The sequence below is a fragment of the Microtus oregoni genome, unplaced genomic scaffold (assembly GCF_018167655.1).
Source record: "Microtus oregoni isolate MIOR12 unplaced genomic scaffold, Mior012 000050F_ref0000143, whole genome shotgun sequence".
Lineage (NCBI taxonomy): Eukaryota > Metazoa > Chordata > Mammalia > Rodentia > Cricetidae > Microtus > Microtus oregoni.
Genome location: NW_024543256.1, coordinates 3,228,380 through 3,300,468, shown reverse-complemented (window position 1 = coordinate 3,300,468; position 72,089 = coordinate 3,228,380). Strand labels below are relative to the sequence as shown.

General features: G+C 37.1%; 1 protein-coding gene and 1 pseudogene across 1 annotated transcript; one reads left to right on the top strand and one right to left on the bottom strand.

Annotated features, from left to right (window-relative positions):
• Positions 1-60,367: 60,367 nt before the first annotated feature.
• On the top strand, positions 60,368-60,789 carry LOC121437261 (annotated as a pseudogene).
• Positions 60,790-66,581: 5,792 nt separating this feature from the next.
• Positions 66,582-68,606, bottom strand: LOC121437052 (vigilin-like). Its single transcript, XM_041636914.1, has one exon. The coding sequence runs from the start codon at positions 68,604-68,606 to the stop codon at positions 66,582-66,584; it is 2,025 nt and encodes a 674-aa protein (XP_041492848.1).
• Positions 68,607-72,089: the final 3,483 nt, after the last annotated feature.

Genomic DNA, 72,089 nt, shown 5'->3' with positions numbered 1-72,089 from the left:
TTCTATGTGATTATTTTGGGTCTAAGATAGCTGAGTGGCTGGGAACCAACAAGAGGCCTTTCTCCAGCAAATTTCCATACTTCGTTTAATAGGATTTCATAGGAAAAGTTGCAGAGTATATAAGCTGAAGATAAAAATTTATTGTTGCAGATGAAGTATCTCAGGAAAGCCAGTCAGATCACTATGTTTGTTATCTTGGTTGAAAATGACTATGTTTAGTTATCATGAAATAAATTCCCACTTTTCCTTTTGTTGGCATTTATAATGCCATGCATCATACTTCTATATTCCTTGTCTAGAATTTTCAGTTCTTTATTTTGAAAACTGAAGGCTTTTAGAAAAATGTACCACTGGTCCAACAGATAAATTAAAAATATGGTAAACAGTGAATTAATGTGATTGTCATTGCTCCCAAACTTGCACTATGAATTATTATATTGATATAGTATTTCAGAGTTTATATAAATGAAACTGAAAATATAATATAGTTTTCCTGTTGCAGAACAAATTCTTTACCATTTGTTCTCATGGGATTCCTTCATTTTATTAAATCATTGCTTACCTTATTCATTATTATTGTGGAGAGATGGCATTTTAATAAAATAATATATCATTTCAATTACATTACTTATTTAATTATTGTGTGTGCTTATGTATTTTGGAATGTGTGCACCACATGTAGACCATGGCATAAATGGATAATAGAGGAAGACTTTAAGGAGTTGGTTCTTTAGTTATGCTGTACAGATTTCAGAGATGGACCTCATGTCATCAGTTTTTGTAGCAAAAACCATTCCTGTTGAGACATCTTGCCTGCCCTGAAATAGAAAGTAATAGATTTTATCATCCATTTTTAGAAGTATGTGTTCATATTCATACATACATTTTCTCAATAATTCCATCCCTCCACTACTCTCCCTGTGCTCCCTACACCTTGAACATCACCAGTTAAATCTCTTTCTGCTTCCCTGTTACATGTATTTGACACTCCCTATTTCCCACTTTCCTTAATATATCTTCCTCATCCCATACTATCCCCTGTATAGACTCATGTCCTACAAAAATATATGTATAAGACGCACAGAGGTGGACAGACGCTGCGGCGCGAAAATGCATTCAGGGAAAGGCTTTAGGGGACCGGCGTGGCGGCAGACCCAAGTGGCAGGGACAGGCGTGCAATAAGGAGAGCAGATCGCCCTACTACAATTAAATCAAAGAGGTAGGCCTTTGGTTGGCCAGGTCACTGGCACACGGGTAGCCTGGTCCTGTCCTGAAGACCCTTCGGAGGGGTGAGAGGGTTCTTGGCCTGTGGCAGGAACCAGGAAACAGAGTGAGGGCATTTTGTAAGAGGAGCCCTTGGCCAGCAGGGAAACCTGATCCTGTTTTTAAAAGACCCATTAGATAGGATTAATAGGAGGAGATGGGCAGGCGCCAAGGCAAGAATTCACCCAATAATCTGAAAAACAACATAAAAACACCAGAACCCAATTATCCTACAACAGAAGTATTTGAACAACCTAACACAGAAGAAGTGGAAAAAATTGACTTTATGAAGGCAATAGACTCCCTTAAACAACATGTAAAAAATGCCCTTATAGAAATGGATGAGAAGTATAACAAAAAGTTTGAAGAAATGAGTAAATATGTACATGATACCCTGGGAAACCAAGAAAAAAACGATCAAACAGGTAATGGAAACAGTTCAAGAATTGAAAACTGAAATGAAGGCAAGGAAGAAAATACAAACTGAGGACCAGCTGGATATGGAAAATCTAGGTCAATGAGCAGAGTCTACAGAAACAAGCATAATCAATAGAATACAAGAGCTAGAAGAAAGAATCTCAAATGCTGAGGACACAATAGAGAAAATAAACGAACAGATCAAAGAAAACAGCAAAGCCAACAAATTCTCAACACAAAACATTCAGGAAATATGGGACACAATAAAAAAACCAAACATAAGAATAATAGGAATAGAAGAAGGAGAAGAGTCACAGCTCAAAGGCCCAGAAAATATTTTTAACAAAATTATGAAAGAAAAATTTCCCAACTTAAAGAAAAATATTCACTTAAATATTCAAGAAGCATACAGAACACCAAACAGACTGGATCAAAGAAAATCATCTCCTCGACATATAATAATCAAAAAACAAAATATACAGGTTAAAGAAAGAATATTAAGAGCTGCAAAGGAAAAAGGGCAGTAACTTATAAAGGTAAACCAATCAGACTTACACCTGACTTTTCTATGGAAACTATGAAAGCCAGAAGGTCCTGGATAGATGTACTGCAGAAGCTGAGAGACCATGGATGCAAACCCAAACTACTATACCCAGCCAAGCTATCGTTCATTATCAATGGAGAAAACAAGACATTCCAGAATAAGAACAAATTTAAACAATACGTAGCCACAAATCCAGCCCTACAGAAAGTAATAGAAGGAAAACCGCAATCCAAGGAATCCAACACTGCCAACACTGCCTACAATAACCCAGGCATCTAGTGACCCTTCACCAGCACATCTCAAAGAAGGAAGGCACACAATCTCTACTAATAAAAGCAATAAGAATAAACAAAGTAAACAACCACTGTTCATTAATATCACTTAATATTAATGGACTCAATTCACCTATAAAAAGGCACAGGCTAAAAGATTGGATAAGAAAACAGGATCCAACATTCTGCTGTTTGCAAGAAACACATCTCAACCACAAAGACAGGCACCTACTCAGAGTAAAGGGTTGGGAAAAGGTCTTTCAAGCAAATGGTCCTAAGAAAAAAGCAGGTGTGGCCATACTAATTTCTAACAAAACTGACTTAAAACTAAAATCAATCAGAAGAGACCGAGATGGTCACTTTATACTCATAACAGGAACAATTCATCAGGATGACGTCTCAATCCTGAATATCTACACCCCCAATATAAAAGAACCTACTTATGTAAAAGAAACTCTACTATAACTCAAGGCAGGCTTCAAACCACACACACTAGTAGTAAGAGACTTCAACACACCTCTCTCTCCAAGGGACAGGTCAATCAGACAGAAACCTAATAGAGAATTAAAAGAATTATTGGAGGTAATGAAGCAAATGGACTAAACAGACATCTGTAGAACATTCCACCCAAATAGGAAAGAATATATCTTCTTCTCTGCAGCTCATGGAACCTTCTCAAAAATTGACCACATACTCGGAAACAAAGGAAACCTCCACAGATACAAAAAAATATCAGTGTCCAACTGTGTCTTATCAGATCACCACGGATTAAAGTTAGAAAGCAACAATCACGCTACCCCCAAAAAATCGACAAACTCATAGAAAGTGAACAGTCAACTACTGAACCACACCTGGGTCAAGGAAGAAATCAAGAAAGAAATTAAAGTCTTCCTTGAATTTAATGAAAATAAAGGGACAACACACTCAAACCTATGGGACACAATGAAAGAAGTGCTAAGAGGAAAGTTCATAGCACTAAGTGCCCACTTAAAGAAAACGGAGAATGCATACATTGGGGACTTAACAACACACCTGAAAGCTCTAGAAAAAAAAAAAAAAAGAAGCAGACACACCCAGGAGAAGTAGAAGACTGGAAATAATAAAACTGAGGGCAGAAATCAACAAAATAGAAACACAGAAAACAGTCCAAAGAATCAATGAAACAAAAAGCTGGTTCTTGGAGAAAATCAACAAGATCGACAAACCCCTATCCAAACTAATTAAACGACTGAGAGAGAACACGCAAATAAATAAGATCAGAAATGAAAAGGGGGACATAACCACAGACACAGAGGAAATTCAGAGAATCATTAGATCTTACTACAAAAGCCTGTATGCCACAAAACTGGAAAATACAAAAGAAATGGACATTTTTTTTAATAAGTACCATATACCAAAGCTAAACCAAGACCAGGTGAATGATCTAAGTAGCCCGGTTACTCACGAAGAATTAGAAGAGGTTATCAAAAATCTCCCTTCAAAAAAAAGCCCAGGACCAGATGGTTTCAAGGCAGAATTCTACCAAAACTTCTAAGAAGAACTAATACCTTTACTCCTTAATGTATTTCACAATATAGAAACAGAAGAGTCATTGCCAAATTCCTTTTATGAAGCTACAGTTACCCTGATACCAAAACCACACAAAGACCCGACCAAGAAAGAGAATTACAGACCTATCTCACTCATGAACATCGACGCAAAAATTCTCAATAAAATACTGGCAAACCGAATCCAAGAACACATAAGAAAAATTATCCATTATCATCAATTAGGCTTCATCCCTGAGATGCAGGGCTGGATCAACATATGCAAATCTATCAATGTAATCCACCATATAAATAAACTGAAAGAAAAAAAACCATATGATCATTTCATTAGATGCTGAAAAAGCATTTGACAAAATTCAACACCCCTTTATGATAAAGGTCTTGGAGAAAATAGGGATACAAGGGTCCTACCTAAATATAATAAAAGCTATTTACAGCAAGCCGACAGCCAACAACAATATTAAACAGAGAAAAACTCAAAGCCATCCCACTAATATCAGGAACACGACAAGGATGTCCACTCTCTCCATACCTCTTCAATATAGTGCTTGAAGTTCTACCAATAGCAATAAGACAACATAAGGAGATCAAGGGGATTATTTTGGAAAGGAAGAAGTTAAGCTTTCGTTATTTGCAGATGATATGATAGTATACATAAGCGACCCCAAAAATTCTACCAAAGACCTCCTACAGCTGATAAACACCTTTAGTAATGTGGCAGGATACAAGATCAACTCCAAAAAATCAGTTGTCTTCCTATACACTAAGGATAAGGAAGCAGAGAGGGAAATCAGAGAAGCATCACCTTTCACGATAGCCACAAATAGCATAAAATATCTTGGGGTAACTCTGACCAAGGAAGTGAAAGATCTATTTGACAAGAACTATAAGTCTTTGAAGAAAGAAATTGAAGAAGACACCAGAAAATGGAAGGACCTCCCTTGCTCTTGGATTGGGAGGATCAGCATAGTAAAAATGGCAATTCTACCAAAAGCAATCTATAGATTCCATGCAATCCCCATCAAAATCCCATCAAAATTCTTCACAGATCTGGAGAAGACAATAATCAACTTTATTGGAAAAGCAAAAAACCCAGGATAGCCAAAACAATCTTATACCATAAAGGATTGTCTGGAGGCATTACCATCCCTGACTTCAAACTCTATTACAGAGCTACAGTATTGAAAACAGCTTGGTATTGGCATAAAAACAGAGAAGTCGACCAATGGAATTAAATAGAAGACCCTGACTTTAACCCACAAACCTATGAACACCTGATTTTCGATAAAGGAGCTAAAAGTATACAATGGAAAAAAGAGAGCATCTTCAACAAATTGTGCTGGCAAAACTGGATGTCAATCTGTAGAAGAATGAAAATAGACCCATATCTATCACCATGCACAAAACTCAAGTCCAAATGGATTTAAGACCTCAATATCAGTCCGAACACTCTGAACCTGATAGAAGAGAAAGTGGGAAGTACTCTACAGCACATGGGCACAGGAGACCACTTCCTATGTATAACCCCAGCAGCACAGACACTAAGGGCATCATTGAATAAATGGGACCTCCTGAGGCTGAGAAGCTTCTGTAAAGCAAAGGACACTGTCACTAAACAAAAAGGCAACCCACTTACTGGGAGAAAATTTTCACCAACCCCGCAACTGACAAAGGAATGATCTCCAAAATATATAAAGAATTCAAGAAACTAGACAGTAAAAGCTAATCAACCCAATTATAAAATGGGGCATTGAACTGAACAGAGAATTCTCAACAGAAGAAGTTCAAATGGCCAAAAGACACTTAAGGTCATGCTCAACTTCCTTAGCGATCAGGGAAATGCAAATCACGACAACTTTAAGATACCATCTTACACCTGTCAGAATGGCTAAAATCAAAAAAAACCAATGATAGCCTTTCCTGGAGAGGTTGTGGAGAAAGGGGTACACTCACCCATTGCTGGTGGAAATGCAAACTTGTGCAACCACTCTGGAAAGCAGTGTTTCGGTTTCTCAGAAAATTCGGGATCAACCTACCCCTGGATCCAGCAATACCACTCTTGGGAATATACCCAAGAGTGGCCCTATCATACAATAAAAGTATATGCTCAACTATGTTCATGGCAGCATTGTTTGTAATAGCCAGAACCTGGAAACAACCTAGATGCCCTTCAATGGAAGAATGGATGAAGAAAGTATGGAATATATACATATTAGAGAATTACTCAGCAGTAAAAAACAAGGACTTCTTGAATTTTGCATACAAATGGATGGAAATAGAAAACACTATCCTGAGTGAGGTAAGCCAGACCCAAAAAGAGGAACATGGGATGTACTCACTCATATTTGGTTTCTAGCCATAAATAAAGGACTTTCAGCTTATAATTCATGTTCCTCGAGAAGCTAAATAAGAAGGTGAATCCAAAAGCAAAACACATAGGCATCCTCATGAATATTAACCTTCATCAGGCGATGAAAGGAGACAGAGACAGAGACCCACATGGGAGCACCAGACAGAAATCTCAAGGTCCAAATCAGGAGCAGAAGGAGATGGAGCACGAGCAAGGAACTCAGGACCACGAGGGGTGCACCCACACACTGAGATAATGGGGATGTTCTATCAGGAACTCACCAAGGCCAGCTGGCCTAGGTCTGAAAAAGCATGGGATAAATCCGGACTAGCTGAACATAGCGGACAATGAGGAATACTGAGAACTCAAGAACAATGGCAATGGGTTTTTGATCCTACTGCACGTACTGGCTTTGGGGGAGCCTAGGCAGTTTGGATGCTCACCTTACAAGGCCTGGATAGAGGTGGGCGGTCCTTGGGCTTCCCACAGGTCAGGGAACCCTGATTGCTCTTCGAGCAGATGAGGGAGGGGGACTTGATCGGTGGAGGGGGAGGGAAATGCGAATCGGTTGCGGGTAGGAGGCAGAAATCCTTAATAAATAAATAAATTTATTTATATGTATGTATATATACCCACAAACACATGGAATTTTAATTTTTTTGTTCTTTCTATGGAAAAAACACACATTATTTGCTTCTCTTAGTCTAGCTTATCTGCTTGACGTGATGATTTCCAGTTTGTCTATTTTTCTGCAAATGTGATTTCATTTGTTTTACAGTTGCATAAAATTCTATTGTGTATGCACAACATATTTTCTTTATCCTTTCATCCGTTGATGGACATCTGAATGACTTATGTTTTCTGGCCCTTGTGAATAGTGCACCAATCAACAAATAAACATAGATGCCCCAGGATCACTTTATATGTTGACTTAAAGTCCTGCAGGTATATACCTGAGTGATATAGCTGTGCCATATTATATTGCTATATTGAGATTTTTTTAAGGAGCTCCCGAACTGATTTGCATGGTGTCTGTATAAGATGACATTCTCACCAGGAAGGGACTCTCTTTCCGTACAATCTCACTAGAATTTATCCCTCTCTTTTTCTCTCTGCTTTGTTGCAGCAGGGTGTCACTTTGTATTTCTGGCTCTTCTGGAACTCCTTATGTTCCTAGGTAGACTAGTCTGTTCTGGTTGTCATGAAGGCCCGCCTACCTCTGCTTCCTTAGTGCTGGGATTAAAGGCATGCATCAAATTTCCTTGCTTAGTTTGTTTCTTCAAGATAGCCTTTCTGACTAAAATGAGAATTCTTAAAGAAGTTTTAATATGTATTTTTCTGATGCAAAGGATAATCTATCATTTTTAGAAGGATTATGGTACCAGGTGGTGGTGGCACATACTCTTAATTCCTGCACTTGAGAGGCAGAGGCAAGCAGGTTTCTGTGTTCAAAGTCAACATAGTGAGTTCCAGGATATCCAGGGCTACACAGTGAAAACCAATCTCAAATAAACAAAGCAAAATAATTTAAAAGTTTATTAATCCTTTTTGTTTCTTCTTTTAAGAACTCATTTTTCAATATTCAGTTTGTTAGCTCATTTACTGTTTAGAATCTTTCATTTTGAGGGATATTTGCATTTTGTAATTCCTCACATATTCTCAGTATTACACATATGTCTGATGTCTAGTTGACAAAGATATTTCTCCTACTCTTGTTACTGTTTTCTTTGTTGTATAGGCTTCTCATTTTCATGTAATATTAGTTGTCCATTATCAAGAATACTTCCTGTGCTATTTATAATTCTTTTCAGAAAGCCCTTGCCTAGGAGTACATCTTGAATTATTTGTATTTGCTTTTGTCTGAAAGTTTCAAAGTTTCAAGACTTTTATGAAGGAATTTGATCGATTTTGTATTGCTTTTATTCAGTGAGAGCTAATGATCTAGACTCATGTGAATATCAATTTTCCCTGAACCTTTTCATAAAGAGACAGACATTTCTCTAATATATGGTGGTAATGTATTCTGTTATTAGGTATAAGAAGCTTCTGGTTATTTATAAATTAACTTAATTACTTTTGGTTATTTAGTCAATTCGTTTCCAAACAATAATGTATTAATAACAAGTTCCTTGCATTAAAAATATCACTGGACATTTGGCAACCATAGTGGGAAGCTTGTCCCTATACCGTCTCATATTAAAATACACAAATAATTTATCCTCAATTTTAAATTCTCTCCCTGCTTCTATTTGCTTGTGATTTCAGTTTCTATTTATTTTTATCTAGTATTACAGTAGTATTTATTATTTGGAGCAACTGATTATAATCTGGGAAATATAATTTTGACATTAAATACAATAAGTTAAATTTCATCCCTTAAGTACAGAGGCCTCCACAGATAAGACTTTTCTCTTTTTAGATTCCAGTCATAAGCTAAATGATGAGGATGTGTTTTTCAACAAATTAGTTAGAGTTTTTGCAAGATCCTCCTATTCACTCAAATATCATAACTTGCCAGAAAAAAAAAACCTACTTATTATAGTTTTATTCTGAAAATAAAAATTATGATCAGGCTAATGCAAAGATAGTCTAGAAGGTTTTGAAATGGAAAGTTTCTGTTCTAAGAATATATCACCCTCTTGTCACATTCATGTGAATCCTCACCCATGAACTTCACCCAAACATCAAGTGTTCACATATTAATAAGCTATTAATACAAGTTTGCTTGAATTTTTAGCCATATTTTTAAAGTGAGTTTGAAGACCTTCCTCTGAATTTGGAAAGTAAGACTAAAAATCCAATCATTTAATTATGTGGTTGTTTCTTTCAGCACAGCCACACCCCATCCTCTAATTATCCTGAAGCTCATTTGTAACCACTGTATTAGTTAATTAGTTCAAATATAGACCTAGCAAACTACCATGAATAAGAAATACTTTTCTATCACTCAGGAAATGTAACGGCGTAAATGAATTCAGACAGATTGTAATAATATATACAGCTTTAATGGAGAAATAGACTTACAGGACCACAGGTTCCCTTGACGAACAGGGAAGCAGAGAGCACATGGGTTCCCGCTCGCCCAATTTATAAGTAAACATTCACCTGAGGCAAACACACCCCCTAAGGGGCTGGGATTATCCCTACATCTCCCCCTTTTGTCTAAATAAGACAGAACAAAACCAAATATAACTATATACTATAATAATAAATAATAAATATAACAAAAAATATTGAGAACAAAAGTTTTGCTAAACATTCTATCTCAAGAAGTCTAAATAATGTAGAGAGTAACTACAATTATATAATCTTCAACTCCGTCAAAGATCTGAGAAGGGAATAAATATTACTTAACAAACGAGAGATATCCAAAATGTGCAGCAAATGACAGAGACAACTGACTACCAGGGCAATCACACAAAGTCTTGTTTGCAATGTTGAGTCAACCAACTTTGGCTAAGGCCTAACATAACTGACATACCATTATTAAAGGCAAGGAACTTTCTTAGAATTATCCTACACTGTCTTGGCAAGATAAGACAATCCTGTTTTATATCTTTGTCAGTAGTTGAGGTATGGGCTTTTCTTAACCCAAAGGCCAGTTCTGCCAAGAAGACAAGCTCCCAGTGGAGTGTCTTTGGTGCTCAACGTTCTCTCAGGAGTAGAGTGGCGTTGCCAGAAGTAACTGTGTCTCGTTGGCACAGCGTTCTAGATTAGATTAAGGCCATTTTCTACAGCTCTTCAAAGAGGCTGAAGATTATACTATCTATACTAAATATAATCTCTATGTATCTAAAATACCTGATTAACCTAAAAATAAATATGACAAACATATAATCTCAATACCTATCTAACTTGAAGACTGAGAATAAACAACTGTGCAATATCAATGTAAACAATGTCATTACATATCAATGTAAACAATGTCATTACATATCAAATGTAAACAATGTTATTACATAAATAGTATCAGAGGTAGAAATGTACATTGTGATATGGTAGATGTATTAATACAATATAAGCATACTCTTATACAAAAATAGAGGTAGGAACACACACATTCAATATTCAATATATCAATATACAAGAAATAGTACCAATACAATTTTCTAAAAACAGTAAATCACAAATACCAATCATCCCATCAAACCAGTTAATCCCCCCCCTTTTTTGAAAATATATACAGCTTTAATGGGGAAATAGACTTACAGGACCACAGGTTCCTGCGACAAACAGGGAAGCAGAGATTGCATGGGCTCCCGCTCGCCCGATTTATAAGTAAACATTTGCCCGAGGCAAACATGCCCCCTAAGTGGCTGGTCTTATCCCTACAAGGAAATTTCAAAGTTTTAGAATATTTCTTCTAGAGATTCATAATTATAAATAGTAGCATTATTAATTATAAAATACATTTATTTTGTCTTCTTTACTGATGAAACGATACAGTACACCTATAGAAAACTTTCTGTGAGTCAAAACTATTTTGCACCATTTCAATGATCTTTAAGTTTGTAGTATGATAACATGTAATCTGATATATCCATGTAAGATTTAAGATTTTACTCAATAGCTGCAGTTCTAAAATGAAAGTATTGCCATAATCCTAAGTGTTCAAATTAACACTTCAAAATGTATTTAATAGATGAGAATGCCTCAATCATAGCACTCTAAACTACCATTGGTCTGCTATATTCAACTACAGGTCATTAACTACACATGTGCTACAATATGCAAGATTATTTAAAATAGTTGTATTAATTGCATGCATACATATTCATCCCTAAATTATTAAATTTGAGGCAGTTATAGTACTGATATGTAGAAATACATTGTTCACTTTATATCTATTGAATACACATTTAGTAAACCCTGAGAAACATTATTCACCCAGGCTCTGAATGAACTACATAAAAAACAAAGAGAGAAAAGTAGCCTGTATTGATTTTGGCATCAGTAAGAATATTGTCAAGATTGTCTCTAGTCATTGGAACAAACAATTCAAATAGAGATCAATGTAATAAGACCAAGCCTGGGTAAAAAAATCAATAGTGTCGATTTGTAAATGTTTAAAATCTAAATAGGCAGTTTCATTTTAACTTCTATATTTCAGATATTATTTTATGATATTTATTTATAAATGAATGATATTTGGATACTTTAGGGTACATAAGAATAAAAAGAATGTGAATCTAAAACAGAAATACATTTAAATTTTGCACTGATATTATTCACCTTTATGAAGAAATCAGGTTCAAAAAAAGATTTGGAAAAGTAGTGGTCTTTGAGAATGAGAGAAGCTTTCCCTTAGGTGAATACACTGGGAATACTAAATTTCAAGAATATACACAGTACCAAGAGAAACCTTGGTCCCTTGATCTCTGGATCTTTTATGTTATGAATTAGAAGAAGTTTATAATGAATATTAGAAAGGGATTTATTATAGGATCATAGATGACAGCTTGAGAGAAAGGAACCAGCAAAGCTCCTGTGTAGTAAGAAATGGATTATAATCAAGCTGCCAGTTTAGAAGCTTTAAAAATATGACTTATTGCAGAATCTAGGGTGAATTGTGTGAATTGGTCATTCCACTTGGCCCATCCACACGGTATGCAGATGCCTGTCAGTTTCATTCGTATCCTTTTGTATAATTTCCATGTAGTGATGTTTTTGTAGGTGGTATAAATAGAGAAAAAAATTACAAATGAGAACAAGAACTATACCCCACTTCTGGCCAGCCAAATCATAGCCAAACATTTCTCTCATTTCCGATCAATGACAAAATCAGAATAGGTGCAGTCTTCAACCAGAACAGGTGCTGCCCCAAATGATCTGACCAGTTTCTATTGTTTGTTTTCAACAACAGGAATTTGAGTATTTCACCACAAGATATTGAAAGGTGAATATATCATCAACTTCATCCTAATAAGAGAAAAGAAGAGAAAGGGGAATAGGAAAAAGAATAACAGAATAGAGAATATAAATGACAGACAAGTATCTCAGATATTTTTGTCCAAATGGTTCCTATTCTTCTTCTTCTTATTATTATTATTATTAATTATTATTATTATCATAAATTACAACAATAAGCCTCTCCTCTTATGTAGCATGATTAATAAAATCCCAGAGCCAGAAATCGGGATTTATCTTGAAGGTAAGAAAAGCAAAACAGCTATCCACTGACTCTTACCTCTACCTCAATCCAAAATGGCTACCCTGCCTTCAGGAATCTCAGAATGAGACCGCGAGTGAGAGCTGTTTCCTCCTATCATATATTCCTCTCTAGTGCTGGGATTAAAGGTGTGCACCACTACCACCTGGTTTCTATTGCAATCTAGTGTGGCTACTGAGATTATAGGTGTCTGTCACCACTGTCTGGTCTGTAAGGCTGATCAGTACAGTGGTTTTACTCTTGAATGTCAGGCAAGTATTACTTATTAAAATACAAATGAAATACCACTGTACTTTTCCTTCCTTTGAACCCACACATGTATACCCTTTTGCTCTCTTTCAAATTCATGGCTTTTTTCATTAATTGTTGTTGCATACATATGTGTTCGTAAATATATAAATGTAAACCACTCATTCTGTGTAATAATATGTGCATGCATGTTTTAAAGGTTGACTATTTGACTAATTGTTATGATCTCCCCAAAGGGAAAAAAAAATTCCCACTCTTAGCATTCTTTAGATATAAACATAGATATTCAGAAGCTAGTTTAATAATGTGACCATTTATAAAATCAACATCACTAAATTCTCTCTTAAAGCCCATGAATCCCTAGCTAAGTGGTTTTACATGTGTAGTGTATCAGAAGGAAATTAGCTCATGTTGAGAAGGAATCAAAACCAACAAACGGAACAGATGGCTATAACTTTATATTGTCTTGCCACGATTAAACAAATGGACACAACTTGCCCTTCAGGTCAGTACTACAACACAGGGTCTAACACAGGATAAAGTCATTGATGAGAATAATTAAGATAAGTAAAAAATTTCAGCTAGAAAAAGAGAGAAATAAGGACATGAAGGATGTCTCCTGGAATCAAAGTATTCTGTTGTCAAAGAAATGTTGTAATCAGGGTAAACTCATAGATAGAGGTAGAATATAGGATACAAGACATTGTGATAAAAGGTTAATAGCTTTTCTTCTTTGAAAATAGATTTTTTTCTTACATTATTTACCCTATTTCCCATCCTTCAAATCCTCCCAGCTCCTCTCCACCTGCCTTCCCATCCAGATTGACCCATTTTTGCTTCTCATGAAAAGACAAAACAGGCTTCTGAGGAATAATAAAATAAAATAAAAACAAATACATCAGAACTGGACAAAACAAACAAACAGAAATAAAGGACCCCAAGAAAAGGTATGAGAAATAGAGATTTACTGATTTACACACTCATGATTCACATAAAAATACTAAAATGGAAGATATATACACTAAGGAACAATAGGGTAGAAATAGAGAATATATGTGTGTGTGTGACTTATATATACATTTTCTCTGCTGATGAATAAGCCAGACCCTGATCTAAAAGTATAGCAGAATACCATTAGGAATCATTTTACCACTTTTATTTTTTCCAGACTAGTGTTATTTGGTTTTACCATAGTTCTTTGGGCTATCAAGTCTCAGGTCTTGGTAACAAAGTGTCAGGTCCATGGGTTTCATCTCGTGGCCTTAAGTCAACTCAGATATTGGTTGGTTACTTCCACAAACTTTGTGACACCATTGCCCTAGCATATTATGCAGGCAGGGCAACATTGTGGACTGAAGAGTTTGTGGCTGACTTGTTTATATTTCTCCTTAGGTAGCACACAGAGTACATTCTTGCATGAAATACATTGCAATGTAGGGGTGAAGAATCTATGTAGACACTTGCTCAACTTCAACATGTACAATGAACAGTGTAGTTAGTTTTATTTTTTTCAGCCATGGTGCCTTGCTGTCAGTTTATAAACAGCAACCTATTGTCTTTTTTTGATAAAACAAGGTTTTACTTCTTTTTTTTATTAATTTTTATTTATTTTTTTATTAAAAATTTCTGCCTCCTCCCAACCTCCCATTTCCCTCCCCTTCCATCCACCCCCTCCCCCTCCCTCTCCAGTCCAAAGAGCAGTCAGGGTTCCCTGTCCTGTGGGAAGTCCAAGTTCATCCCCCCCTCGATCCAGGGGAAGGTGCACATCCAAACAGACTAGGCTCCCACAAAGCCAGTACATACAGTAGGATCAAAACCCAGTGCCATTGTCCTTGGCTTTTCAGTCAGCCCTCATTGTCAGCCACGTTCAGAGAGTCAGGTTTGATCCCATGCTTTTTCAGTCCCAGTCCAGCTCCCATTAGATCAGCCACAGCATCTCAGTGGGTGGGTACACCTCTCATGGTACTGATTTCCTTGCTCATGTTCTCCCTCCTTCTGCTCCTCATTTGGACCTTCGGAGCTTAGTCTGGTGCTACAATGTGGGTCTCTGTCTCTATCTCCATCCATCACCAGATGAAGGTTCTGTAGTGATATGCACGATATTCAGCAGTATGGCTATATGATAGGGCCATTTTAGGTTTCCTCTCCTCAGCTGCCCAAGGAAATAACTGGGACATCTCCTTGGACAACTGGGAACCCCACTAGAGTCAAGACTCTTGCCAACCCTAAAATGGTTCCCTTGATTAAGATATATACTTTGCTGCTCCCATATCCACCCTTCCTCCATCCCAACCATCCCATTCCCCCAGCTCTCCCAATCCTCCCCTTCTCACATTTCTCTCCCCATCTCCCCTTACCCCCACCCCACCCCAACCCACAAGTTCCCAATTTTTGCCTGTCTGGTAATCTTGTCTACTTCCAATATCCAGGAAGATAACTATATGTTTTTCTTTGGGTTCACCTTCTTATTTAGAATCTCTAGGATCACGACTTATAGGCTCAATGTCATTTTTTTATGGCTAGAAACCAATTATAAGATAGTACATCCCATGTTCATCTTTTTGGGTCTGGGTTACCTCACTCAGGATAGTGTTTTCTATTTACATCTATTTGCATGCAAAATTGAAGATGTCATTGTTTTTTACTGCTGAGTAGTACTCTAATATGTATATATTCCACACTTGCCTTGGTGCCTGCCCATCTCTTCCTTCAAATGCTATCCGATGAATTTTCTGGTACAGGATCAGATTCCCTTGCTGGCCAGGGACCTCGCAGACAAAATTCCTACCTTGCTGCTGGCAGGCTATTGAAACAAAGGAACTCCTGCCTGCCCAGTTGCACTCACCACCTTGTCCCCGCACCCAAACTGGCTGAGCTGGGGGATCTTATGGCCGGCCCCAAGGAACGGAGGAAGAAGGGGGAATCCTGGGTGCAAGCTGGGATGGGATAGGAAGAGAAAGGCTGTAGCAGAGGGTAGCAGCTCTTGCAGTATGACCAAGGAGTTAAGGGGTCGGGGAATCTGTACGCTCTCTTTCTGGGCTCCTGCCACAGATCAAGAACACCCTCACCCCTCTTATGGATCTTCTGGTACAGGACCAGGGCCCCTTGCTTGCCGGGGAACTCGCTGACAAAAGGTCTACATTGATGCCAGCAGGCTATTGAAACAAAGGTACTCCTGCTGGCCCGGTTGCACTCACCACCCCATCCCAGCCAGCCTATTGTCTTTATAGCAGTTTATTTTGTTTGGGGATTATTCTGAGACCCCTTTAGCAAATGAATCAGTTAGATGCAACAACACAATACCAATAGTAAAATCATCATTTAGTGACAAAAGATTGCCAGTTGGAACTCTTGTCTCTGCCATTACTTGTTGATTTCATTTAGATTACCTTTATATATGTATATATTTCAGTAAATTTCTACTGTATTAGGTTTCCATATTATAGCTCAAATGCCCACTAATTTTTTCCCTTTATCCATGTATTTCCTCCCACAATCTCTTCACCCTCCTCTAAATTTGATCCACCCATCTATCCATACTATCTGTTTGGTTTCCCTTTCCTAATGCAATCTATATGCTCTCTCTATTCCCTTACTGTATACTTACCATCCGTAATTCCATGAACTGCATATTAGTTATCAATGCATTCACAGATAATATCCACATATAAGCAAAAATATACCATATTTGTCTTTCTGGGTCTCACTCAGGATGATGTTTCTAATTCTATCCATTAGCCTGAAAATTTCACGGTGTCATCTTTTTAACAACTGAGTCATACTCCACTGTGTAAATGTACCATATTTTTCTTTATCCATTTTTCTGTTGAAGGAACATGCAAGTTATTTCTAATATCTTATTATTATGAATAGACCAACAGTGAAAGTAGTTGAGCAAGTGTCTCTGTGGGGGTATGAAGCATCCTTTGGATATATGCCCAAGAGTAGTGTAACTAGTTCTGGAGGTGGACATATCCCATCATTTTTAGGAAGCCAACACTAATTTCCATAGTAGGTGTATAAGTTTTCACTCTCACCAGCAATGCATGCATTCTCTCCTTACTCCACATCCTCACCAGCATAAGTTATCACTTGTTTTGTTGATCTTAGTCATTATGAGACGTGGAAGATGAACTCTCTAATTAGTTTTGATTCACATTTCTCTAATAGTTAAGGATGCCGAACTTTTCATAATTGTTTCCTGGACATTTAAAATCCCTCTATTAAGATTTCTGTATTTAGATTTGTACATCATTTATAGTTATGTATTTGTCATAAAATATATTTGCTCTTATTTTCACTTCCCCCAAGATCCTTCCAATCTCCAAATCCAGAGAAAAAGAAATAGTAACTGTTTTTAATAATTCCTTCTGTACGGTGAACCAACAAAATACAATACAATGAAAGTTGCTTGCTTGTTTGGATTTACAGAAAAATATTTTAATGGAAAATATTTAAAGCATATATTTGCTTCAATTTTATTATATATAGGAAGCAATTCATGAAATATATGTTATAAAACACTTAAATCTTAAATAATTAGAAAAGAGTGATATAAAATGTTCTAAAAATTAGCATGCCCACTTAAAAGAATTAAAATTGAGTTGCCTAATAAGAATTCTACATATTTCTTAATTTATTACTAATTTTGTTAAATCAAAATTCTTATATTATTCCATATTTTATATAGCACAGTATACTAATAAGCCGGGCAGTGGTGGCACATGCCTTTAATCCCAGCACTCAGGAGGCAGAGGCAGGCAGATCTCTGTGAGTTCAAGGCCAGCCTGGTCTAGAAGAGCTAGTTCCGGGACAGGAACCAAAAAGCTACAGAGAAACTCTGTCTCGAAAAAAAAAAAAAAAAAAGAAAGCATAGTATATTAATGCATAATATGGATTTAAAATAACATTTTCATGAATCTAGTTTTAAAAATATAGTGTGATTAGTTGTAACTTTTGCATATTTTTATAAAATTTTGTATGAGTATGTCATGTGATAATTTAGTAGTTGAATGAAATGTTTCAGAAATTATCAAGAGTATATATGTGTGCATATTTGTGTATATGTTAAGCTACATTAAAAATCATAAGTAAATAGAGTCTAAGGAAATCATGGGATACTAAAACACAAATATAAAATAATATAAAATATATTTCACTTATAAAAACAATTTAGTCATGAATCTTATTAAACAGCACTCTTAAGCTGAACACTACAAAATTATAAATTATAAAAAACTAATAATTAAGAGGTATAGCATGATAACATGCCTAAAGACATAGGTTTATTTCACAATTGAATATAATGAGGTGTAGTGTGACACCTTGAGTCCCATTCACTGAAGATAGAGACAGGATGATCAGAAGTTCAGTGTTGTCTTTGGCTATACAGGGAATGCCTACTCACCCTGAGATACACAACATTATCTCTCAAGCAGTGCCAAGCAAGATGGCTGTGAAGCCAAAGGCAAATGTTACACAAATGATGATTTGACTTAATCCTTGGGATCCATATGAAGAGAGAGAACTTTATCTCATGAAGTGTCTTTACACTTCCACACATGCATTGATGCATGCATGGCCAAACATAGATATACCTATAAAATAAACAAATAAAACAAAATTGAAAAATATATACATAAACTTAAAACTTAATCCATTTTTAGTAATTTCACATAGAATATTGTATAAAATTGTCCATATATTAGGCAGGCACACATATTTAGCAAATTTATGAAGTTTAAAATCATATCAAGTATCTTATTCTGACCACAAATATACAAAACTAGAAATTAATAGTAGAAAGTCCTGTGGAAAAAAATCACTCAATATGGAAATTAATTGCCTGATACTAAACAATTAGTTTTCAATGAAGTGAATGAAGCACCATTTTTGAGAAAAAATAAAATGGAAGTATAATGTACCCAAACAAATAGGATGTTGCATAAAGGACTCTAAGAAATAAGATTTATCAATAAATGAATACATAAAAATTAATAAATGCCAAAAACAAATTATTATTTTTCACCAAGGAATTAGAAAACAGAGAATAGAATGAATGCATTTCAAAATTGGTAGAGGTTGGAAATGACTCACATAAGGAGTACAAGTTCACAATCTCACAATACATGGCACATCCATGGACCTTTAGAGTGAAGCTGGATCAGATTCAAGTCAAGGTACTCAGGTTCAAGAAACACCACGGCAGCCCCAGGATGCTGGAGAAGCAAGGATCAGATGACATCTGACCCAGATAAGAGAATCCAGGCCCAGATATCTTTACTTGATTGGGAAAGAGACAGGGGTGAGCCACAGTTTGTTCTTGTTGTTGTTGTTGTTGGGGTTTTTTTTGTTTTTTTTTTTTTTGACACTTGTAACCACTATTACAATAGAAAACCTACAGAGGAATACAGAGGCTAGACACTGTGGCCTAGAATACCCTTTCCACACAGAGAAATTATACTTGAAACCTGCAAAGACATTTCTAATTCCTTCAGTAATGTAAAGGGGTGCTTTTAAACAAAATTAAAGAAAATAAAGAAAAATCCAAACAAGAAGCTACCTCCAGATGCAAAATTCAAGACAACACATCTCTTCCAAAAGCTGCTAGTCTCCTGGTAATAACCCACAATGAAAATGCAACTCAAAGAAACTATGAATATATTCTAAGAGAATAAAATAAACTGAGTAAAATAAAGAAATAAATTTAAGCTATGACAACAGAATTTAATAAAGAAATCAATATCCTAATGAAGAAGATCAGTGGAAAGCCTCATCAATAGACTGGAACATGTGGAAAACAGAGTGTAAGAGGTAGAAGACAAGGCAGAGGAATAAGATCATTAAGTAAAGGTTAATGATAAATAAAACCAAAGTACATGGAACATGGGCAGAGCTTAGGGACACCATGAAAAGGCCAAGTATTTGAATTATGAGCATAAAAATAAAAGACCAAAGGCATAGGAATTATTTTCAATAAAAACATCAAAGAAAATGTTCCCAAAAAATACAGAAAAGAGATTCACCCATATCCAAGCAAGCCTAAAGTTAGACAGGACAAGAAAAGCAAATAAATATATTGTAGTTAAAACACTAAAACAGAATATGGGGGAATTAAAAGTTGCAAAAGTAAGGATCAAATCACTTATAAAGGCAGGTTTATCAGAATTACAGTAAATTTGATAGAATATTGTTAAGTCCAGAAGAAGTTGGACAAATAAATTTCAAGTTTTTTTTATTTATTTTTTTTTATATTTTTTATTGAGAAAAGAAGAAAAAAAAAAACATAAACAAAAAAAACAAGTTTCCACCTCCTCCCAGCCTCCCATTTCCCTCCCCCTCCTCCCACCCTTCTCTCCCTCCTCCCACCCTTCTACCCCTCCCCCCACTCCTCTGCCCCTCCCTCTCCAGTTCACAGAGCAGTCCGGGTTCCCTGCCTGTGGTAAGTCCTAGGTCCTCCCCCCTCCGTCCATATCTAGGAAGGTGAACATCCAAACTGGCTAGGCTCCCCAAAGCCAGCACATTAAGTAGGATCAAAACCCCGTGCCATTGTCCTTGGTGTCTCATCAGCCCTCATTGTTCGCCATGTTCAGAGAGTCCGGTTTTATCCCATGCTTTTTCGGTCACAGTCCAGCTGGCCGTGGTGAGCTCCCCGTAAATCAGCTCCACTGTCTCAGTGGGTGGATGCATGCCTCGTGGTCCCGACTTCTTTGCTCATGTTGTCCCTCCTTCTGCTCCTCACTGGGACCTTGGGAGCTCAGTCCAGTGCTCCTGTGTGGGTCTCTGTCTCTATCTCTATCCACCCAAGGAAAAACACATAGCTATCCTCTTGGCTAAGGGAAGTAAACCAAATTGCCGGGGAGAAAATGGGATCTTGGGGGTGGGGTGGGATGGGGGTAAGGGGAGATGGGGAGAGAAAAGGTAGAAGGGAAGGAGGGGGGACCTGGGGAAACAGGAGAATCGGGATAAAGGAAAGGTGGATAGGGGAGTACGGAACCACAATTCTTAGTTAAGGGAGCCACTTTAGGGTGGGCAAGAGACTTGACCCTAGAGGGGCTCCCAAGTGCCCAAGATGAGGTTCCCAGTTAGTTCCTTGGGCAGCTGAGGATTGGGAACCTGAAATGACCCTATCCTAGAGCAATACTGATGAATATCTTGCATATCATCATAAAATTTCAAGTTTTTAAAGGCCATAGTGTAGTAATAAGAGCGGCGGGGCTACGTCTCCAGCACCCCGGCTGCCTAGCTAGCTTATGCCTGAAATAACAACACACAAACTGTATTCATTTGATCACTGCTTGGCCCATTTCTATCTAGCCTCTTCTAGGCTAATTCTCACATATTAATTTAGCCCATTTCTAATCATCTGTGTCGCGCTCCTAGGTGCGCTTACCGGGAAGATTCTAGCCCACGTCCATCCTGGGTCGGAGCTTCATCTCCTATGTCTGCCCAGGAGCCGGGAGCATGGTGTCTCTCTGAGGCGTCTGCTCCCGAGAGGAGAGCTGTGGAGTCCGAGCTCACTTCCTCTTCTTCCCAGCGTTCTGTTCTGTTTACTCCTCCCACCTATCTTCTAACCAATGAGGGCCAAGCAGTTTCTTTTTATTTAACCAATGACCTTCCTCCATCACCATAGCAGTTTACTCAGACCATTATACCTGGAACAACCATCTACAATAATTAAAGGAGACATAAAATTGTCCTCTAATTAAAAACAAATGAAATTAATTTAGACAGATTTGAAAGGGGTAGTAGAAAGAATAATATAAGTCTGATGAGAAGAATAAACATACCAAATAGGTGATATGTAAATAAATCTCTGGGAGTGAATGAAAAATGTCAGAGAAAACACAGCAAATTCAACCAGATAACAGGAGTTAATAAACTGTTCTAGTTAGAATTGTTGTTATCTAGACACATCTGGAGAAATGGGAACCCAGTTGAAAAATTATGTTGATTGGACAGGCCTGTTGGCATATCTGTGAGAGCATTTTCTGGATTCCTAATTGATGCAAGGTGTCCCAGGCCACTAGGTCTGGTGCTATACCTGGACAGGCAAGCCCAGGATATATAAGAAAGGTATCTGAATGTGAGTCATGGAGGAAGCTAGTATGCTGTGAAAAATGCTCTTGAAAGATTTCTCACTCAAACTGGTTTAATAAATGCTCATTGGCCAGTAGCCATTCAGGAAGTATAGGTAGGGCAACTGGACTAGGAGAATTCTGGGGAAAGGAAAGGCTCAGTCTACAGTTGTCACCCAGACACAGAGGAAAGCAAGATGAGAATGCCTCACTGATAAAAGCTACTAAGCCCCATGGCTAACATAAAGAGTAATTATGGCTTAATTTAAGTTGCAAGAATTATTTTGTAGTGAGCCTGAACAAATAGGCCAACCAGTTAATAAATAATGTAAGCCTATGTGTGTTTCTTTGGGACTGAATGGTTGCAAGACCAAGCAGAACAGAAACCTCTGTCTACACTAGTACCCAGTGTTCCTTTGTGGTCTGGGTTTAGTTCATACTTCCAGATTCCTACTCTGAGTTGCTGCTTTGGCTGACATCCATGATGGACTTTAACCTGTAATCCAAATAAACCCATCCATCCTCCAAGTTGTTTTTGGTGAGTGTTTTATGATAAAAAAGAAAAAAATTAAGAGAACATTTTTTAATCATAACGGAATATTAATGGTCTCAATTCCCTGAACAAAAAGACACAGAACAGCTGACTGTTTTAGAAAATAGGATTCAGTAATTTGTTGCCTCCAAGAAACACACTTTAACAACAAAGGAATAACCTCAGTGTCAAATGGTAGGAACAAAGTTCACAAGCTCCTTTTAAATAGAGTTAGGGGGATTTCAGAAAGGAGGGATTTATCTGGGGTTGACAGGTGGAGGAAAGATTAATATGGGAGCTGATTGGTGGACGGTCCTACTGCTTAGGGACATTCTACCAGCAGGAAGGGAAAGCTATTTTTAGTTATTAGGAGACTGGGGATGCCTGCTGAGCCAGCAAAGGGGCTATGGGGCCTTGCTGAGCCAGCAGAAGAAGCCATAGGGTACCTGCTGAGCTAGCAGAAGGTTGTGATTTTTTCCTAAGGACTATCTGTTTAGCCCACTTTAGTGAACCAAAACTAAAGCTTAGATTTCTTTTTTTTTTCTTATTTTTTTAATTGAGAAAAGGAAAAAAAAAAGTTTCCCCCTCATCCCAGCCTCCCATTTCCCTCCCCCTCCTCCTACTCTTCTCCCCCTCCCCCCACTCCTCTCCCCCTCCCTCTCCAGTCCAAAGAGCAGTCAGGGTTCCCTGCTCTGTGGAAAGTCTAAGGTCCTTCCCCCTCCGTCCATGTCTAGGAAGGTGAACATCCAAATTGGCTAGGCTCCCACCAGGCAGAACATGAAGTAGGATCAAAACCCCGTGCCATTGTCCTTGGCTTCTCATCATCCCTCATTGTTCGCCATGTTCAGAGAGAACATGGGATGTACTCACTCATAATTGGTTTCTGGCCATAAATAAGGGTCACGGAGTCTACAATTGGTGAACCTAAAGAAGCTAAATAAGAAGGTGAACCCAAGGAAAGACATATAGTTATCCTTTTGCCTATGGGAAGCAGACAAAATTGCCGGGGAGGAAAGTGGGATCTTGGGGGTGGGGTGGGTTGGGGGTAAGGGGAGATGGGGAGAGAAAAGTGAGAAGGGGAGGATGGGGGGAACTTGGGGAAACAGGATAATTGCGATAAAGGAAGGCTGGATAGGGGAGCACAGAAGCACAATTCTTAGTTAAGGGAGCCACCTTAGGGTTGGCAAGAGACTTGAACCTAGAGTGGCTCCCAGGAGCCCAAGGCGATGTCCCCAGTTAGTTCCTTGGGAAGATGAGGATAGGGAACCTGAAACGACCATATCCTATAGCAATACTGACGAATATCTTGCATATCACCATAGAACCTTCATCTGGTGATGGATGGAGATAGAGACAGAGACCCACACTGGAGCACTGGACTGAGCTCCCAAGGTCCCAATGAGGAGCAGAAAGAGGGAGAAGGTGAGCAAGGAAGTCAGGACCACGAGGGGTGCACCCACCCACTGAGACAGTGGGGCTGATCTATTGGGAACTCACCAAGGCCAGCTGGACTATGACTGAAAAAACATGAGATAAAACCGGACTTTCAGAACATGGCGAATAAAGCTTAGATTTCTATCAGGCTACTTGGAGAGCCTAGTCTTCCCCCTCCGCCCAGATCTACTTGCTTGTATTGCTTGCTGTCTCAGAATCATCAGCTGAACCATAAAGATCTGTGATGACCATGATAGCGAGGTCTCCTGACTGGAACCTGTGGAGCACAGGAGGTGGTGCCTTCTTAAAGACTGCATGCATCTGAGACCAGAATTGTTTCTGCACCTGCGACAGAACTTGTAGGGAGGAAAACAATCTTTGGTCATCAAATTCTGCCAGTAATTCTGCCCTAAGATTAGGCAGAATGGGTGGTGAGCTGACATACATGATCTCAAATGGGGTCAGGCCTAGGGTATAAGTGGAATTTCAAACCCTGTAGATAGCAAAGCATTAGAGAGACATCTAGTCATTGCCATTCTCAAGGGTAAATTTAGTAAAGTTCTCCTTTAGGGTCCAGTTCATCCTTTCTGCCTGCACTGAACTTTGGGGATGATAAGCGCAATGAAGTTTCCCATTGGTTCCCATACACTTAACTAGTTTTTGTGTTACCTGAGAGATGAATGTAGATCCACTATCTGAGCTCTGACCCCAAGAGCACAGGGAGGTCATACCTCAGGATAATTTCTTTTAATAGCTTTTTGTCCACCATGACAGCTATCTTGTGCTTAGTTGGAAAAGCTTCAGTCCATGATGAAAAGGTATCTATAAAAACTAGCAAATTCTTATAACCATTCATGCCTGGCTTTACCATTGTGAAGTCAATCTCCCAACTGTCACTGGACCAAGTTCCTCTCTCCCGATGTCCAATTCTCGTGACCCCAATATTTGTATTGATGAGACAGCATGTGTGACATTGGCCTAAAGATTCTGCTGTTTTGGCCTTAAGGTCAAAAACCTTAAGATATGCTCTCCTCAAGAGGTCCTTTATTTCCTTTTCTCCCAAGTGAGTACTTTGGTATATTTTTTGGATTGGTTGAGTGATAATGTCTTATGGGAGGATGATGAGTTCACTGAAGGTCCTGAGCCATCTTTCCTCCTTGTACGTGTATGTGCATACATGGATTCTTTAGAATTATTGGTCAGTGTAAGCTGGAAATGCTGACAATGTAGGTACTACCATCTTTGTGTGGCCAGCAGGATGGCTGCTGTCTGGAGTGTAGCCTTCTTTGCTGCCATGTCTGGCCAGCTATTTCCCCTTGAAATTGGGTCCTCTCTTCTCTTGTGCTCTCTTGGGGCAGCCATATGGCCTGTAAGAGGTCTAAAATCTCCTATTTGTTTTCAATAGCCTTTCGTTCCACAGTCAACAATCCCCTCTCCCTGTAGATGGCACCATGGCCATGTATCATGGCAAACATATACTGGCTATTGGTATAGACATTAAGTGTTTTCTCTTTCCCAATTGCAATGCCTTTGTTAGAGCTGTCAGCTTGGCCCTCTGGACTAATGTCCCAGGAGGTAGGGCCTCTGTCCATATGACTTACTCCTCAGTTATAACTGCTGACCCTGCATACCTAATATCATCTTTAATAAAGCTACTATCATCTGTACACCATATTACTTCAGCCCTTGACAAATGGATGTCCTTGAAGTCTGGTCTGATCATATGGAGATGGATCAGTATACCCAAAGAATTGTGGAGAGGCTGCTCCAGATCTGGGCCTGGGAGCAGGGTAGAAGCTTTCAAACACACTGATGTGAGTGTATTGGATTCTAGGTGGGTTTAAGATAAAAGACTGATAATGAGTCAGCTGAGTCTTAGTGAGGCTCTATTAGGAGGATGTTTAAGGATCCCCTTGGTAGCATGGGGGTGGTCACTCTAAGTGTTTGCCCCAAAGTTAGTTTATCTGAGTTTAAACTAATAAAGTTGTTGCATTTATGGGGAGGCAAGGTGGCCAACCAGTAGCCACTTAATCCAGATTATTGGACAAATAAGCTACCAGCCTTTTCCATGGACCTAGGCTTTGCATCAGTACCCATTTGGTCATTTCCTTCTTCTCATCCACATATAGGTGGAAGGGTTTGGTGACACCTGGTAGTGCCAGAGCACCTGCATTCAGTAGAGCCACCTTAATTTTTTGAAGGCCCTTTCCATCTGTGGAGTCAAATAGAAGGGAGACTTCCCCCCACCTTGTGACTTCATACAGAGTCTGAGCTAATTCAACAAAAACAGGGATCCAAAGCCCACATAACCCAGCAGACTCCAGGAATTATTTCACCTCTCAGTAGTTTCTGGGATGATCTCTTTCCTTATTTTTGAGAGCCATATTTTGCCTGTCCCTTGAGTGTGCTCCCCAAGTAAGTTATCTCAGTCTGGCTGAGTTGAGCGTTCTTTGCTGATATACAATACAAATCTCCCAAAGGTCTAAGCAACCCTTTAGAGACAGCTTTGCAGGTTTTCAAAGTGTTATCTTATCTGCTATCAAAAAGTCATTCACAAACTGTAATAAGCTGACTTTGGGGTGGGCTTGTCAGTACTTACCCAAGTCCACGTGAAGTGCTTCGTCAATAGTAGGAGAGTTTTTAAGCCCTTGGGGTAGTCGTGTCCAGGTCAGTTGTCCATTGAATCTGCCTTCTAAACTTGTTCATTCAAAAGCAAACATAGGATGACAGGTTGGAGCCAGTGGTAGGCTGAAGAAGGCATCCTTGAGGTACAAGTATATAGATGACCCATTCTGGATTCAAAACACTTAGAAGACTGTAGGGGCTGGGAACTTTTGGGTGGATATCCTCAACCTTTTTTTTTTTTTAACACACAGAGGACTTTCACTGATATAGTCATTGCAACTGGGCTTTTAAACTGGCAACAGGACTATATTAAATGCTGACTGGCAAGATAACAAAATACTCAGGTCTCTGAGGTGCTTAATATAGGGATATCTGATTCCCTTCTTGTTTTATATGTGTGGGCATTGCTATATATATATATATATATATATATATATATTATATATATATATATATATATATATATATATATATATATATATCCCAGCTGTATTGGCAGGGGTGGGGTAGTGGGCTGACAATCCAGGCCCACCAGCTTCTGCCAATGCTTGGGGAATTTCTGGGAGTCAATTTTGGAGCAGGTCTCTATTGTCTCTTTGATTTAGAGGGAGCACAAACAATTTGTATTAATCCACAAGTGACATGGTGAGCACGTTTCATGCCTCTCCCCTTTGATCAGTCACTGATATATATTCCAGTCTGGCCAAAATGGATATGGGCCCCTAGCTTAGTTAATGTCTCTTCCAAGCAGTGGGTATGAACACTCAGGGGTGACCATAAACGAGTGGGTTACTTAGCCATCTCCTATGTCCATTGATCTTCAAATAGTCAATGAGTACCTCTTCTTCCTGTAGCCCATTTCAACCAGTATTGCTTTGGTGACATTTTTGACTAGGGGTTATTTTAGAATGAAGTGTTATGCTCCTGTATCCACCAGAAAATAAATGGGATTCCCCTCCATCTTTAGGATTACCCAAGGCTCAGAAAGGGTAACTGAACCTTATCCCCTTTAATCACTTATTTCTTCTAGTTTCAGTACCTTTATTTTTGAGCTCTGTCATTCAGAGCATTTATTCTTCCAGTGACCTAACTTCCTACAGGAGGCACAATGGTCTTTTTGCAGTCTAGGCCTATTGCTCAGTCCCTGTTTTCAATCTTTCCCTTTACCTGGTGAGTCTCCAGAGGCCAATGCCTGTCTTCTAACCTCTGGGCTGTCTGACACAGAAGGAAGAACTTTGGTGAACCCATGCATTTGTCTTTTTAAAGATTTCATGAGCACCTTAGTCTATCTGTCTCCTGGGGTGTTCCTATTAATGAATACTTTCTCAATAGCCACAGTGAGATCAGCAAATGTCTTACCTTTAAAACCGTATAGTCTCTGCAGCTTACGGTAGATATCTGGTGAAGACTGGTTGAGAAAAGCCAGGATAACTGTAGACCAATTCTTTGGTATTTCTGGATCCAAGATTGTATAGGTCTTATAAGCTTCTATTAGCCTTTCTAGGGATGCTCCTGGTGTTTCTTCATGCCCTGGTGTACCTGACTAACTTTGGACATAGTTGTGGGCTGCCTTGTGGCATCCTAGAAAACCTTCATTAGAGTCTAGCAGTAGACTTCCAGCCTCTCCCTAACTTTCTCTGTGTTGAAATCTTAATTGGGTCATGTCACATGAAACCCAACATTTATGATGTCTGCATCGGTATCTGGTCTTCCATCTATGACTGAAACCAATTTCCAAACCTTTTTTTCTGATCAGAACCCTCTTTGCAGTAGTGAAAAAGACCTAGAGCAGTTGAAAAAATCATCCCATGTAGTCTGATGAGTGAAAAGGACAGTATCTGACAGGACAACAAGCCTTACAGACTTCTCAGAAAACTTAGGATTTTGTGATTTCTAATTATAAAGGTTGCTAATGGCAAAGGACCAATGAACTAACTGCAGCCTGCCCTCAGCATCAGGTTGGTTCACAGATCACAATGGAAGGGCCATGAGTCATCCTGGGCTGGCAGCTCCTCCCTCTGCAAATGAATGCATATGTGGGGCACTCCTCCACTCTGCATTTGAGAACCTCTCATCCAGGGGCACTTGGGGGGTAAGGTGATGGGATAAAAAAGAACTACTCCTCCAAGTAACCTAGATAACAAAAGACAGGGTCTAGGGGTGCAGTTGTCAGTGTTCTGTCCCTCTCTCTCCTTTAAAGAGTATGACTCCATTCCCAACAAAAACATCTTGTAGGCAATCATCAGCTTTGTCTTTTCTTTTAATGAAGAATACCAACCAGAATTAACATAACGTGATCAAATCTCATAACTCCTCTGACCTTTTGCAACTTACTATATTCCTCAGGTTCCTATCTCTGCTACTCTGGTTTAGCCAGACATTCTTACTTCAGACAGCCTTCTCTTTTCTTCGTATTCTCTTTATTATTTCTCTCTTCTGCAATGTTTAGACAACATGAAAACTTTTACTAATATCTTTCTTGTGGTTTCTTTTACTAGTCTAGAATATTGCATACCTATAAAACTTTAAAGAAGAAAGGCAGTGTCAGAACAGGAAAAGGTTAAGGGGAAGTAACTGGCAGCAAGGATCTTGATCCACAGTAAAGAATTTGGCTCAGAAACGAAGGGAGTGAGAGCACAGCAGGCTGCTTGAAGGCACAGAGTTCGGCCAAGACGGTATTCTGAAAAAAAAAAATAAATCTCAGCTTTCTGTATATGATACCACAATCACAATAATCAACTTTAGGTTCCCCGTCAGGCACCTAACATCCTGCCAAGTCCTTATCAAGCATGACTTCATGCCCTCCAGACAATGAGCCCCAAGTCAGCAGCTTGGGTTTGAAAAGTTGTTGGAATGGTCCAAAGTATGACTCAAGGGAGCAAGTTGAGTTTGACTGAGCCACTCCTGAGAGATGTAATGAGGTAACATTATAGAATGCAGGAAGACACAACAATAACACTGACAGAAATGTACCTGTATGGTACACACACACACACACACACACACACACACACACACACACACAGAAACTAGAAAGGCTGACTGCATGTCTCCCTGGGGAGTTCTATTTTGCAACAGGCATGACTTGTGTTCCCATTTCAACTAAAGGGACCCTCTGTCCCAATTTAACCAAAAGGACTCTCTGTCCCAGTTTAACCAAGAGACCCTCTGTCACAGTTCGACCAATGGGACCCAGTTGTCCCTACCAAGTAAGTCTGGGACATCTCCTGTCTCTAGTTGAGGTACCTCTAGCAGGTCCTCTGGGTCAACGCTGGCCTCCAGATTTAGTTAGCTTGAGCCTCCAAGAGGCGAAAAAAAAAAAAACCACAGACCACAGAACAAGAAACAGAACAGACAAAGAGCATTCAATTTACTTACCAGCAGGCTGGATTATCAAGCACTCAACGTGGTGGGGATCTCTATGGGCTTCCCAGACAACACCCCAATTGTTAAGGTCTGAGAAAAGATCCCAAAGAAGACCGACAGCCATGTATGCAATAACAAGGGCACTTTATTAATTCCAACATTGAGGTGGCACTTGGCAATTCCCAAAGAAGGTCTCATAATCCTTTTAAACAGAATTAGGAGAATTCCAGAGAAGAGGGATTAATCTGGGAAGGTCCTCATCATTTGGCATTTTCCAGCAGCAATTTTAACTTTTAAAAAATTTGAAAGATCATTACATAAATTCTTTAAATAAATTAATCTCACAATTCTTGTTTCCACAATGTATTGGTTACTCTTATTGCTATGATAAGACTCTATGAGAAAGGCAATTTATAGGAAGAAATATTAATTTGTGTTTGTTTTCTCTGAAATTAACTTTACATTTTAGAGCTGAGTTTTTTAAAATAGAGGTTCCCAGGGAGGTGAAACAACAGGTGTTCCCCTAAAGTGAGGAAAAAAAACTGTGGAGAAACTATTCAGGACAGGAAGTAAACATGCAAAATAGCTTCAGGGTGTCCCTGAAACTGACAAGATTCTCTAGGTCTATTCTTATGAAAACAAGAATATCTTAACTAGTGCTATAAAATTGTAATTAATTGTCAATACATTAATTATTAGCACAGCCAAAAGAAAAAATACAAAAGGTCACTTCAAACTCTCCCATATTTTCACTAGATTCTGAAGAGAGCTAATATAATTTGAAGTAACTCAGAGTACTATTTGACATATACATAAGCCAGTTAGTATAATGATGATATTTTGAAGGACTTGGAGAGTATTCATCAGAAAGCAAAGTCAGAGTGCCATGGTTACTATCAATAAGTTAACAGTTGACTGCATTATTTTCAATTCAATGTAATGTTTAGTGATCTTAAAGAAATATAACCTACAGTATTGTTAAACTGGTTAGATAAAGGAGACAAATTTTCATTTGTAATTAAATAAGAAAGAAAATGTTGGAGAAAATGCAGGCAAAATAGTAATAGTTATCAGAATGTCAAAGCTGATTCTGCATTAATTTCCCAAAGTTTTATGGTTACATGAGGTAGAACATTGTAAATATATCCTTATTTTGATTTTTCATGTCACAAAATTTGAAAAAAATACAATGAATTATTATAGCAATTTCATACTTGATCATCTTGTCTGTATAGAATAATGGTAATTTTCAAGCTGAAATAATGAAAAATATGCAATAAAATAACCAACATATTTCTTTCACCAATAATATTAAACTAGTAAGTACACATAGGTATATACATATTTACTTATCAATTCTAATAATTTAATATCAGTCTAACTGGTCATTAACATGCAGAAGTACATCCTAAGAAGCAAGACATATATATATATCATTTCTCCTATTTATGTGTGACCTAAGTATCACTCCTGAGCAACAGTGATTAAGTAATTGAGATCTGTGGACACTCATATTCTGCATTTAACGTGAGTTAAAGATAGAATGAACTAAGAAAACTATGAAATGTATTATAAGCAATTTATTTAAAAAGTAACATTATTTACAGAATCTACTACAAAGGGAAAGAAGAAATTGGAATTTAAATGTTATGTCCAAAATCCAGAATCCCAGTTACCACCACTCTGATGCAACAAAGAGTCTTTATTGCAAGTTAACTCCAGTCCCTCCATCTTTCTGAAGCAGCAGCAGCAACAGGAACAGCAGCAACAAAAACAGTGAAGGAGAGGGACCCTGAGCAACAGAAGGGACTTATATAGGGGGAAAGGCTTGGGGAATTCCAAACCTCTAGACTTATGCCCGACTGGCCACAGACTTCCAGGCTTCAGATTGACTGCCCCATATAATGTAAGGGCGATTTCCAGGCCTGACAGGAATTCCATGTCTCTAGGGGCTCAGAGATTGGTCCGTTTTCCCTGTTGAGGGATTGGCTGGTTTTCTGTCTGAGGCATATGGCTTTGATTGTGGGGCCAAACTATGTTTCTTTCTTTGGTTCTTTTTTTTTTTTTTATCTTCTTGACCCTAATTTTGGGACCAGGGTGAATTTCTTTGGTATGCTCTGAATCTAGGGAGTTAGTACATTTTTTTGGTCCTGGTTTCAGGGTCCAGGTACTTTTCTCCAGCTCTTGGTTTAGGGACAAATGTCTCTTCACCTAGCTCTGTCCCCATTTTCAGTGTGTGTTTCTTTAGGTGAGTTTCAGATAAGAGCCGAGATGTTCAGGGTCTGAGTAAGGACTTAGGGTCAGGGATTTTATGGGTCCTGGGTGTGTCACATGTAATAGTCATTACTGATATAAAAATTATTATCAACATATTAAAATGGCTGATTATGTCTATAAAGTTAATGATAGCAAAAATAAGTATTTCATTATTGTATTTTAAGATCAGTAGTAAATGTGTCAAAGAAAGAATATACTGCAGCAAAGTAATTTTTGAGGAAAATGGTATTTTATTCTTAACGTAAAATGCTGGAAAAACACAACAGTTTTTTTTTGCATAATTTCTATGCTGTATAGATAACAGCCACAAAGGATAAAGAAGACACAAACATGCTGTGAGGATTCATAGTTGAAGCCAGACCTGGAACCAAAGAATTTGAATATAATATAGAGTGTTCCTATGCAGACACCACAGCAATTTCACTAAAAGAAGGCTACTATTCTGCTTCTTCTGTGCTCATATCTCTTTATCAATGTATTATTGATGTACATACAAATTTTCAAGGCTATAGTTGTCTCATTTCAATTGATATTGAACCATATATTATAATGATGTTCTAGCTTAAATACTCTCCTTTGAACTTACCTTGGACAATTTGCTTTAAAAATAAAACTGTATTATTATTGAGTAATTCAACTAAGATTATAATTTTTAACAATTAAATTTATATATGTCATAAAGTGATGATCATCTTATCATACTTGATGGTAAGAAATAAGTTTTAATTAAACTTTCTCTGTTGCATTCATATTTTAAAAATATGTACATTTTTGAGGTAAAGTTCTTCTCATACAGATTTCAGTTTATAGTCATATAATATTAAATTATCAAGATAACAGTTGAAATAAAAATCAATGATCTGTATATTCTATCTACATATTGCAAGCTATGACAATTTAGGGTAAAACTGTGAGGATTAAAATGTAATTACAAGCACAGAGAAAGCTCATTGCTCAAATTATCCTGCTTCTCTAGGAGAATCCTAATCATGGATTTAGAAATAATTCACAAATCAATGAGATATGAGATAAGATTTTCATTCTTATCTAGGGCCATCTTCAATGTCACCCATCACTTATTGTCATGTAGCTAAAAATTAAATTTGCAATAAGTATTTTATCCCACTTATTACTATGCTTAGATCTTTGAGTTTAGATACGTGCTATCATCTAGGTAGCTATATTTTTCAGAAACATTGAAGAATGCCGAATATATTGAGACAGTCAGGTAAAGTTTTTAAAAGGTACTGATTGACTGTTTATAGGTACTCTTGAGCGAAAATCTAGCCATAGCTTGTTTGAATATACTAAATTTGCTAATTTTAAAACAGTCACAATAGTGACTGAACCAAATGTTTCTTTTTCTCAGAAACCATGTGAAAATATATAAAAATAAAAGCTGTTGTTTTTGCCTAAATAGTTTCAACATTTATCCAAATATTTTGTTGCTTTGAAAAGAAAAGTAGAGAAGCAAAGTGACATCCCCAGGTTTGAGTAATAAAACCTAGAAGGACCAGTTATAACATATTCTGATATTTGAAAAAGAAAATGCTATGAAATTATAAGAGACTATAAAAAGTTAATTCACATTATAGAGTTATACATTTCAAAAAATATAATTTACCTTTCCAGAGAGTATATAAAAAGATAACAATATCTGTTATTAGGAAAATGCAAACTAACTAAATAAAATACTACATTCTAGCCATTAAAGTGGCAAAAGTCAAAACTCAGGAACGCCAAATGATGGCCAGTATTTAGGGATACAAGAACTCTCATTTATTGTTAGTGGAAATACAAATTGTTACAGAAAATTGGAAATAAATTTGACCATTATGCAGAAAGCAAGTTTACCCTTATTATGATTTGGCAAATACACTCTTAGTATATATTCAAAGGAAAATGTGGACATACATAGTTGACATCAGCTTTATAATAACTAAACTTCAAAGAAACCAAGATACTGCCCATAGATAATTGAACATATTATGCCTGCTAAATCCTGACAGTAGAATATTACTTAGTAGTAATAAAATAATAAAATGAATCATGAAAAATATAAATGAAAGAAATAAAGAAAAGGATTACATACAACTATATGATATAAAACTTTAGATAAGGCAAAATTAGTCAGACTGATGGACATCTTAAATATCACCATAGAACCTTCATGCAGCAACTGATATAAACCTGCATTGGAGCACTGAACTAAGCTCCCAAAGTCCACTTGAAAAGTGGGAGGAATGAGAATATGAAAAGAGGTCAAGACCATGATGGGTATACCCACCGAAACAGTCTACCCGAATTAATGGGAGTTTACCAACACCAGTCGGACTGGGGAGGAATAAGCATAGGACCTAGATAGTCCCTCAGAATGTGGTTGACAGTTGCATAGCTGTAGCAGACTGTGGGGCTACTGGCAGTGGCACCAGGATTTATCCCTACTGCTTATACTAGGTTTTATGGAATGTATTCTCTTTAGATGTACACCTTGCTCAGCCTAGATATAGTAGGGAGAGCCTTGGTCCTTCCCCAAAGCAAAGTACCTTACCCTCTCTAAGGAATGGATGGTGGTGGGCTGGGGGGATTAGGTGGAGGGAAGGGGAAGAAGGGAGGGAGTGGAAACTAGGATTGGTATATAAAATGATTGTTTTCTTCTTGAAAGAAATAAAGAAAGAAAGAAAGAAAGAAAGAAAGACAGAAAGAAAGAAAGAAAGAAAGAAAGAAAGAAAAGGAAAGAAAAATGACATGTGCCACTACTGCCTGGCCTGCATGGCTGACTGGTATTGCTAGCTTTGCATTCTGGTTTTCAGCAAAGCTTTATTTATTAAAGCACAAATAAATTATCACTATGTTTCTACTTTTATCTAACATGAAAAAGGCTATAAGTAGTATAAGTAAAACCATATATAGTAACTATAATAACTATATATAATATAAAAATGGCAATAAGTACATCAACAATTCTAGCCCATTTGCATTTGACAAATTCAGAGAAAATACTCCATTATCTATCCTATCTTGGTGTGTCAAAAGTCTTATACCTGATTTATTTTCTATCTTATCTTGCATTACCATCCAAAATTATCTTTTGATAGCTCTCATATTTATACATTTTATACTTCCTTAGTGAATTTCTTTTCTGATTCTTATAAACAAGGAAATATGTAACTATCTAGTACTCTAGACTGATTTAGCAATCATACTAGAACATATGGCCATCATGGTTATACCTGAAAAAATAAAGACAAACAATGTGCCAGCATATGTTTCTAAGAAATTAAACAGTTTTGGCTTAGTATAATATAAAGCGTATTACAGGTATACCACACAGTCCTAAACATCAAACAGTTAAGAACCAAATTGAACTGTAAAGGATATGTCAAACAAACAGAAAGAGATAAAAAAAAAAAAGATCCTAAGAAATAGACTGTATAATGCTTTATTACCCTTGAATTTTTTTTAATATTTATTTATTTATTTATTATGTACACAATACTCTGTCTGTGTGTATGCCTGCTGGCCAGAAGAGGGCACCAGACCTCATTACAGATGGTTGTGAGCCACCATGTGGTTGCTGGGAATTGAACTCAGAACCTTTGGAAGAGCAGGCAATGCTCTTAACCTCTGAGCCATCTCGCCAGCCCCTACCCTTGAATTTTTTAATGCTAATGAAAAATAATAACTGCTGCAGAGAAATGCTGGATAGTAGAAAAAACTTCTGAACTAAGTCAGCTGGTATATTTCAAAGATGTGTTGACCTGAGAATAGAAACCAAGAAATGTGCTATATTGGGGAAGTTGTTTCATTCTTGTTTCCACAGAAGAAAAGCCATGGGTAACATCAAAATTAATCAAGATTTGGTTTGAAAAGTAGAAACCTGTTGATAAAGAGAAATGACAACTCATCCACTGAGGTGTCAATTTTACAGGTTGTTTGGAAATCTCATAAGGGTTGGGGCAGAGTTCTGTTCCTGTCTTTGCAGGAAAATACCCATCTTCAAAAAGTCAAGAGACCTTGGACATCTAGATGTTTAAAGAAGAGAAGATAGCTATCCAAAAAGAATCACCAAGCAAAGATAAATCCGACGTATGATACCAATATCCTCTTCAGGGTAAAACCTCACTCCTTATATGTACACATCTCCCTACTTCTCAATATAATGATAGTTGTGACTCACTTAAAATTACAAAGGTGATTTTGGAGATAGATGGTGATTCTTATTCTCTAAATCAAAGTATGTTGTTAAAAGAAAAAAAAAACAACAAAGTTTTTGCCTCACATCAGGAGTTGCCTGCAGTGGGACAGAAGAAGGATAAATTCTATGGACTAAAGTTATGAAAATTCTCCTTTCAAAAATTCTACTTCTCCCCATACCTGTTTTTCTCTTGGTGGTAACTTTATTTGAATATATGTATATTGAAATTCAAATTTCTAATATGAATGGTGTTTAAGTTTTCCATGGTGAACAATAAATATTTCTACAGTAACATTTGAAGTCTCCAGGAAGAAGATGGAGTCCCACATAAACGATTCTACCTAGTTCATATGATGTCATTCAGCTGAGAGCACAACTTAAAGATTGGTTTTGGATTATAAACTGCTCACAACATTTTTGAGGTGACTAAATGAGATGATCCAGCTGTGCAGACTACTCTAGCCAGGACTTCAGACAAGCCCTGCACTTTCCCGTAGACTGAATGATACAGCTACCTCTCCCAGGATTTAACAATTAACCAAATTTTATCTTTCAGAATCCCTGAAAGATAACATTGCCCCCAGACAAATAATACTCTGAGGAGATGCTGGAAATAGGACCAGGATCTATTCTTGGTGCATTAGTTAGCTTTTTTGGAGCCCATTCCCTATAGTGGAATGCCATGATCAGCCTTGGTGCTTAGTTTGGAACTTACCCAATTTAATTTGCAAGACTTTGTTGACTCCTCATGGGAGTCTCTATCCCTTAGTTGGGAAGAGTGGATGATGGCTGGTAGAAGGGATATAGGGATAGATCTGTGTTTGGAATATAAAATGAAATTAAAGAAAATAAATAAAAGGGTAAAATGAAAGGAAAGGGAGACACTACAATAGACACCAAGGAAATTCAAAGAATCCTTAGGTCATACTTCAAAAATTTGTACTCCACAAGATTAGACAATCTAAAAGCAACAATCTTCTCCATAGATACCAGAAATCAAATGAATACAAGATAAACTTATTATATTTATAACTCCTTAGCAAATATTAGCATTCCTTAAGTCTCCTAACCAATAAGAGGTCAGATGGTTTCACTGCAGAATTCAACCAGACTTTCAAGAAGAGCTAATACCAATACTCTTCAAATTACTCCACACAGTAGAAGCAGAAGGAACATGGCCAAATTCATTTTATGAGACCACAGTCACCTTGATACCCAAACTACACAATGGCACACATGAAACCAATGGATTTACAGACCAATCTCCCTCATGAACACAGATGCAAAATTACTCAACAAAGTACTCATAAACCAAATCCAAGAACACATAAAAAGAATCATCCACCATGATCAGGTGGGCCTCATGCTAGAGATGCAGGGATGATTCATTATATGAAGATCTTTCAGTATAATCCACCATATAAACAAATTGAAAGAAAAAGAACATCATATCATTGCATGCTAAAAAAATTAACAAAATCCAACTCCCCTTCATAATAAAAGTCTTTGAAAGAATAGGGATAGAAGGGGCACACCTAAGCATAATAAAAGCAATATACAGAAAGCTGATTGTCAATGTTGAATTAAATGGAGAGAAACTCAAAGCAATTCCACAATGATTAGAAATAAAACAAGGAATTCCACTCTCTCCATATCTAATCAATACAGTACTTGAAGTTATAGCCTGAGGAAAAAGACCACTAAAGGATATTGATGGGATACAAATAGGAAAGGAAGATGTCAAACTATCATTATTCAAAGATAATATGATAACATACATTAGTGCCCCCCCCCAAAAAAAAAGGCCTATCAGTGAACTCCAACAATTGATAACTTTAGTGAAGTGACTGGACAAAAGACTAACAAAAACCATTAGAAGCCCTACTATATACAAATAATAAATTGGCTGAAAAAGAAATCAGAAAAACAACACTCTTAACAATAACCACAAAGAAAATATCTTGGTGTAACTCTATCCAAACAGCTGAAAAACCTCTATGAAATGAACTTCAAGTATTTAAAGAAAAAAGCAGGGAAGATATGACAAGATAGAAAGACCTCCAATGCTGCTCACTGATTGGTAGGATTAACAGTAAAAATGGCCATCTTTCCAAAAGCAATCTACAGATTCAACACAATCACAATTTAAAAAAATCCCAAGACAATTCTTAACAGGCCTTGAAAGAACAATACTCAACTTCATATAGCATAAATAATACTGTAAGATAAAACAAATTCCAGTGGTATCACCATGCCTAATTTCAAGCCCTACTACAATGCTATAGTAATAAAAACACCATGGTGTTGTCATTGAAATAGACAGGTAATGGAATCAAATAGAAGACCCAGACATAAATCCACTTATGGACACCTGATTTTTGACAAAGAAACCAAAATTAAAAGATGGGGAACAGCATATTTAACAAATGGTACTGGTAAAACTGGATGCTGGCCTATAGAAGAATACAAATATTTTCATATTTATCACCATTCAGAGTACTAAAGTTCAAATGAATCAACGACCTCAACATAAACTCAGATACATTGAACATGATAGTAGAGATATTGCGGAATAGACTTGAATGCATTGGCACAGGAGACAACTTCCTGTATAGAACACAAATAATTTAGATAATATGATTGACAATTAATAAATGAGAACCTGTGATTTATAAATGATAAATGGGACCTCAGGAAACTAAAAGGCTTCTGTAAGGCAAAGGACACTGTCATTAGGACAAATTGGCAGCCTACAGAATTGAAGATCTTCACCATCCCTACATCTGACAGAAGCTAATTTACAAAATATTTAAAGAACTCAAGAAAGTTTACATCAAAAACATCTTCTTAAAAATGGAGTACAGATCTATGCAGAGAATTCTCAACAGAAGAATCTCAAATGTCTAAGACACACTTAAAGAAATGTTCTGCATCCTTAGCCATCAGGGAAATGCAAGTCAAAAGGATTCTGTTATTCCACCTTACACCTGTCAGACTAGTTAAGGTCAAAAATATAAGTAACAGCTCATGCTGGAGTTGATACAGAGCAAGACAAATACTCCTCCATCACTGGCAGGAGTGCAAACTCATACAACAACTTTGGAAATTACTATGATAGTTTTTTTCAGAAAATTGAGAGTCGATCTTTCTCAAGACCCAGATATATCACTGTTGGGCATATACCCAAACGATGCTCAATTATACCACAAGGACACTTGCTCACCTATATTCATAGCAGCATTGTTCATAATAGCCAGAACCTGTAAAAAACCTAGATGTCCTTCAACTGATGAAATGATAAAGAAAATGTAGTACATTCACACAATGGAGTGTTACTCATCTGTTAAAAACAATACCACCATGGAAATCAAAAGCAAGTGGATGTACCCAGAAATAAACCATCAAGAATGAGACAACCCAGACCTAGAAAGACAAACATGGCAGGTACTCACTTTTAAATAGATAGCAGTTGTAAGATAAAAAGATAATCATGCTACAATCAACAGACCAGAGAGTCTAGGTGACTATGAGTGCTTAAGAATGACATTCAGATCTCACCGGGAAGGAGAAATGTAAGAGATTTCATAGATTGACTGGGGGCCATTGGATTTGAAATATGCAAGAATCTGGTGGGATACAGTGGTATGGAGAGTAGTAAAATAGACTAGAGATAATTAGAAAGAGGGTCATTTCAGGGTAAGGTAGAAACCTGGTGCAAGCGAAGCTTCCAGAAATCTATAACAAAGAACCTAGCTAAGACTCCTAGTCATAGCGGATATGTAGCCTGAACTGGCCATCCCCTTTGACCAGGCAAGGCTAACAGTAAAAGGATTAGGACACCAACCAACCACATTAACTTTGAACTACAGTCTGTCCTGTCTATGTGCTGGGGTAAGGCTGGTACAAAGATTGTGAGAGTGGCCAACCAATGACTGTTACAGCCTGAGACTCATGCCCCTAGAATAAGCCCACTCCTTACACTGCTTCGAGAAACAGGACACAGAGGTTGGATGGACCAGAGATCTAGGATAGAAGCAAACATCACTGGAGAAAAGAAATGTCATTGTAATGATTACTATCAATATTCTGTTACACTAGATTGGTGTCTAGCCCAATAGTCATCAGAGAGGCTTCATCCAGCAACTGACAGAAATAGATGTAGAGACCCACAGTCAAACATTAACTTGAGATTTGGCAATCCTGCTAAAGAAAGGGAGAAACGATTGTAAGAATCAGAGGGTACAAGGACATCAGAATAAAATTCACAGAATCAATTAACCTGGGCTCATAGAAGTTCACAGAGACTGAATAGACAACCAAGGAGCCTACATGGGACTGGCATGTAGGCATTCTGCATAAATATGACAGTTGTGTAGCTTGGTCTTTTTGTGGTACTCCCAACAGTGGAAGCAGCGACTGTCTCTGATTATTTACTGGCTTTGGTGCCATATTCCTTACTCTGGGTTGCCTTGCTCAGCCTTAATACAAGGAGAGGTGCTTGGTCTTACTCTAAGTTCATATGTCATGTTTGTTGATATTCATGGAAGGCCTGTCCCTTTCTGAATAGTAATGGAGGAGAAATGGATAGATAGAGGGTAGGTGGAAGGGAGTGTCTAGGAGGAGGGAAGGAAGGGGAAACTGCAGTCAGGACTTAAAATCAGTCAATCAATCCATCAATCAATAATATTTTAAAACATACCCTGAAAAAAAAGAAAGAAAAGAACACAAATACAGCTGTGCAATCCTTGAACTCATATGAACTTTGTGAATTTCAAGTCTTGCTGCAACGTCAAAATTTTGGATTGGTAATTTGTCTTTCTCTTGTACTGTTTAACAGAGAGGTTTCTCTTCCTGAGCTTCAGTTTAGTAAATTTGTTTTTCCATGTCTTTTCATCTTTCCATTGTCTTTTTCTCTTACCAGGTTTTGGTTTAGCTTTATTTTCCATTTTTCCAATGAATATGGTCCTTTTAATGACCAAAAACAGAGTTAATGATTTTCAGTTTCTTCTCCCATTTTATTATTGTTAAAATATAAAATGTGTTTTCCAATATCCTTACAGACAAAATAGCAAACTATTTCCATAAAAATAGCTTTTGAGTTACAAATCATGTAAAATCAGCTAAAAATTATCAGAAATAATGTGTGTGTGTGTGTGTAACTATAACTTCTTACTATTTCCATTATTTTAAAATAAAGTTGTTCAAGGTAACATTTGTGACACTATAGTTTGAATGCAAAGATTAAAAAGAGGAAGAATTTGACAAAATACAACTTTTACTTCCTTATACTGTACATGATCTGCTATAATATCATTTGCAGTTAAATATGAGTTATAAAGAACTTCATATGGTAGAACTATTTATATGTAAGGATAGAAATTATATTTATTATAAAATTGGAACTATGGTAGTATTTTTTTTTAAATCCCTACTAAATCAACTCATAAATGAGTATAAAACAGTGGGAGATGGTGAATTGGATCAGGCAGTAAGAACACTTGGTACATATAAGGAATTGAATTAAATACCCAAAATCCACAAGGGCAAAAAAAATAGACTACTGCAAGTTATTCTCTGTTATCTACATGTGAGGTGTGCCATGCACATCTCTGTACCACCCTGACATAATTTTTTTTAAAAATGTAAAAAAATGGAAATGTGGATATACATATTAATAACACCATGAAGTATCTAGTTCTGTCAACTTACAATGACTAGAATAGCCTATTAATAATCATAGTATCTTATAGCTATTTCTTAGATTCTATACATACTTATCTATTAAAATGTATCTTTTTCTGAAGAATAAATAATTATAACTTAGCCCCCAGATAAAGAAATTATAAAATAAATACTGAAGATTTTTGGCAGTATTGAGAGAAGGAGAAAAACAAGACTCCTGGAACAAAAGTATCTTGCTTTAGCTCAATTCTTGTAATAAACATCATGTCTAAAGCAACTTAAACGGAGGAAAAGATTTATTACATCTGACACTCCCAGGTCACAATACATTATTGAGGCAAGTCAGGGCAGAAACTAAAGGAAGAATCTGAAGGCAGGAACTGTGGAGGATTGCTGTTTCTTGTTTGTTTACTGGGTAATGTTCATCATGCTTTCTTATACAGCCCAGGCCCATATGCATAGGGTTTCCACAGGAGCCTGGGCCATCTCAAATCAATAACTGATCTCTATGAGAGATGTTCACAGATCAATATGATCTACAAAATTCTTCATCTGAGTTTCTGTCTTCCCAGGTAACTTTAGGTTGTGACAAGTTGAGTTTAAAAGTCAACCAGGAGATGAAATGTCAGTAAAGATTTCCATCTCTAGAATAAAGTGACCACTCATTTTCTCCTGATCTTCTTTTGTGAAAAATAGGTGCATGTGTCATAAGTTATAGAACAAACAACAATATTTAAAGCTCTGATAGCAACAAAGAAGACAACTGACTCACTTGCAACCTCAGAATTTTGAAGGACAAAATCATAGAGACCAAGATCTCAATGTTTCTTATTTAAGTTTAACTTCCTATGCACTCACTGTACTAGATAAAAGTGAGGTTTGTGACTCAGAGCTTATATCAAGCATAAATATAAAAAAGATAACAGTGAAGGGTAGAAGGGACAGATTAAGAAAAAGATTGAAGGCAGGCCTTGAATCTGAATTATTAGCTGAAAGACAGGGAATACATGTTGCAGGAGGTCCATCTGCTCCTCCAGCCAATAGCTGCTGAGATACCAGCTCATTGGGGCGTGGTCTCTCTCTTTAAAAAAGCAGCCACTTCCCTCCTCGCTCTCTTTGCTTCCTGCTCCGCTTCCGGCAACTAGACTCCTTCCTGATTGGGCAGAGGGCTGTTGTCTGGGATGGTGATCTGTAAGATTTTTCCCCTTTAAATAAATGCCACCCTGTTAATCATACTTCCAAACTGGTATGGGATTGTTCATGATTTACGCCTTCTTCATCTGGCACCTGAACGTTTGGTTTTAGGACCCTTCCTTCCCCTGCTCAGCTGCCTGCTGCCAGTTCGGCTTGGCACGAGCCCTCCCTCCCTCAGCCACGGCCTGTGCCTTGCGGCATGTGCCTTGTGCGTAGAGCCAGCAGTTTAATATGAATTATCACGCAGTGGCTTTTGTTGCTGCAGTTCTTTATATTTTCCCTTTACACACCTCAGATTGACTTCAAGTCCCCACACACCCTATTGTTTGACTCCCCATGTAGATTTACATTCCACAGGCACGTGTAGTCTCTGCCCGTGTGGTTTGCTCTTTTCTGAGTCATTTTTAAATCTCTCTTGTAAGCGCAGCTCTTAAGTGGCGCGAACCAGAGCACAGGGTTGCCAGTTGCCAAAAGCTGCAACCTCTCCGGGCAACTCTGTCATGTGGAGGCATACATGGCTTCCGGGTTACTCTTCTCTACCCCTGGATTCTGGGTTTATGGTTCCTTGTACGGAATTGATTTAATTACATTTACTTTGTTGAGCAACTTGCATGTCACAGTTTTTAACAAATACTAGGTGGACACTGAAACAGGACCCCATTTTCATCGTGATTTGGTAACAGCGCCACCTGCTGGAAAATAGGTAATATGGCAGTTTTTGTTTCCATCACAAATTTTACAGTTTTGTTTACTAATACAATGGGTTACATCATGCAAGGTTTATATGACTATGGGGATAAATTAATTTACTGGTTACTAGGTTTCAGTTTTCTTTTGAATATTCTATCTTTTAGGAAGATTATGGCACTCATAAGAACCATATAATCTTTACTAGAAACTCATGCAAGTCAGGAAATTCAGGATTCAAAAGAGACAATAATAAAAAGAATTGAAATAATTGAAGGAATTATTGGAGCTGGTGAACAAAGGAAGAAGGCACAAGGACAGGATATAATGCCAACACCAGCTATTAGAACTGGCTAACCCAGGGTTCTAGCGACATACCCTATAATTTATTCTGACAAAGCATCAACTTCTAAAGGCTCAAAGGGTCAGAGAAGCTAGATGGATACCAATAGCAATGAAGGATCTAAAAGAAATTAAGCAAGCTATTATTAATTTTGGCTTGCACTCTGCATATGTAAAGGAAATGATAAGGATTTGGGCTTCTAATGCTAGAGCTACCTCCCATGATTTCCATCAGTTAGTGTCTACAGATTTAGATGATGGAGCTTCCTTGATGTTTGGAATCTATTTCAGAGAAGAATCCAAACATATGGAACAGCAAGGAAGAGCAAAAGGTGTGGAGGTTTACTAAGATCAAATTTTTGGAGCAGGAGAATATGCTGATCCACAAGTCCAAGCTCTTTATGATGATGAAGTACTGTGTCTATGTCACCAAGCAGATTTAAATGCTTGGAATAGAATACAAGATCCAGGAAAAAGGGTTGAATCATATACCAGGATAAGGCAGGGACAGAGATAAACCTTTATTGACTTTTTGCAAAGATTAATTAAGGCTCTGGATATAGGGGTAACAGACCCAGCAGCTAGACGAATACTTCTTGAATATCTAGCTTTCAAAAATGTAAATATAGATTGCAAAAAGGTAATTGGGCCTTTAAGGTCTAGATCAACACCAATGGATGAATGGATTCAGCATACAATGAATGTTGAGACGTTTAGCTATAATGATGAATCTTGGGTAGGAGAAGCGATTTGAAAACAATGAGGAGACATCAAACTGTCAGGTGTTTTAATTGTGGTAAATTAGGACATCTGAAAAGAAATTGCAGGCAAAAAAAATTTTAGGAATAAGATCTACTCTGGGAATGACAAAAATAAGAGAACTCGGCTTTCAGGTATATGTAGCAGATGTGGTAATGGCCAAAATTGGTCCAACGAATGCAGGTCAACAAGAGACAGACAAGGCAACCCAATATCATCGGGAAACTCCTTGAGGGGCCTCTCGCAGGCCCCCAAGCCAACAGTGGCCCAGTCATTCCCAGTCACAGTGGAGAATGTGCCTCACTAAGAAAATTAAAAGCTCCAATTTCTGCTGTAAAAAGTAATACTGGTCTAAATGACGAATTAAACATGGAGGATGCGTCAAAAAACCCAGTAGGACAGAGTAAACGTATATTTTGTCAGACTTCTATTAACGATCAAAGACCAAAGCTAAGAGTCTGTATAAATGGCACTTTTATTGAAGGCTTATTAGACACAGGTGCGGGTGTAAGTATCATTACTCCAGAATCTTGGCATCTGAATTGGCCTCTTCAAGAGGTAGATTTTCAGTTCCAGGGAATTGGAACCCTATCTGATGTACATAACACACATCCAGTCCCATACAGGTCTGCCTGGTCCTCTAGCACAAGATAATGCTGAGATTGATCAATTATTGATTGGAAGCATGTTGCAGGCCTCAGAATTTCATAAAAAGCATCACGTCAATAGTAAAGGTCTAAAGAAAGAATTTTGCATTACATGGCAACAAGCTAAGGACATTATAAAGAGATTTCCTACTTGTTTTTTCTATAATAAAACACCATTGCCTGCAGGGAGTAACCCAAAGGGTACTAAAAGAAATGAAATTTGGCAGATGGATGTGTTTCACTTTAGGGAATTTGGTAAATTAAAATATGTACACCACAACGTAGACACGTATTCACGTTTTCAATGGGCTACTGCCCTGAGCTCAGAAAAGGGTGATTCAGTAATCATACATTTATTGGAAGTTATGGCCATCATGGGTATTCCTGCACAAATAAATACAGATAATGATCCAGCATATGTATCTAAGAAAATGAAACGCTTTTTTGATTTTTCTAATATAAAACACATTACAGGTATACCAAATAATCCTACAGGTCAGGCAGTTATAGAAAGATTAAATCGTACTATAAAGGATATGCTGAACAAACAGAAAGGGACCGAAAATACCCCCAGAAATAGATTACATAATGCTTTATTAACCTTGAATTTTCTTAAGGCTAACGAGAAAGGAACAACAGCAGCAGAAAACATTGGAGAATGGAAAAGTCTGCTGAAGAAAAACAACTGATTTATTTCAAAGATGTGCTGACTTCTCAATGAAAGCCAGGAGATGTGCTACGTTGGGAAAGGGGTTTTGTTCTTGTTGCCACAGGAGAAGAAAAATTGTAGATACCATCATAATTAAGAAAGTTTCAGTTTGAAGAGGAGAAACCTCTTGGAAAGGAGAAATAACAGCTCATCCACAATGATGATATTTATATAGGTGGTAAGAAAAACCTCTAGATTGGGGCAGGGTTCTCCTCTTATCTCTGCAGGAAAACACACATTGATGTGCAAAGGTCATTGGTTAATTAATAAATAAACTGCTTGGCCTCATAGGTTAAGAAATAGTTGGATGGAGTAAACAGAACAGAATGCTGGGAGAAAGAGGAAGTGATCTCAGTCTCGATAGTTCTCCTCTCTGGAGCAGACGGGATGAAGCTCCGACCCAGGATGGATGTAGGCTAGAATCTTCCCAGTAAGTGCACCTTGGGGTGCTACACTCATTAATAGAAATGGATAATCAAGATGTAAGAATTAGCCAGTAAGAAGCTAGAGCTAATGGTCCAGGCAGTGTTTAAAAGAATACAGTTTCTGTGTAATTATTTCGGGGTATAAAACTAGCCATGCAGGTGGCCAGGAGCTGGGTGGCAAGAATGCAGCCCACAGCCCCTCACCAAAGTGGTACCCAGACATGGATGACTGAACTCCACGTAAATCTTGAGAAAGATTGGGAAAGAATAGAGTAAAGCATGTTTTCTTGCTAGCAAGAATTTCTTGGGTCTGCTCTGCTTGCTAGAGGCAACCAACCACTCTCATCTAAGAGAGGCTTCCTGACTCAGCTTTAGCTGCAAAACCCTGCAGCTCATTAAGAGGTCCTGCCACAAAACACTTAAATGATGTTGAGAAAAGCTGGCTGCATGCTTGTTTGTTTTCAGCCATAGCAGGAAAACGTTTTGCTGTTTTAAAATGCTGGTGTTCTGGTCTGTACTGCTAGGGCAAACTCTAATTCTTTCAGGCAGGCAGTTTGAATGAGGAACATTTGAATGTGGTCTGTGAGCAGAATGCTGCAGCTTGCTTGCTGGCAGGGATCTTGTAATGCCACAGAGTTGTGGCGATAAACATGGCTACAGCCGCCAGTACCTGTGCCATGAGGCTGGAAAGCTAAGGAGTGGGCTGGATCTAGCTGGCAAAGTGAAAGATTTAATCCTACCAATATTGCTCAGTAAATTAAAGACTCATGTGGTCACAAAAAGAGAGATATTCAGTAAAAGAAAGATTCAAATTTGAAGAAAACATTTAAATGATTTACAATGTGTTAAAAACATATGCAGGCTAAAAGTTAAAGTTTTTCAAGTAAAAAACAAAAAAGGAAGAAAGAGAGTATTTGGGTGTGGTAGTACACACATTTTATCCCAACACTTGGGAGGCAGAGGTAGATTGACCTCTGTGACTTCAAGGTGCCATAGCACATGCCTTTAATCCCAATTCCTGGGAGGCAGAGACAGACGGAACTCTGAGAGTTCAAGGACATCCTGGTCTACAAAGTTATTCCAGGTCAAAGATAAACAGAGAACCTCATTCAAAAAGCAAAAAGTAAAAGTAAAAATAAAGTAAATAGAGGTTAAAATAAAGCTGCACAAAGATGGAAAATGCACAGAGAATCTTGATACGGTACGCTATTATGCTCTCTTTGAATTGTTTGAATGCTAAGGAAAGAGCAACAGCTGCTAAAAGATATTTGTTTATAAAGGCTGCTGAACTAATTCAACATAGATATTTTGAAAATACCTTGACTTTAAAATTTGAATCTAAGGACATGATGCTTTGGAAAGAAGTTTCTTCTTTTGTTTTCACAGAGGATAAAACCCTGTTGATTACTTCTATCCCAGTATGGTATGATAGACCACACCCTCCTGAAAGGTTGCTGTGAACACCTTCAAAAAATCACTTCACTCAACTGCCAACTGAGACTGAGATGAATGTAGCACACAGGTTATACCATGAAAGACCTAAATAATAGTGTCCCTATACAGCAGGGAGCAGTTTGTAGAGAAATAACTACGTCCATATTCCCAAATATTGTTTATAAATGTTCTTTTACATTTAAAGGGGGACATGATATAGGTATGAATAATTTGCATTGATATGGATTTTGCTTTAGTGATTTAAATTTAAGGTCAATTTTGTTATATGTATATGTGCTTCTGATCTTGATTAAGGTATTGTGAATGTGTAGTTCATTTAAAAATGTAGTGTATATAGGTTGTTAATGGATAATCATTAATAATAGTCAAGTTTGTAGTCATGGTAGTTAGATTTTCTAGATGTACATAGATATATTTTAGATGGACATTCCTCATATCTTTCAAAGACTACAGAATATGGCATTTTTAAATGTTTTAATAACTTAGGACTTTTCATGACAATGAGACACATCTGCTCCTGGTAGCACCAATCTACTTCAAGAGGAAGATGGGCATCGAGGAGGATCCTTATGGAGTTTGATAGTCATTTGTGCAAGTAACTGCTCTTGCCTGGACTATTGCATAAACTGGACACAGAAAACCCGCAGAGGGAGGACTGCTGAACTTGCCTAAATGAGAGATGATCTTTCGGGATTCCTGATTCATGAAAGAGTCTGCAAGACATTCTGCAGGACACAGCAGATAGTGACTGAACTGCCTTTGAATTTTCCTGCTTCATGAAAATATCTGCTGGATACCATGGGCCTGAAGACTGAAGATGGATGCCCCAATGGTACAGAGGAACTTTGGGTAACTGTACAGGCATCGAGATGTCCTAGAGTTTTGAAAGTTGCTTATTTTTTGTTTGCTTAGGTAATATTGTATTCTTTTGGAGTCTTTGATGGAGTTGAAGAATGGTTAGTTATAGTTATAATTTTCCTTTGTTATGGTAAAAGATAAAATAGATATAAATATTGTAACTGTAATACTTACTTGATAACTGTTTTGTTATATGAAATTTTGCTATGTTAAAGTTAAAGCCTTCCTTTTTTTGTGTAAACAGAAAAAAAGGGAAATGATATGGGAAGGTCATTGGTTAATTAATAAAGAAACTGCTTTGCCTCATAGGTTAGAACATAGGTGAGTGGAGTAAACAGAACAGAATGCTGGGAGGAAGAGGAAGTGATCTCAGACTCAATAGCTCTCCTCTCTGGAGCAGACTGGATGAAGCTCCAACCCAGGATGGGCATATGCTAGAATCTTCCCAGTAAGCGCACCTTGGGGTGCTACACACATTAGTAGGAATGGATAATCAAGATGTAAGAATTAGCCAGTAAAAAGCTAGAGGTAATGGGCCAGGCAGTGTTTAAAAGAATACAGTTTCTGTGTAATTATTTCGGGGTATAAAGCTAGCCATGCAGGCGGCCGGGAGCTGGGTGGCAGGAATGCAGCCCACAGCTCCTTCAGCAACTCATCTTCAGAAAATTCAAGGGAACCTGGATGTTTGAATACTAACAGATGGAAACTATTTACAACCCAATAAGAATCAGCAAGAAAATAAAATAGGTCTCCTAAAAAAAATTATTCTACTCTTATGTTAAATATGTATTAATGTGCATTTATTTATAAATATATAGAGCTGGTTTTGAAGTTGGACTCTGGCTCAGTCTCTCTCCAATTCCAAGCCTGTTGGTAAGAGAAAAACCCAGAATTTCTGCAGTTTCTGTCTCATGTCAAGAACCATGATATGGAACAGAAAAAAATATGAGTTTTGAAAACATCTTTGCTTTTCTTCATATCTATCATACTTTTCATTGAATATATCTATCATGCCTTTCATTTAATATATGTCTATATGATTAATGTTTAAGTTTTTTACAATGAACAATGAGTTTTTCCTGAAGTTTCCAGGAAGAAGATGGAACCCCATAACAACAACTCCACCTGGTTGATATGACGTCATGATACTGATAGCGCTACTACAAGACCTCTTTTGGGTACCAGCTGCACAAGATGATCCCAACTTGGTTAGCTGAAATGGTGTACATCTTACACAACATTCTGGCCAGAGCTGCACAAAATACTCAGAGATTATTTGCAATTTTAAAAGACATTGATCTTGAAATTTAACCATCATTTTACTTTCACAAAATCCCCCAGGAATTACATCGCCCCCATGACAACTGGAAGTAATTCTAGAGGACAACATCCCCTTTCTCAGTAAAGTTTTCCCTTGGGTTTAGGGACATCATTTAGGGGTTGATTGTAATTAGTATATGGTTAAGGGTTGGGAGGTTGGGGGAGGAATTTTATAACCTCAGGGATCTTTTGAAAAAAAAAGAAGAGGGATAATTGGATGATGGGATAATAGATTTATAATTGTGAGTTACTGTTTTTAGACAAATATATTGGTATCAATTATTGTTTATTGATACAAAGTTAAATTATATTGACTATTAAATTCATGCATGTTTCTATCTTTGTTTAAAACATTTTTTATGTATTGACATATATTATATATATATATATAGTATATATTTACCATATTGCAGTGTACATTTCTACCTCTGATTAAGATACTTATATATTCTTTTTGCATTGATGTATATTTATCATATTGCAATGTATATTTGTACATTGTTTATATTTGGAGGTCATTATCCTCATTTGTTACACAGTTGTTTATTGTCTTAGTCCTTAAGTTAGATAGATATTGAGAATTATATACATCAATAGTCACCTAAGTTTGTCATTTATAATTAGACTAATCAGGTTCTTTAAATACATAGAGATTACACTCAGTATAGATAGATAATCTTCAACCTCTTCAAAGAGCTGTAGAAAATGGCCTTTAATCTAACTTAGAGTTTCATGATGGTGAGACACAATTGTTCCTGGCAGCACTGATCTATTCCCGAGAGAATGTTGAGCACCAAAGACACTCCACCTGGAGCCTTTCTTTTTGGGAGAGCTGGCCTCTGGGCAAAGAAATGCCCATACCTCAACCACTGACAGAGATACAGAGCATGCATAAATGGATAAAGCAGGACTGTCATATCCTGCCAAGACAAGGTAAGATAGTTTTGAAAAGTTGCCTGCCTTTTGAAAATGGTATGTCAGTTATGTTAGGCCTTAGCCAAAGTTGGTTGCTTCAATACTGCAAATGTGACTTTGGGTGATTGCCCGGGTAGCTAGTTGTCTCTGTGATTTGTTGCATGTTTTAGAAGTTGTTTTACTGAACTTCCTAATTACCCAGGTAACATTATTTCCTTTCTCAGATCTTCAATGAGGTTGAAGACTATATAAATGTAGTTACTTTTCTCTCATGACTTGGCCAAGTTATTTATTATACAAGACCTAAGCTAGTTAGAATAGCATATTTGTACTTATGATATATAATTTCGTAGTAGGTTTAGAACTCTCTTACTTAAACAAAAGGGGGAGGTGCTGCGGGAAGTTCCTCTGCTCCTCCAGCCAATAGCCGCTGAAATACCAGCCCGTTGGGGCATGGTCTCTCTCTTTAAAAAAGCGGCCGCTTCCCTCCTTGCTCTCTTTTTGCTTCCTGCTCTGCTTCAGGTGACTAGATTCCTTCCTCATTGGCCAGAGGGCTGTTGTCTGGGACAGTGATCTGTAAGTTTTTTTCCCCTTTAAATAAATACCACCCTGTTAATCATAATTCCAAACTGGCATGGGATTGTTTGTGATTTACGCCTTCATCAAATGCAGAAGTCCACTTAGGCTGAGAGGAATTGCAAAAATTGCCATGCAACTATGACCCTAGAAAGCCTTGCATCTCCTGGAATAGTAATTCCATAAAAGTATATATTCAAACTGGGTTACATGATGTTTCTAAAATAGTAGTAGGAAACTGCCATGTCATTTTTAGCCTCTTTCCATAATGAACTGGTGCTATTTTTCCTTAAGATTAGCAGCAGTGATGGCCTGGGTTTCTCTTCCTTTCACTTAGTGGTGTAAAAAGTCATAGCTTTAGTATCTTTTGTCCACTTTGGAATAAAATGTCTAGTAAAATCAGTGGTAGAAGGAAAAAACATTTGATTTTTACATATAGAACCACCAATTATTTAATGAGTCCATGACTACAATGAATAACATCACAAGAGTACTTGTAAATATTGGAAAATAAAACTATCTGAGGTAAAAGATCCCAAAACAAGTCAGGCTCCATAATGTTAAATTGAAGTAGGAAAAAAAACTGCTAACATAAAATAATTAAGTAGGATTAGTATCTATTAAAATATGTAGGATGTAAGATAAAATCATTCAAGATGTAAATAATTACATAAAGCAAAATTAGAAGGAAAGCTGTGTCAATGTTACCTCATTTATTAGAAATATATGATAATATTTCAATACAATTATCATAAAATTGTGCCAAAAATCAGTTATATATTCTCTTGAAATTTCAAAGGACTGCAAAACTATAAAGAAGTTCTGAAAATAGTTTTTAAAAATTAAAAATAATATAAGTAATATTTTAAACAAAATTGGCTCAAGAATATGAATATATACATAGATAAATGGATGAATTTAGGAAGTATAAAATTAATGCATATGATAAAACTAAGAGAATCAATTTCTCCTCCATCCTCTCCTCCCAGTCTCTACCCCTACCCGACTGCTGTTTCCAACACCCAATGCACTCCTCCTCTATTTTTTTTAAAATAAAAAGATAAAAAGAAAAATATAACATCTTAAGGTATTAAATAGACAGTAAGTTCTTGAATTCTTATTAATGAGCTGAAGAAAAAATATATTTTTTAAAGTAACCACAAAAAAGGAATGGAGGAAAGAATGAATATTTAGTATTAGTCTGTGGTGGTTTAAATGAAAATGGACCCCATAGACTCATAGGGAGTGGCATTATTGGAAATGTGGCCTTGTGGATTAGGTATGGCCTGTTTGGAGGATCTGTATAACTAGGGAGTGGATTTTAGAGTTTCAGAAACTAAGCCTGGCCCGGTGTCACTCTCTTTTCCTGTTGCCTGCAGATGTCTGTATGCAGAACTGCCAGCTACTTCTCCAGCACCATGTCTGCCTTAAAGACAGCATATTTCCTGCCATGATGATAATGGACTAAACCTTTGAACTTGTAAGACAGTACAAATGAAATGTTTTCCTTTATAAGGGTTGCTATGCTTACTTTATATTCCATGTTTTGTTGATACTCTTAGAAGACACGACCTTTAACAGAAATAGAGGAGGAGTGTATTGGGGGTTGGAAACAGCAGTGGTGTAGGGGTAGGGACTGGGAGGAGGGGATGGAGGAGAAAATGCAGCCAGAATATAAAATAAATAGTAATTTAAAAAGTTAAACTGGCATGTGTTTACAAAAGAGTTATTATATTCATGGTGTTTCTTCACAGCAATAGGAATCCTAAGACATGTTCCAAAGTGATGATGACATATAGAAGCCTTTTTTTTTTCATCTTTGATAATTGTTGTTGTCTTATACAGGTCACTAGCAATTTTAATTCTATGAGGCACTTATTAGGGGAGTCTTTTCAAATCTTTGATTGAAGGGTTTTGATTTTAGTTGTTTTTGGTTTTTGATTAAAATCACTTAAACCATGTCATGTAGTATCTACCTTTTCATATTAGGTGTCAAGCTTTAATTGCTTGACAGTTCCAATACATTTATCAGATTTGTGTACTATTCTGATGACTGCTGTAGTTACTAAGGTGTAGGGGAGTAGATGAATTAAAGCTCTGGTTTAGCCAGTAAGGCAATTCTTGTATTTCTATGAGATTCCTTATAATTAGGAATATAATATAATTAGTGGCTCAATAATACAAAGACTATTTAATTATTTTCTACTCCATTTTTGCCATTTCTTTACCTTTCACATGCAATTAAGAATATCTGTATATTGTATCCAATGCACTAAAATGTTATTTTTTTCCTTATTCTCTTTTATCTAAATGTTAGGTTGTGGAGGTATTTTTATAAATACAAATTATACATCAATATTAGATAAGCACAGAAATACAAATTTCACTTTTTTGTTTTTCAAAAGCTCTCTGAAATCTTTAGCTAGGATACATTTTGAGGTGAGCTCTAAATATGAATACATTTTCTTGAAGTATATCTTTTATTGTTATTGAGATTTAGTGTTTTAAAATTAACATTTAAAGATAACCACTATCTTAATGGATTTAAGGCCCCACTCCATGAGAGTGCTTAGGTGTCCAACAACCTGAGACTAGAAAGGCCAGGGGCCTAGGATAAAATCAAATACTATTGCTTTGCCAAGAGATCATAGCAATATAAAGACTTCCAGTGACATTGTGACATAGTCATACATCAATCTTTACTTCAACCATTATCAGAGAAGCTTCCCCTTGCGGCAGATGGAAATTAAACAAGAGCCCAAAACTGTATAATGTTTTCACAGAGAATGAAAGACCTTGGGAAACTCAGTCATAAATGGGATGTTTCCATCAAATCTCTCCTCTGAGGGCTCAGGGAAACCTGTGTAAAAAGGGGCAGAACAATTTTACAAGTCAACAGGGGTGGAAAACATTAAAGAAACAAGGCCTTCTAGACATTGCCTGGCTGATAATCATATAAAACGTGGAGACTGTGCAAGCATGCATTGGGTTTACACAGGTCTAATGCAGTTGGAGTCCCAATAGTAATAGGGAAAGTGGCCATAAGTCCTGGTACTTATCTCAGAAGGCATATCCAATTGATAGCCACTTGCAAATGAAAATTTAGTTTTCTCCAAGGTAGTCTCACTAGGTATACAAATCACAGTTAAGGGCAAGTCCCATGTGTTATGATTATGCAGGCTCTCCATTCAGATACAAGCCCCGCACACTATCAATTTCTCCCTTCCCAAGAGCCAAGCTGGTCTAGGCTCTCTTCTCCCCCCCCCCCCCTCCACAGCTTTTCTTCTGACGAGGCAGCTCTCTTCCTCTTCTCTTCTCTTCTCTTCTCTTCTCTTCTCTTCTCTTCTCTTCTCTTCTCTGCTCTTCTCTTGTCTCCTCTCCTCTCCCCTCACCTCCCCTCTCCCCCCCCTCTCTTCTACCTTCCCAATACCCTCCTTCCTAAATACAACTTCATACTCACCAAGTTCTCTTTGTGTGGCATATTTCTCTCTGTCCATTAGTGCTGCTTTTTGGTGTAGCGCCCGGGGTCTACCCTCGTTCCTGGGGTGCAAGGACAGTTTCTGGTCAGCTGACAAAGCATTCTGTTTGTTCCTGTACTTCCCCTGCCCTGCCTGGTGATTAACTGTAGGGCATTGACTCCATTGTTGGTATGGTAATTTCCCACCTGCCTGGGAGGAGGTCCTTGTGCAACAGGTAGGTATGTAAGGATTTCCCCAAGTTTGCATAAACGGCATTCAGCTGATCTCCTTTTGAATGACCCAGGTCTCTTTGTGTGCTCTTTCAATCTCTAGGCCCTTGCCTGACTTGTGTGTGGTACAGTGGCACGTGAACTGTACTGTGGGTGTAACACAAAATCAGGTGTTACAATTGGATGCCCCACTGGGACATTGGCAACTGCAGTCAGAGACCCATCTGCGAGATCTGGAAGTAGGGATCCCTGAGAGGTCGCCCTCGGGAAGGCTGGCCATCAGGTAAGAAATTGAGTGGTGAGGGTGTATTGGTAATGGGTGCAAGTAATTATGTTCCAGTGTTAAGGGGCAGGTTGACAGGCCAGTTGTTAGCTCTTTTGGAGAAAAATAGGCACCGGTATTAAAGTTGAGACAGCACAAGAGATCGTTAAGACGGTTTTAGAGTTTATTCCCTGGTTTCTACATGCAGGGAGTTTTAATATTACTGATTGGGAGCAGGTATATTCTGATCTTCAAAATGCACTGAAAGAGTGAGGGCCAGAAGAATTCCCCATAGCAATACTTTCACTATGGTGCTTAGTCAGAGGTGCTCTTCTCAGTGATGATGTAAAAGTAAAAGAGCAGTTAGAGAATTTGAACAAAACCCTTGAGGAGATTCAGGAAGTAGAATCTGTGAGTTCTATTAAGAGTTTTGAGGAACAGGAAGTTTTAGGAACAGGAAGTATTAGAAGGGATATAGAAGAGGAAGAAGAAATTTTAGAAAAGGAGATTACACTGAAAAAAAAAAGAAGTTAGAAAAAGAGGAATGGAAGGAAGCAAACAGAGATGTCTCCATGAGACATCTGCTGCAAAATCCTTGTACTACTGCTTCTGCCCCTATAGACTTAGAGGTGGAAATCCAAGAGATCCAGAGAAGATTAAATAATCTAAGTAGAGAGAGGCAGATTTATTCTGTTGTGTAAACTATTAATCAGCAAGAACAGAGGATCAGGCAGCATAACCCCCTGGCCTTTAAGGATATTAAGCAGTTAAAAGAAGCAGTTATGGACTATGGAGCTCATGCTCCTTTCACTGTAGCTTTATTGGAATCCTTGGCAGAACTCAACCTTACACCCAGTGACTGGATGCAGCATTGTAGGGCTTGTCTTTCAGGGGGAGATCATTTGTTATGGAGAGGTGAAACACAAGAAAATTGCATAAAGACTGCAGGGAAAAATGTCAAAGCAGGTTTCCCCAGCATAACCTTAACATATTAACTGGTGGAGGACAATATGCTGGTTTAGCAGCACAGATTGCATATGATCCTGCAATTTATGGTCAGATAGCTTCAGCAGCTGTTAAAGCTTGGAAAACTTTACCTAACAAAGGAGCAAGAGAACAGCTTTCTAAGACCCTTCAAGGATCTTCAGAACCTTATTCTGAGTTTATTGACCACCTTCTACAGGTGGGAAGTCACATTTTTGGGGATGTGGACTCAGCTATAGATTTTGTCAGGAGGTTTTACTCCCCCATAGAAATGGAGATTTAAATGACTTTATCCGGTTATGCAGAATCATTGATGGCACTCAAGTGATGGGTCAGGTAATTGATTCTGACCTTAGGGAGGGTCAAAATGGAGCTAGAATAAAGAATTGTTTTCAATGGGGAAGATCAGGAAACATTAAAAGGAATTGCCCTGCAGGTAAAGGCATGGTTAATCAGCCCAGGAAATAAGACAGGTGTGCTGGTACAAGCCACTAATCCCAGCACTTGGGAAACTCTTGTGAGTTCAAGGCCAGCCTGGTCTACAGAGTAAGTTCCTGGAACAGCTAGAGGTCATCCACTTCTTCCTAAAAATTGTTATCTCGTACCCATCAGCTGTGCTACGTGTTATTCAGAAAGGGTATAAACTTATTTTACAAACTTTTGGAATGTTACCTGGTAAGGTTATTACACCATATACCCAGGCAGAAATAAATTGGTTGCAAAATTTTGCTAAAGATTGGACCTTGTTTTTATGCACCAATTCCTGCAAGTTTGATAATACGTTGGTCACCTTTTTCAAAAATCATCAGGTATGTTTCCCTAAAGTTATTTCTTTGCAGCCTCTGGCAGGGGCACGAAATGTGTTTACTGATGGATCTTCCACAGGGAGAGCTGTGGTAGCCTCCTCTCCTGATTTTGATATTCAGCCTGTTAATACTAACTCTGCTCAGGTGGCTGAATTGGTTGCTGTTTAGGCCCTAGAGAAATATGCTGATATTCCATTTAACCTTTTTACTGACAGTCAGTATATAAGCAAAATTCTTGCACCTTTAAAAACTGCAGCTTATATAGCCTCTGTATCTCGAGTCCAGATGCAGTTTTTGGCTATTCAAATTTTGCTTTGGGCCTGATCTGTTCCCATTTACGTAGGGCATTTGCGGGCTCATACTGACCTCCCTGGTCCTTTCAGCGAAGGGAATGCATTGACTGATCAGCTTACTCGACAAATTTATGCAGTGAGTCAGGAATCTTATGAAGTTGCAGAAAAATCTCATAATCGTTTTCATCTCAATGCTGGGTCTTTAAGATTTCATTTTAAGATATCTCGAAAGCAAGCCACTGATATTTTTAAAAAGTGCTCTCTGTGTACAGAACTTTTAACTGTTCCCCATTTGGTAGTTAATCCTCGTGGGCTTGCTCCTAATCATTTATGGCAAATGGATGTCACCCATGTTCCGTCTTTTGGGTGCATGCAATATGTTCATGTAACCGTGGATACATATTCTCATCTTATTTTTGCCTCAGCTCATACAAGAGAAAAATTACAGGATGTTAGAAGTCATTGTCTCCAGGCTTTTGCCTACATGGGAGTTCCAAAAACTGTAAAAACTGATAATGGGCCCGCCTACACCAGCACTGGCTTTGCTAAATTTTGCTCTGAGTTCTCAATTTCTCATAAAACGGGAATACCTTATAATCCTCAAGGACAAGCTACAGTGGAGGGAGCACATTGTATGCTCAAAGCCTATTTGCATAAAACAAAAAAGGGGGAATGTGGTTCCACCCCCAGAGACCATTTGTCTTTTATTTTATACATTTTAAATTTTTTGACTGTTGGTGCTCAATCTCATACCACTGCTGACCGGCATTGGCGGCCAGATTCTTCTGGGATGCCTCATGTCAAATGGAAGAATCGAGCAGATGGCACCTGGTATGGTCCAGATCCTGTACTGGTGTGGGGAAGAGGGGCTATTTGTGTTTTCCCACAGAATGCTGATAATCCAATATGGATACCTGAGCGTCTGGTGCATGCTGTGGATTTTCCTGTCCAGAAGCATGAAAACAGGACAGAGCCAAGAGATCAAGGAGATTCTGGCTTGTCAACTGAAGAATTGCGGGATTCCTGAGGAGCTGGCTATGGTGGTCAGAGTGCTAAGGATTCCTCTACCTATCTACCCATCCCATGATAATGACAGCCATTGCTGTGGCCGCCAGAGCGGCTAGAGCTGCTGGATTTTTTATTAGTCAGTCAGTTGCTTCTGCTAGCACAATGGGTACCTTCTCAGGACAGGTTGCAAATGCCTTGGCCATTCAAATTGAGCTAAATTTACAAATGAATAGTGCAGTTAATTTTGCTATTGGTTGTGGTTAAAGACCACTGCTAGATATTACAGTAATAGGCTTATTGCTGTTATTCACAGACCCTGGAATGCACAATTTACAAATTGGCTCTTGAGATTATTCTAATTAGCTATACCAGGGTTCATTTCACCAGCGCTGAGACCTTACTTAAAGGGCTCCAATTTGGGTAGCCTTATTAAGGATTGAAGAGGCACAGTCTCCTTAGGAATGCTTATATATGCTGGAGTATCATATTCATGGTTTCATGGTGCCAGAGCCAAAGGCAAGCTCAGGTCAATGTTGCCACGTGGCAAGTCCTCTTAGCTATTGCCCCAGAGAATCTTTCAGCACAAATCTGGCTGAACTTGGTGATGGATGACTAGTGAGCCAATGACGGGAAAGGTTTTTGGGGGTCTGCCCCAACACAAGACAGGAAATGTTTTTTGACCTGGATGCTTTCCCATGACGGGTAAGGGTTATTGCCTGACGTCCAATGCCACCCAAGACAGGCCTAGTCATAATTTATATAAAAGAGGGACCTGTAGGGCCCGGGTCTACCCTTGTTCCTGGGGTGCAAGGACAGTTTCTGGTCAGCTGACAAAGCATTCTGTTTGTTCCTGTACTTTCCCTGCCCTGCCTGGTGATTAGCTGTAGGGCATTAACTCCATTGTTGGTATGGCAATTTTCCACCTGCCTGGGCAGAGGTCCTTGTGCAGCAGTTAGATACATAAGGATTTCCCCAAGTTTGCATAAATGGCATTCAGCTGATTTCCTTTCGAATGACCCAGGTCTCTTTGTGTGCTCTTTCAATCTCTAGGCCCTTGCCTGACTCGTGTGTGGTACAGTGGCTCGCGAATTGTACAGAGGGTGTAACACAAAATTGGGTTATATTTCGGCACCCTCAGTGGGACTTGCCAAAGGTTCCTCAGGCAGTAACATTCATTGGTGAATTATATTTCATTGGTACATGACTCAACCAGGTTCTCTCTGTGCTCTATTCTCCAGCACGTGGAGGGGCTAAAGGATGGCAGGGATCCTGGTCCCAGATCAGGACCAGTCCAATTTTGAATACCCTGTCTGCTACAAATGGTAAGATCTCCTGACCCCTCACCTCTGGCCATGTTTCCATGACGGGATCCATCTCGACTGGTATTTCTCTCTTTTGACTTTCTGACCTTCCATCTGTGGTGGAACCACCACCAAGATGCAGGTTTTTGTCAAGACCCTTAGGTGGAAAACTATCACACTTGAGATTGAACCCTCAGACACTATAGAAAATATAAGGGCCAAGATTCAGGACAAAGAAGGAATTCCTCCTGATCAGCAGAGGCTGATCTTCCCTGGTAAGCAAGTGGAAGATGGCCTTACTTTCTTTGACTACACCATTCAAAAGGAGAGAATTGGTGATGGTGCTAAGAAAAAGAAGTATTTCACCACTCCCAAGAAGAATAAGCATACATTATGAAGTACTGTAAAGTGTATTAAAATGGCAAAATTAGTAGTCTTTGTCAATAATGTCCTTCTGGTGAATGTACTGCTGGAGTTTTCATGGCTTGGCATTCTGACAGACAATACTGTTGCAAGTGTTGTCTGACTTATTGCTTCAACAACCCAGAATACAAGTAGATAATAAGGAAACCGGTTACTGGCAAGGAAGGCCAGCAAAATTATAACACCATGCCCAGCAGTAGATGTTCATTGTGGCCAACACACAATGAACTCAGTGGAGTATTAGGGCTATGTTGTCTCATAATAAATTGTCTAGGCATTTAGTTTACCTTACTTGTCTTTTGCTTATACAATATGCTTTGATATTTTTATTTTTATGGGATTTCTCTGTGTATAAATGTGTATGTAATGCATATGTATGTGCTCCTTGTGCTTTTTTCTTTCATTTTTGGTTGTTTCATTCTGAATTATTTATTTATATTTTCATTTACTCTATTTTATTATTTATTATTATTTTAGATATCTGTGTTTTGATGAGAGAGGAAAAAAATAAATGATTATTTGAGTGGGTGGGAAGGTGGGTAGGAACTTAAAAGGAGTTGTGTGAGGGGAAACTATGATTAGAATATATTATATACAATGTGGTTTAAATTAAAAACTATAATCTCAAGCAGAGTAGGCAAATATTTTAATTTACTTTGTTATTATAAAAAATATTCAAGAATTTGTGATTGATGAAGAATGGGAGTTTATTTGGATTCATGATTCTAGGTCTGTAATATTCAAGAATATGAACCCAGCACCTTCTAGAGTTTGAGATATATCCTTGTATTGTACCATAACATGATAAGAATATCAGAAAGATGAGTGGATATACAAGTGATTTTTGCAATATTATCAGGAGAAACCAATCAAATCTTTAGCTTTTTTTTTTTTTATTTTTCAGGATGTGACAACATGCACACTATTATCCTGGTCGCAAGTACCTAGCAGATGGGTCCCAATTAATTCCAAATTTTCTTGTACATATTGTAGAGTTTAACCGCCCCAACTATTTTAATAAAGCATATTGGGAACACCAAGATGGAAGGACTCATTAATATAAACAGATGTTTAAAGATATGATCAAGCCAATAGATGAAACAACATAGAACCTGTAGGTTTCTCTGATGTAGTCTTCACCTCTGCAGCTATGAATATGTTTTATTACCATTGTTTATTAAAGATGCTCTTTTAGTCAATGACTTAGTAGAATAAAGTCAGGCAGGAAATCTGAACAGAGGTAGGGAGAAAGTAGACAAAGTCAGGGTGATACCACATAGCTGCTGAAGGAGACAGACATTCTGGAAACTTTACCAGTAGGCAACAGTCTCATGGTAATACACATATTAATATAAATGGGTTCATTTAAGATATAAGTTAGCCAAAATTATGCATAAGCTATTGGACAAACAGTGCTATAATTAATATAATTTTTGTGTAATTATTAGTATCCATGTGGACTGTAAATGGATGAGCAGTTTCTGCATACAAAATGGAATGCCAATATGGACTGACTGCATCCACATAATGCCTGAGAGAGCTTGAGAAAAAATTCTAGACACAAAAAAAGCAGAGTAAAGCATGGCTTCATGGTAGCAGCATTTTCTTAAATGGGCTCTGTTTGCTACAAGCAAACAGAGACATTATTCCTTTAAATGAAGGCTTCCTGACTCAGTGGTAATAGTAAAAACTGTGTGGCTCCTTTAAGAAGGCATCCTGGTTCATGCTAGTTGCACAAACAGCTCTGGCTCTTCAGTAGGCAAAGCACTTGAATAAGCTTTGTGGGCATTGTGCTGCAAGTTGGTGGCAGCATGGGCCAACTGCTTACCAAAGTTGAGATGGTGAGCACAGTTCCTACCTGATGGTCCCATAGCTAGCAGAAAAATTACCTCTGACATATTGGAAGGCCGAGAAATGTGGAACCAGCATCCAGAGCTGCAGTGAACAAGCTGCTTATCATTTGAAATGTACTCCTGGTCAGAAAATGATTATAGATATGCAACAAAGACAGATTCAGACAGAAATAAACCTCTGAACTGGTCACAGTGTGTTTTAAAAAATGTGTGCAGGCTTCAGAGTGAGAAAAAAAGAATATAGACAGTTATTAAAGAATAGTTTTAAAAAATAAAACAAAATCTTTAAAGAGACAGAGTATAGATAGTCATAGATTAAAGGAGTAAAAAATAAGCCACATAAAGATGAAAAATACACAGAGAGTCTGGATTGTGTATATTATTGTGTTTTCTTTGAATGTTTTGACTGTGAATGTACAGGGAAATATTTAGTTGCATGAGCTGCTAAGCTAAACCAATATATATATTTAAAGGTATCTTGACTTAAAATTGAGTCTAAGGTTATGTTGCTTTGGAAAAGAGGTTCTGCTTTTGTTTCTACAGAAGATAGAAAGCTGTGGATTCCTTACAGGATAATATGATTTTATCAAAGAAGCCCCCCCCCCCCGAAGCAATATATAGTTAGATAGATATTCTTCATCACTTTTAAAGACATACAGAATATGGCGTTTAAAATGTTTTAAGAACTTAGGACTATTCATGACAGTGAGACATATCTGCTCCTGGCAGCACCAATATACTTAAAGGGGATGATGGGCATCAAAGAGGCTCCTTATGGAGTTTTTCAGCCATTTTGGCAAGAAACTGCTCTTGTCTGGACAGCTTGATAGTATGCTATATGAAATGGACATGCAAGATCCACAGAAAAATGATGGCTAAACTTGTGTAAAGGTGAGATTGTACATTAGGGTTCCTGCTTCATGAAAGAATCTTCCAAACATTTTGAAGGTTACAGGAAAAAGTGACTGACAAACTGCTAACAGAAGCAAAACAGATCTTCAAATTTTCTGCTTCATGGAAAAGTCTGCAGGAAACTATGGGCCTGTAGACTGAAGATGGAAGCATCAATGTTACAGAAGAACTTTGGGTGATTGTCCAGGAAGTGAAATGTCTCTGTCAATTCTAGAATTTTGGAAGTTCCTTACAATGTTCTTCCTGTTAACTTAGGTAATATTATATCCTTCTGGAGTCTTTGATGGAGTTGAAGAATAGATATAGTTTTCCTTAGTTATGATAAATATAAAGTAGATATAAATATTGTAACTGTAATTCTTGCTTGACACCTGTTTGTTATATGTAATATTACTATGTTAAAGTTAAAACCTTCTCTTCTATTTAGACAGAAAAGGAGAGATGATGTGAAATCCTCCTCTGTTTTTTGAATAGGTTTTGCTATCATTGGTTAGTAAAGAAGCTGTTTTAGCTAATGGCTTAGTAGAGGAAAGCCAGGTGAGAAATCTGAGCAGAGATATAGAGAGAAAGTAGACCGAGTCGGGGAAATGCCATATAGCTGCCAAAGGAGACAGACACCCCAGAACCTTTACTGGTAAGCTACACCCTTGTGATAATATACAGATTAATAGAAATGGGTTAATTTAAGGTATAAATGTTAGCCAAAAATATGCATAAGCTATTGGCCAAACAGTGTTGAGCATTCTCCACCAACACTTCTCCCCCTACTACTTGCAGCCCACAGAGCTGGACAGCCAGGCAGGAGTGCAGCCTGTGGATTCATCACCATTATCTGATACTGAGGTCTTTCAGCATCTATTCCACCATGATTTCTCCTCTTCTTCACTTTTATTTGTGTTACAGTGCTTCTTCTAGAAGGATCCCAACTTTGATTTTTGTATGTGGATTAATTTGTGTTTTTACACAGTACTATGACATGGCTGCTGTTTTCATTTGGAAATTAAGCATGATTTAAGGATATGTGTTTGTGTGTCATGTTGAGAAAGGAAAGACTTGTGAGGATAATTATGATTGTCAAATCGCATATATATATATATATATATATATATATATATATATATATATGAACTCCACTAAAATCCAATAAACTGGGCCTGCCTGAATGGAATTTTTCTCATTAAATCATTGAAATGGATAGATCCACCCTAAATCTGGTTCACACATTTTGATGACAGTCCACACCAAAAGGACATGGAAGAAGGTAACTTTTGCTTTTTGACTGCTTGCCCTCTTGCTAGTAAGTTCATTATTACTGTTGCTGAGGTATTTCTTCACTGGAGTGAGAATCTACTTCTTTAGGATTCTAATGTATACTGAAGACCAGTTGAGATATCCAGCCTCATGCACTGAACAACTACTAAATCCTTGGTCTTTTCTTTGAGAAACAGCTATTGTTGGACTTCAGCGGGACCACAACCTGAAGCCACTCTAAGAAATGCACCATTAATTTATATTCATTGTATAAATTGTATTTTTAAATAACTCTGACTAATACAGCTTTGTTCAAAACAATTGCTGTAAAATAATTTTAAATGAAACATAAAACAGCTAATCATTTAACATTGAAATAAATGCAATTTGAGCTATTCATGTATTTTTATCATGCCACAGACTAAATTACTTCTAGTAATCAATGACTGATTTTTAAGCACAATAATCAAGTGAAACAAAATAATCTGCTATATTGTCCATAATAACATTCTGTAAGTGTGGATAAATATATCTCAGATTTACTGGAAGCATAATGGCTATGCTTCATGGATTAGGACCAAATACCAGGCTATTTGCCTATAATCCTTAAAGACTTAAGGCTTCAAAATCAATACTACTCTAAGACAATATCTACCAGTGTAAACTCATAGCAGCTATTGATGATGTGGACAACATACTGAGAACTCTTCCGCTTCTTGTTGATGTAAAGATAATGATCCAAATTGCACTGAATTGAAAATTCATATTATGTTGCACATGTCTGTTTTTTCCAGCACTTTGGAAAAATAAACAAGAGGAATAGAAGTTTGAGCAAGGCATGGACCCTCTGTCAAAATAAAAAGCAAACCAAAGGAAGACCTAATACCTTAATGCAAGATCGTATAACTTCGGTAATTATCTAAAATAAAATAGGGTAAGAAATGGAAAGCATGAACTAGGATGACAGACATGAGGTATTTTTTTAGCAATAACCCTTTACATAGTGACTGGGACAGAAAAAGAAATGAAGAAAGAGAGGAAACAATAACAAACTGAAAACTTTTATATCCTCAAAGTTTACCAATCTAAGAGTTCGCAGGAAAGAACATAAATACATAGCCTGTTCTTGGATTTGATATTTTTCCTCTAGGATTGTTTCTAAAGGTGTGTCTAGAGACAAAAAAAATCAAAGAAAACAAAAAATACGTAATTACCAAGATATTACCTAAGTATACAATTCCATTTAACAAAATCTGTTGTTCTTTAGCATCTGTGGCTCTCTGGAATATCACTGATACAGTATTTAGTGTGCAAGTACTACAACAGCACATGAATACATAGGACAGTGATGGTATTTTGTGTTTCTTCCCATGTTGTAAGCTATAATAAATGAGAAATAGGCTGCTTGATCCTTATAAAATAAATAATAATTCAAATAACACAAGAAGAAAGAAACAAAAAAGCACAATTAGAGTGTGGTTTTATGAAATAAATGGAGTATTGTTTGGGCAAATATAAAGATGTAGCTCCTATGTGACAGTTTCTGAGGTTCATAATAATGAAAAGTAAAAGATGTCGCACTGATATACCATGAAAGTTAGGATGCCTATTGTATATATAGAATACATGAATGGAGTATATTCAGAACAATGGAAACTGAATGCTGTGAAAGGAGTTAAAAAACAAGTCTACATTAAAAATAAAAAACAATTTGGTACATATTTCATTCTTATAAATGGAAGCAAGCCAAATTTACCGTGACACATTTTGGAAGTACAAAATATATGATGCAAATATATCAGAAATGTGCCTACAATCCAGTAGGTCCATTAGTTAAAAAATAATATTTTTCATAGTACTTTCATGTAAGCAGGTTGGAACAATTTCTTTTATTTTTTTAACATTTTTTTGTTATGGTCTCCAAGGATGAGTCTTGGGAGGTGTTTGTTGTTTCAATTTGGGGAATTCTTCAGAATCATCATTTGGGGAGTTTGGGGTGGCTTTTGCATTACGTGGAACATCTCTTTTCAAAAAAATCTTCGGTAATTGCATGGTTATTTTGTAAAGACAGGTGTTCTTAAGATTATCCAATGGAGATTCATACCTTATGATACCTGATACGTAATACTTCTCAAGATAGAGGATATGGTCAATGGCATCTTGAACATTGTCAGAGAGGCCAATCACAGTGATATTGGAATTCCAGGATCCTTTTGGAGGTAACCGGATGTCTACTTGAAATTGATCCATGATTTTATGGATGGCTTTTCCACCAAGTCCAAAAATACTGTCACGAACCTGGTGGTTTAGTGGGATTTCCTTAGAAATTGTTTTTTCTATCTTATGCAACATTTTCATTATTGCGTCTTTAGCTGCTAGTGTGTTCTCTTTATAGCCGGTAATTGTGATTTGGTCTTGTATCTCACGGTTTCCTTTCTTTGGAAAATGGATAGTAACATCATGCTCTGTGCAAATCTGAGCAATAAGTAAGCCCTTATGACCAGTGATTTTAGAATGGTATTTTGGATCTAGAGTAAATGTTAGCTTAAAATTTCTTAGTGCACGATCTTCCATTTTTGTTTGTAAATCATTGATTTGCTTTTCTAATTTAGTCTTGGCTTGCTCCACCTTGGCAGCAAGACCCATTATGGATATGATATCAGAATTGCCTCCTGGTTGTGACACCTGAGTATGGACATCAAATTCACTCATTAGCTTCTTTATCCCACTTCCTTTGTGCCCAATGATGTAAGGATGTAGGTGAGAGGGCACATGGACTTCAGCAGTCACAGGAATTAGATACTCAAGAGCTTCCATAGCAGCTTTGCAATTTTCCATTTGACCTGAGACAAATATGGTTTTACATTTCCTTTGATTACTAAAAGCAAGTTCTTTAGTGTTCTTTCCCCCCTTTTCTTTCCCAGTTTCCTGAACCACTGATTGTACATACATAGTTGGCTTTTCTTTGTCTGGGAATATGAGTTGAACTTTATAATCTTTAGCAATTTGTTGGACTCTGGAACACATTGGTCCCATGAAAAAAGTATAAAACTTCTGCGGAATAACATATTGTGTTGTGACATGAGAACCCAAGGGCTCAAAAATCTGTTCAATGTGTTTTTTTGCTGCTTCAACACAAGCTTTTTTTCCTTCCATTGTAACTCTGATGCTCTGTTTTCCTTCATAAGTAAAGTTAATAATCATACCAGCATAAACTTCAGTCATTTCTCGTATTAGCTGATCCCTTCGCATGACAAAATAATGGTGAAATTTACGATTTATCAGTATGCTATCCTCCACCACATACTCTAAGTCTTTCAACAATGGCTCTAGTTCTTTTTGTACTTCTTTTACAGCTTCCTCTTTCCCTATGATTGTTACTAAATCCTGATCCTTATTTTTAGGGGTAGGGAAAATAGCACGTGCCCCATGTTTCACACAGATATTGGTAAGATTGCCACCATTTTTATTCTTGAGAAACTTGTGATATTTTGACTTGACACGGACAGCTATAGAAAAACTCTTTGCTTTTTCTTCTTCTAATAGTTTCAAAAATTTTTTATTCACCTTTTCAACATTTTCTGCAGGGCCTCTAATAATGACTTTTTGAGGACCTGACTTGTTTCTTGAAAAATAAATATTGAATCTTCCACATTCTTCCATGATTGAATCAATCAAATGCTCTTTTGGACTGATAAGTGATTTATATAGATTAGAAGGAACAGAAAATGCCACTTCTGAAGTTTTGGCTGCACTTTTCTGCATTGAAAGAAACCAATTTTGAGCTAATTCACAGTTTTCTGGATTTCTGATAATTATATCATTCTCAAAATTCCAATTGGAAAGAAAATTTATTTTTGAATTTAAGGGTATAGCATGATGTTCCTTTTGAGAATACTTGTTCACTTGCACAATGCAAGTTTTGTTTGATGCCATTGTTAAATTTCAAGTAATTATAATCCAGATATATTGCAGAGAAATTGCTAGTAGCCAGTAGTGAAACTTCCTGTAATTGCCTTTTTGCATATTATTCTAAGAAAAAAATAAACACTTTAAATACATGTTTTTCCAACATAATCTACCAACTTATAATATAATGACATTGTTATACTGTACCAATTAGTCAAAATAATGTTTTGCCTACTGATCTATTTTTAAGTGATCAAAAGATTATCTCAAGTTGTGAGGACTGTGATAAAACAGATACCTTTTTGTTGAAAGGAAAATTATCTTTTAATTATTCTTTAATAGTCATAAAATGACATTTGTTCTTCAAAATCTCGCACTTTCATTTATTCTTCAGTGTCAAATGTAGACTGGAAATCACATCTGAAATATATGTAATTTTCTTTTCTCTTTCTAAGTGTAAAATATAAGATGCTCTGAACCTATAGGATCAAACCTGCACTCATAGGAGATAGCTTTCCCTGAATAAATTTTGAGCTGGGGGAATAAGAATGCAATAGCAGTCATAATTAAGAAAAGGATAATTTTAATAACAATAAAAATAAAACGGTTGGTTACTTTCTTCTATGTAATCTCCAAAGATAATTGGTTGGAAATCAGTTGTACCAATTACATTAAGAAAATATAATTCTTATCAACAATTGATTCATATAAAAAATCAGACTGCCACAGAGAAACCCTGTCTCGAAAAACCAAAAAAAAAAAAAAAAATCAGACTGCATCTACAGCGTGTCAGTATCAGGCTGCTTATTTCAAACCCCAAATGACGTTTTGATGTGAATTGAAAGTGATGCTGTATTTACCAGGGTCTGATATCTTTGTACAGTTTATTTGAAGAATAACTTAGAAATTCGCATATTTCATGTCTGCAATCCACAAATATTAGTAAATTCAAAATTCTGGACAAATATCACATCTCAGGTTTATAGCATTTCCACCATATTACATACATGACCATCACTCATGGCAATCCTTATTTTTTCTATCACAATTAGGGAAAATAATTTTAGTTTTTTTCTAATGATGTTTTACATAGAAATTTAATAAACATAACATCATATACCCTCCTGACTGTTGAATTTTAATTTTTAACTTCTAATAATTTTGAAGTTTATCCATGCTAAAGTTCAAAAATATAATATTTTTGTTATTGAATAAGATAATACTTCTATTTAATTTACCTTCACCATTCTTCTGACTTAATTACCTTTTCTTATTCTACCATTCTCACTAGACTTCTACATAAAAACATTATTTCTTTTTGTTTCAGAGCAATTTTTTAACTAATTGTTTCATTTGTAAGACAATTTAGATGCATACCTTTGAAGATTCATAACTTTGAATATTATATTACACTGATATTTCTCAAACATACACCACAACCCTGAGCTGTAATGTTTATATCCATAAGCTGTCTAGCTATCACTACTTCCACACTTCATATTCCAATTAACTTTTAATTAGATCCCTAACTTTTCTCTTTTGTGGCTAGTCACACATTTTTCAAACGATACTTGATTTTCCTAAAGATTGTCAAGCACTTGGTATCATCTTTTAACACTCACAACCTCATAAAATAAGAGAATTCCTGTTAGTCTAAGACCACTTTGCCCCATCCTTTCTGATGTGCATTCCTTGCATAAGCCACCATATCACTATAGTAATGGACACTGACTGAAGAATGATGCCTCCCCATTCTCAGGCTTATTGTCCAAAAGCAGGATAAAGTGTACTATTTTTCTAGACACCACCCAGTGGAACATAATTGTAACTAGAATTTTCTTAAATAAAACTATATGAAATATCAAATATGTATTTTTACCTTGAACAAGGCTAATCCTATTATTTTTCAAACACATAACTGTAATTTACTTCATACTGGCCACTATTCCTTCCACTTTTCATCTTCTTGGTTTCCCACCTTGTTTTTTCATGTTTTTAAGACTTTTGTGTACTTCCTTGTTTTTTTATTTCAGTGAGCACAGCTAGTACTATCTTTCACATAACGCAGTGTACCAATGCTAAATTGGTCCATCTCTTCTTTGATTGTTGTCTATATATTTGTACTTAGGGTCTTTAGCACATGCTGTGCTCATACCTGAATATTCTCAAGTGCTTCCTCCAGTTTTTTGCTATCATCTTTCAGATATCAACTCAAATGTCATCTCCAAAAATGGCATCTCTAGCTGATTAGGCTTCATAAATACTTTGGTCTTATTTCTTTGCTCTTTTAATTATCATTAATATTATTGTCTTTAAGGGACATGAAGCCTTTATCTGTTTGCATCTATTCTGTCACCTATCAAAAGTTTGCTTATTCTTTATTGTTTGCTAGTACTTGTGTTGTATTACAATTACTGACAAAATACCCATGTCAATTTTTGATAGTATAAAAAGATAATCAAATCATGAGAATTTGAACGGTAACATATGGAATGTAATATCAATAAGACATATCACAGTCAGAAAGTAGAAGAGAAAATATTATTGTCAATTAAAGAAAAATAACTCAGACTCTCCAATATTTAAGAAAGTACAAATGAATATCTATAATATTACATTGTCCATAATATGACCAAGTAGTATAAAGTTTAACTATATCAGGGGTTGACTAGTGAAATTCTTATTCTTAATTACTGGACTTTGATCATTGTTGATGTGGAAAATTTGAAGACTACACATGTCAGTGGTTCAGTTCTTGAACAGGAATGGACAGGTATTTATGGTGATGCAATTTTGATAATGTAACTTTCAGCTGAGAGTGTCACATTTTGATATACTTTGGGATTATATAATGATCTATCTACACCCTTTCACTAATCATTATTTCTTTCTTTTTCCTTTTACACTGATAGAAATCAATTACCAGCCCCTGTGCATGCCACACAATCTAACACTTGTCTATATACCTAAAAACTACTGTTAATTATCTAAGAGAAACACATACCTACATATATCAATAAACCTTCATCTAAATGGTCATACTAAAATTAGTCATATTAACAAAAACTTCAGAGTAACTATATGACCATTTGTAGACACATACTTCCAATGTGTTTAGACTCTCACAACAGAATGCTAAATGTTGTCAAAGTAGAGTAATGTACTAGAATAGACAGAGACAAATAAATTATTGAATAAAATTTTATAAGATTATATAATTATGTTCTCTCTGTACTTAAAACCACATTTAATGACTAAAGGATTTTATACATTGTTGATATTTGTTGGAGACATTTGTATTCATACATAGAAAAATCTTTCACTATATACACATATATATTTCAACATTAAACAAATAGATTTAGTATAAGAATAAGACCTGGAACTCAATGTAACTACACTTTTAAGGAATCAAATGGCACATTATTCACATGTGACAACTGATAAATATAATCATTAGGAATTTTGCCCCTGAAACTTTAAAAACAGAACTGCAAGAAGTCTGCTTAG

What these genes read in the sequence shown, in the direction of transcription:
- LOC121437052 (XM_041636914.1), bottom strand. Translation starts at nt 68,606, where the DNA reads ATGGCATCAAACAAAACTTGCATTGTGCAAGTGAACAAGTATTCTCAA.